Source organism: Epinephelus fuscoguttatus, linkage group LG22, assembly GCF_011397635.1.
Source record: "Epinephelus fuscoguttatus linkage group LG22, E.fuscoguttatus.final_Chr_v1".
NCBI classification, from domain to species: Eukaryota; Metazoa; Chordata; class Actinopteri; order Perciformes; family Serranidae; genus Epinephelus; species Epinephelus fuscoguttatus.
In genome coordinates this window covers 10,246,742-10,318,830 of record NC_064773.1, presented here as the reverse complement: position 1 = coordinate 10,318,830, position 72,089 = coordinate 10,246,742, and the positions used below count along the sequence as shown (strand labels likewise).

General features: G+C 42.0%; 1 protein-coding gene across 1 annotated transcript; it reads right to left on the bottom strand.

Moving 5' to 3' along the window:
* Positions 1-16,682: 16,682 nt before the first annotated feature.
* mtpn (myotrophin) lies at positions 16,683-37,569 on the bottom strand. The gene is made up of 4 exons (XM_049566925.1): positions 37,202-37,569; positions 32,137-32,250; positions 28,629-28,712; positions 16,683-17,685 (listed from the first exon to the last, which is right to left on the bottom strand). The coding sequence occupies exons 1-4, from the start codon at positions 37,277-37,279 to the stop codon at positions 17,599-17,601; spliced, it is 363 nt and encodes a 120-aa protein (XP_049422882.1). The 5' UTR covers positions 37,280-37,569; the 3' UTR covers positions 16,683-17,598.
* Positions 37,570-72,089: the final 34,520 nt, after the last annotated feature.

Genomic DNA, 72,089 nt, shown 5'->3' with positions numbered 1-72,089 from the left:
AGAGCACCTTTGGGATGTGGTGGAACGGGAGATTCTCATCATGGATGTGCAGCTGACAAATCTGCAGCAACTGTGTGATGCTATCATGTCAATATGGACCAACATCTCTGAGGAATGTTTCCAGCACCTTGTTGAGTCTATGACATAAAGAATCAAAGCACCTTTGAAGGCAAAAGGGGTCCCACCTGGTACTAGCAAGGTGTACCTAATAAAGTGGCCAGTGAGGTTAGATGAAACAGTGTCTTGAGGAGCAGTTGTAAAAAGTCTTAATGGCGTACAGTGGAAAAACACACAGATTTTTTAATGAGGACTAAAACTCAATTACGTGAACAAAACATGTAATTGCACATTGCATCAACCTATTGATTGTAATATTAACCTGCTACATGGAACAGATTGTCCTGTCCTTTTGAATTGATTACAGGATCTGTGAGTGTAGCACAGAGGTTTCAGAGGTTCATTGAAATAATGATTGCCTGCAACACGTTCTTTACTGTGGAAGGCGTTAGCTGAATGTAGAATCAGAGCAGAAGACTATGGATGAGTCAGGTTTAGTAAAAAGACTCCTGGATGATTTATTATATATCAGATATTTTAAATGATGTATTATTTACCAGCCATTTATATTTCTGTGTAAACACGTCTTTATCTTTAGTGGTCTGCTCTCAAATCACCCTGTTTAACACCGCATCGATGTGTATGACTTCCTAAAGGACCCACTGGGCGCTAAAATGGGCACCCGTTTGTTAAATCCCCATCTGGCTCCTCAGCAAAAGTTTAGAAATAAAGTTCTAAGGACAACACAAAAATTTTCAGAATCGCTGAAACAGAGAGTCAAAATGCAGCGCAGGACCGTCGTCTTCAGACAAATTACCAAGGCTTTCTCTGAGTGCTCAGCGACACGCACAACCATGGCTGGCAGCCACGCTGCATTCGACGTACTCAGCCGTCATAACAGTAATAATGAATCCGCTTTTATATCCAATTAAAATGGTCCTAATAGCATTGTGGTTGCATCGATTTCTCTGCAAATGGTCATTCAGCTGAGAACATTTGCACTGAGGCATCTTGAGGGATTTGGATCTGGTTCATTGCACATTGGCTCAGAGTACAAACAAAGAGGGACTGATAAGTAAATAGCCCGTGAGAGATTTTTGCTTATGCATGTGTGTATGAGCGTGTCAGGGCACCACTGGCTGCTTTTAAATGTCTCCCGCTGCCTCCTGTAGCTGCTCAGTGGACTTCAGAGACACTGATAATACTGTAAATCTTCAACCCTATCGGTCTACTCTCCATCTCTCTCTAACTTACTTCTACCCATAATGCTCAACCTGTCTCTCAACCACGTCTCATAAAATGACTTAATTGCCTTTAAAGTGACGATCTAAATGTGTGATTGTGTTACAGAAAGACATGCAGCATAAAAATGGATGGATTACTAAAGGTGAATTTGTGTTTCCTAGGATAATGCAGGAATGACTCACCCTACTCTGACTTACTCTGCTTCTGACTGGCTCACCCTGACCTCCTTACACTAACTCCAGCCAATCTCACTCCTGCCTAAACCTTACCAATCCAACTAACAGAGGCAATGAGTACCTGTCCTAGAAAACACAAATTTGCTTACTGAACCAGCGACCCCCTGGCCTTCTCCTGCAAATTAACATGCACCGACCAGGAAGACAAACAAAATGACCAAAAATACACAAAGTTACCTCAAAGGGAAACAAAATGACAACTAAAAGCTACATCGTGACCAGAAAATACACAAAAAGACCACAAAGAGATAGGAAATGACAAAAAAATACCCCAAATTATCGAAACTAAACCCAATAAAATCTTTGAGAAACATGAACTGACCCAAAAATACATCAAATTATCTCCAGGGCACATAAACTTAACTCAATGAGACACAAAGTCGCTACACAGACACACAAAATGGCTAAAAAATACACAAAAAGACCAAAGAGACATGAAACTACAAAGACTCAAATTACCAAAAGACAACAGAGACACAAAACAACTAAAAAAAGAACCACAAAATGACCAAGTAACACATGAGAAGACCAAAGAGTCATGACACAAGTACTAAGAGACACAAAGAGACAATAGAAACACATAATGACAAAAACCCCAAAACACATAAAGACCAGAAAGGTTACTACAAAGGGAAACAAAAGATTTCAAAAATACACATTATGTCCAAAAACGACACCAGGATATTTGAAAAGGGCAAAAAAAAAAAAGACCCAAAAGAGACACAAAACGTCTACAGAGAAACACAAAATGACCAAAAATACACAACCCCTCCCCCACAAAATTACAATACACAAAGTTATCTCTAAGACTTATGAAAGACCACAAAAATACACAAAATGACTAAAAAATACATAAAAAGGCAACAAAGAGACACAATACAACTTTTCTCATTTTATTTATTGAGAGGACAGTGCACATTAATGAACACTGCTGTAAATGTGCCGGTGTTAGCCAAAGGCTAATTTTCAACTGTGGTCCTCCGGCATGATGTTAAAAAGACCTCAGGCCATTAAAAAACACAAAAACAGGAACACAGAAGTCATGATATGTAAAACAAATAACAAACAGATAAAAATGAAAAACCAATACGCACAGTGCAATGTGATACAGTGCAAAATAGTTGATCGAGAGGCTAGGGATAGTGAATAGACGAAACAATGCAAGTCCATGAATCACTGGCATAGTGTATATGATATATGAAGTTATAAAGTGCTGCAGTGCCCATAAAAGTCGTCACAGTAAAAGTCTAAATTTAATTAAATTACAGTAAGTTAAACTGGGAGAGATGAAAGTGTCAGGGGTGGATAAATGGGATGGAGGTGCAGCAATGCAAGAACCAGAAACAGGATTTCTTGTTGGAGTTGTGCTAAGATGGATTGAGAAAAACAACAAAACCAATACATACAGAGCAATATAATACAGATGATCACTGACATAATGTATCATATGAATATAGTAGTAAGGTAATAAAGTGCTGCAGTGCTCACAACAGTTTTCACTGTAAAGCGTAAGTTGAATTAGAGTGGGATGGGAATGGGAGAAATGAGCTGTCAAAGGCAGATAGATGGACCAGAACAGGATTTCTTGTTGGAGTGTGCTAAAATGGATTGAGAAGAGGTGGTACATTTGTAAAGTGCTGTGGTGTGTGTTACCCATGTCACTGCACATGTCTGGGGGGGTCATGTGCAGTGACATGTGGGGCTACATACAGTCAGTTAACAGTGATTACAGGTGTGATTTGCCTTGAGCCAGTCTTTCAAATGCTTTTTAAAAATTAGAAATGTAGAGCAGTCTCTCATGGAGGTTGGCAGGCTGTTCCAGATTTTGCTGCTTCTGACTGATCGAGCAGTCTAAGAGAAGGAAGTGCGCCTAAATGGGATTTCACAGTCTCCTCTTGTAGTTGTTCCAGTGTTGGTACAGTTGGCGGATTTACGTTTAAAAAACTGACTCAAGGGTGGTGGTGCAAGTCCGTTCAAGATCTTATACACACAACATGCAAGTCTGAAAGTCATGAGATTGTCAAAAGATTAGATTATGGCGTGTTAGAATATCACACTGATGATAGGAGAAAGGTTTTTTGTCAGAAGTTTTTTTAATACATAGACTCGATAGGTTTGAGTATTGTTTTACCCGTCAGTGACCAGATTATGGAGCAGTACTCAATATGTGAAAATATCATAGAGTGCACGAATACTTTTGCTGCTTCTTCAGTTGAACAAGATCTTATTTGTCTGAAGTTGCTCAGATTGAGTTTAGCTGTTCTGATTACTTTTTTCACGTGCTTTTTGTAGGTTAGAGTTGGGTCTAAAGTAACTCCAAGATACTCTGTCACCAAACTGAGTTCCTGCCCTCTCAGAAACACGTTGGAATTCTGCAGATCAACAGGTCTTCTAGAAAAAGCCATACAAACCTTTTTTTGAGTATTTAAATGTAGACATGAAGCAGTGAGCCATTCTTGAATGTTGGACATGACAGATGTTAGAGTCTTGGACACCTCACTATAGCTTTTACCGTGAGTGAGGATAACGGCATCATCTGCATACATCTGCAAAGAGACACAAAGTTTCTGCAAAGAGACATAAAATTATCTCAAAGAAACACAAAATGACCTCATGGAGACACAAAACCACTACAAAGAAACACAAAATGACCTCATGGAGACACAAAACCACTACAAAGAGACACAAACTGACCTCATGGAGACACAAAACGACTACAAAGAGACACAAAACGACCTCATGAAGACACAAAACGACTACAAAGAGACACAAAACGACTACAAAGAATCACAAAACCACTACGACACAAAACGACTACAAAGAGACACAAAATGACCTCATAGAGACACAAAACCACTACAAAGAAACACAAAATGACCTCATGGAGACACAAAACCACTACAAAGAGACACAAAATGACCTCATGGAGACACAAAACCACTACAAAGAAACACAAAATGACCTCATGGAGACACAAAACGACTACAAAGAGACACAAAATGACCTCATGGAGACACAAAACGACTACAAAGAGACACAAAACGACTACAAAGAAACACAAAATGACCTCATGGAGACACAAAACGACTATAAAGAAACACAAAATGACCTCATGGAGACACAAAACAACTACAAAGAAACACAAAATGACCTCATGGAGACACAAAACCACTACAAAGAAACACAAAATGACCTCATAGAGACACAAAACGACTACAAAGAGACACAAAATGACCTCATGAAGCCCCAAACGACTACAAAGAAACACAAAATGACCTCATGGAGACACAAAACGACTACAAAGAAACAAAATGACGTCATGGAGACACAAAACGACTACAAAGAGACACAAAACAACTATAAAGAAACACAAAATGACCTCATGGAGACACAAAACAACTACAAAGAAACACAAAATGACCTCATGGAGACACAAAACCACTACAAAGAAACACAAAATGACCTCATAGAGACACAAAACCACTACAAAGAGACACAAAATGACCTCATGAAGACACAAAACGACTACAAAGAAACACAAAATGACCTCATGGAGACACAAAACGACTACAAAGAGACACAAAATGACCTCATGGAGACACAAAACGACTACAAAGAGACACAAAACGACTACAGAGAAACACAAAATGACCTCATGGAGACACAAAACGACTATAAAGAAACACAAAATGACCTCATAGAGACACAAAACAACTACAAAGAGACACAAAATGACCTCATGGAGACACAAAACGACTACAAAGAGACACAAAACCACTACAAAGAAACACAAAATGACCTCATAGAGACACAAAACAACTACAAAGAGACACAAAATGACCTCATGAAGACACAAAACGACTACAAAGAAACACAAAATGACCTCATGGAGACACAAAACGACTACAAAGAAACAAAATGACGTCATGGAGACACAAAACGACTACAAAGAGACACAAAACAACTATAAAGAAACACAAAATGACCTCATGGAGACACAAAACAACTACAAAGAAACACAAAATGACCTCATGGAGACACAAAACCACTACAAAGAAACACAAAATGACCTCATAGAGACACAAAACCACTACAAAGAGACACAAAATGACCTCATGAAGACACAAAACGACTACAAAGAAACACAAAATGACCTCATGGAGACACAAAACGACTACAAAGAGACACAAAATGACCTCATGGAGACACAAAACGACTATAAAGAAACACAAAATGACCTCATGGAGACACAAAACAACTACAAAGAAACAAAATGACGTCATGGAGACACAAAACGACTACAAAGAGACACAAAACAACTATAAAGAAACACAAAATGACCTCATGGAGACACAAAACAACTTCAAAGAGACACAAAGTTTCTGCAAAGAGACATAAAATTATCTCATAGAAACACAAAATGACCTCATAGAGACACAAAACGACTACAAAGAAACACAAAATGACCTCATAGAGACACAAAACAACAACAAAGAGACAAAAAAATGTCCTCATAGAGACACAAAACCACTACAAAGACACACAAAATGACCTCAAAGAGACAGGAAATACATAAAAATACATAAAAGTATCTAAAAGAGACACAAAACATCTCCAAAAAGACACAAAATGACTAAAGTAAACACAAAATTGTCTCAAAGAGAAACAAAATGACCAAAACCCACACATAAAGCCCACAGAGCAGAGGTGGTGGGGCCTTTTTCAGGCCTGTGCCCAGGGGCCCACTGACTCATTGTCCGCCAATGGACATGGACATTTCAGCTGAGCTCAATCAGGCAGTGACGCAAATGCTCCGGTACAGTACACAAACATACGTACGCGTTCAGAATAAAGTACATAACTTGGCTCCTTCTCTACCAATCCATCATTTACAGAGCCCTCACCGCTGCCCTTTATATTTAAGCTCCACTATTAAATATAAAACCAAAGACTTGGCTCCTGTACACACGCAGGTTTACAACCAATTTAAAACTCACTCAGAGGAGGTGCCGTGCACTGCAGAGCGATTCGGGAGTCTCTGGAGATGGTTGTTGGTGCTTTATTGTAAACACAGCATATGGTAGGTTGATTGTGCAATGAAAAACTTTGAGGAGAGGTTTGCTGAGGAGGTCCAGAGGAACTGTAGAGGTATTATCACCTCATGTAGGAGGTACGCAGAGCAACAAATGAAAACACATTCACAGCCTAACTAAAAGCCCCAAAAAGTGATCAAATGTCAGTGTGTGTGTCTCTGTGGTGAGGCGGTGCACCACAGCTGGTCTGCTCTTTTAACAGTGATGTATGTCATAGTCACACTTCAGTGTGTTTACTCAGGTGAACTGTGGTAGTTTGTCATCTACTGATGCTTTCAGTGTGAAAAGTGGCACAAGATGTTGCATATATGTCACATTAAGGTGTGTGGAGCCGTCTCTCTCAATGTCTCTTTATATATAAAAAAATCACCCCGACTGTGAGAGTGATGCAGAGGTTTATAAATAACTGTATCGCTTCCACTAAGCTTTCCATTATATTCCATAGAACTTTGTCTTTTGTCAGCATACTGTTAAAAACATATTAATATATAGTATAAAATAGTATACAGTTCAAATGCTGTATTTATGTGTTTATATATTTACAGTCTGTTAGGTTATGCTGATGAACAGTCACCAGCACATTAACAAGTTGTGCTAGCTCCTATTTGTGTCCAAATGTGTGCACACAGTCTGTGTATGAGCATGTTTTTGTTAAAATGATGAGGTATTACTCTGCATTTTAAGTATTTACTCTTTACCTAGCAGCTCAGGCCCTGTCTACATGCACACCAATTTTGACAATGGATGTTTTCCTCTACGTTTTAGCCTCTCGTCCAAACTTTTAGGCCTGTAAAACAGATTTTTAAATTCTTCCATGTTGCGGATTTTTCAAAACTGTGGTTACTTTTTATCTGTGTGGACATGTAAAACGGTATTTATACTTCTGCGTGGAATTGATGCCGTACCAACGGTGAAGTCTTTGTGTTGACGCAAAAAGTACACTGTAGCCTGACGTGCACCTCCACAGAAATCTAACTACATGTCACAGCGAGGCAGACCTCCTGTCTATTTCTGTAAGCTGAAACTATTTCCCTCAGTGGAAACAAAGCTTTTATTACTTTAATTTCACAGATAAGTGTGTGATTTATCCTGGCTTCATATGAGCAGAGGAAAAGTCTGCTAGCCACTAGGCTAATTTATACAATGTAAAATGCCATAGGCTTATGCTAATATCGTTAGCATGTTGTATTTGTTTGGAAAACGTGTTTAGTATAAGAGTTGTTTTGTTGGTGAACTTTGTGAGCTGTAACGGAGCCGAATTTTGTGATGTTACCTTTGTTAAATATTGCTGTTGTCCCTGGCTTCATATGAGTAGAGGAAAAAGTCTGCTAGCTGCTAGGCTAATTTATACAATGTAAAATGCCATAGGCTTGTGCTAAAACATTAGCATGTTGTATTTGTGGGGAAAATGTGTCCAGATAAAGACAAGTGTTTGTCTGTGAATGCTGCGAGTTATAGTGAAGCTGATTTGTGTGCTTGTGTTTGAAATTGTCTCTATTAAGCCATGTTTAATGTGTGTTTAATGTGTGTTTTGAATCAACTCAACTTAACAGCACTTCACAGAAACCCCACCGCCGGCTAGTGTTTGGAGGTGTAACTGCAGAGTGACACAGACACACCACCGCACAAGTATAAATGCTCACAACAGCGTAGGCCGTGTGTATAGGCTACGGTGTAGTTTCTGCATAGAGCTGACGCACAAGTATAAATCGCCTTCAAACAGAGCATTTGGGAAACAATGACGTCATCTCCTAAATTTGTGCATGTCCATTGTTGTTCTGTGTAATGACCATACACCAGAAACAACAATGGTGGATGACTGGTTTTGTCAGCACCACTTGGTCTACTGACTACTTCACATATTATTTGGTCTAAAGCAGCATCTGCAATTGAAAGTCCACCTGGAACAACAGTTTTGGATCAGGCCTGGGAAAACGCAGATGGAGGGACAATTTCAAGAGTGACATTGTTGTCAGTGAGGAGTGGAAGCGCAACTTAAAAACTCATCCTTTATATTGAAGGGGTATCAACGATAATGAGATCTCCAGAAGGTGTTCGTTAAAGGTAACGTAGCCTCGACACTTTACTACCTTTGTGACAAGGAGAGACTGCGGTGAACGGCTTATGCTGGCTTTGGAGTTGTTTTTACATTCTAGTGTGGACAGGGATAATTTGTTAAACCAAGGTCATGTAGACAGAATTTTGTTTTTTTAAACAGAGGGAGGAAATATTTGTTTTTAAAAATATCTGTACACATGGAGACAGGTCCTTCATGTTTGAGAACGCTCCTGTTCCTCGCGGCAATAACACGCCTGCCCCTACAGCTATACAAGTCTCACTAAAACAAAACGCCAAAGTGAACCACGTTTAAATTTCCAATCACTATGCACATTTATGCAGCGATTTTCAATTTATGGGACTCCTTGGCGTTAATGCTTGATTTCACGCTTGGCTTAACATCAGGTCACGTGACTGCTGAACTACAACTGGGGAAATAAGTTATAGATTTGTTGAAAATCACTCATAAGCTCAACTAATGCACGAGACAAGGAGTCAATAATAGATTAAAGAGAGTGAGGGGGAGGGGGAGATACCCAAAAGGCAATCAGGAGTCCATATTAATTATGCTAATGATTTGGATTTGCTACTTCATTAACCACCATTTTGAGCTGCTTGATCGCGAGGGTAGCTCCGCAGAAAGTCTCTGTAGCAACTGTGTAGAAGAAAAAAACAGATGGGACACAAAGAGTGTGTGTGTGTGTGTGTGTGTGTGTGTGTGTATGTGCATACATGTCTGTGCATGTATATATGTGGGCACACATGCTAATTACTGCATCTGGTAATCACCGCAGAGGCACTCAGCAATCAATTAGGGGTTATTCCTGAGTCTATGTTTGGAGATAATGCTGTATGTATTTCACAAATCAACGATGGTGCTATTTATATTCAATTAAAAACAGTGGTGGCATAATTTATTTATTTTTTTGTGGGAATATTCCCTCAGATTCGGCAGATAATTTCTCGCAGTTGTCTCTGGAAAACAGCAGGTGGGAGCAGAGTTCAATCAAAGTTGTTTATGTCTTCTCATTACTCTCATCTTTTCTTGCCACAAAACATGTTTTTGTGGCATTCTTACACATTTTTGGTTTTGTTTTTTAAGTAAAGAAAAGCAAAGAGGTTTGGGAATGACTGATGTGCACAGTGCAGGACCAGTGTGCCGCAAACAGAATGCAAACATGATACTACACTAATGATCCTGAGCAGGATTAGTGTCTTCGTGAAAGTCTGAGAATTGCCAACGGAGCCTGTGCAGCCTGGGGAAAAGCAATTCAAGGACTAAATGAAAATGTATTGCCAATGATTCATTTCACATTTATCATCGGCCTGAATCACAGGCTTTCTTCTGCCAACATCAAGATTTATTTGATGGCTCGACAAAGACAATGGGAAAAATGGGGTCTTTTATATTCCAAGAATGTCACTGTCAACCAAGAGCGGACCTCAGTTTTTCCTCGGTCGTTCGCTTTGAAAGTAATTTAAATGAGCAGAAATAAGATGGTAGAGTTGGGGGAGGGGGAGTGGGGAGACGAGGCTGTCAAGACGTGGCCGAGTCATTTTATCTTGATGTTTGCCCACATTGCAATAATTGATTTGTCTTTGTTCTCAAGCGTAGGTACACAAACATGGCAAGTGGCCTAGAGAGGCATGTGTCTGATTAACAAAGCACTGCAGCGTTCAGCAAGCATTCCACAGACCTTTTATTTTCTGCGTCTTAAGCCGTTTTCTCATATGAACAAGGGAAAATGTCAGAGAATCAGGTCTGGATATTGTCCAGAGTCACCCTTTTACACATTTGGCACACAACAGGAGACTGTCCATGTCACACGCATTCCAACGTATCCTCGCATAACTAACAAATTAGTGCCCTGTAAAATGACCTTATGAATCTAGCCTAAAGTTACACAGGTTAGGTTTTGGAAGTGGCGACGACGCACCTTCAAATAACTCAAAGTTCACGTGGGTTCATGCGGTCCCGAAAAGCTGTCTTCTGATGGAAAGTCCTGTGCTGTTTGACCCATCCACCACCCCAATCTACCTTTACTTTAGGTAGGCGTACGAATGAACAATGCATAAGAACAGCCTGTGCGTTTTCACCTCCTAGAAGTACTCTGTTTGGTTTAGGCAAGGGGTGTTATCTAGGCATAGTGTGCAGGGGACAGGACATGATGCAAAAGGTATGCTAGGGAAATCACAGTGTTTTGTTTACGTAGCTGGTTTGTAATTTGGTCAGTTTTTTACCATTCCTTGTATTCGTCTGATGATTACCGACAGGAGTTACCAAATCTAGTCCCTTCAGTTAGACATTTTTGTGCTGTCTTTTCTGTAACACTCTTGTGCTTGTTTTCATCTGGTTTCGCCCACTCACACGCTGGGATTTCTCTGGACAATGACCTGCTCTATTCACACAACTGGACATTACAAAGATGTTGCACTATGGAGCTGGCAGTCTAAAGTCTGTTTAATGTCTGGTCCAATTGATTCAGAGTAGGGATGCCAATGGTTAAACGTTCACCAGTCAACTGAGCAGAATATTTTTGACCAGTTGCACATGTCAGTCTACAGGTTAATTTAGCTACTCTTCAGTTTACTGCAAGGGAGCTAGCTAGCGGCACCGCTCATTTGGTGGTTACTGCCAGTCTAGTCTGAGTGGGCGGAAGTTCGCTGCATAGATCAGCCTCTCACTGGGCGGAACGAGCCACCCGCTGAAGTCCCGCCCTACCACCTCCGGTTGTGTAGCAGTTTTCAACCGTTTTCAACACGTCCTTTACTAACTTTTGCAGTATTTGATCTTGTGGGGATGTGGCCATTTTTCTGCCATGGTTCGTGTCCTGTAAGCGATATTTTTGTGGGCGTGTTACACCAAAACCTGTTTCCCCCGGCAATATTTTTGCAAGCGCACCGTTGCTGTGGCACCGCCCAGAACGATTGTGATTGGTTGAAAGAAACACAAGCAGCTGGGGCGTTTTTTTCCTTCAATCTTAAAGTGAGAGTCGGCCCAGCCAGACCTTTCTTTTCTTGAGAAAGGTCTGGTGAGCAAGACTACTGCCAGTCATGCCAACTGTAGTGCACTATGTTGTCAGTGTTAGTTCTGGTAGCACAGTTAGCAGTGTCAGCACAGCTAGCAGTGCTAACATAGTTAATGCTAGAGGGCTTTGCAGCTCAAAATGAAGCCACTTGCGCATCAGGTCTGCCTCAAGGGAGACAGAGGCTAGCCACCATGTTTACGCAGCCATGCCCTCACCACTGGGCTGGCTTTACCAGCAGTAATTTCTAAATGAGCAGCACCATTAGCTAGCTCCCTTCTGATAGGAGACGCACAGTGCAGAGTGGCTAAGGCTAATATTAGCTAACCAGTGGAGACCACAGGGTGGGCAGTGGGCACTATGTTTCCACATCTTAATGCGGCTAGCTGGCTGTCTGTCAGCTAAGCCAACAGAAAATACAAGGCAAGATATTTACATCACAAATCATTGCATAATTTACTGCCACTGAATGGATAATGCCTTAAATTGTGGCGCTAAAGCTCACTGAGTCAGTGGAGCACTAGACTAAAATTAGAGGTCTCACTGTACATTTTTTTCTTAAAAATCAACCACTCAGTTACCAGCTTCTGAAAGCAAAATTAACCAAAACTGACATCTCTGACAGTTGCATCCTTACATGCAGCTCCTCCATGTAACATCTAGATAAGTTCAGGATTGCAGCACGAATAAAAGTGGCTTGGGTCTGACGCTTCCCTCTGGACATGCCCGTTTTTAGAAGACCTGATGCAGCTCTTCACCGCATGCTACAGCTTAGTTAGATGTGTTTATTGATTTTCTCTACCCCATTGGCTCTTTGGCAGGTCCATTATCATTAACTCACATCAAGTGTGGACAAGCATCGTCCAAACTTACATGACTTTACTTTCAATTCTAGCCGAGATCCCAAGGTATCTTTTTCAACTGGATTAAATGTTTTGACTCAAAAGCAAGTACGATATGGCATCAATGAAGTGCTGGGAAAATTAGATGCAGAATACATATGTGGGTGATAATGAGAAGAGAATGTCGGTGGCAAAGGAAGATCTTGGAGTTATCGACATGGGGCATCATCTGCCTCGGGTGCAACGAGGACATACACACTAAAATATCCGAGTTCCTGCAGGTATTTATCCATGGAAAACAGGAGTAGATTTGGGCAAGAAATCCCTGGAAATCCCTGAATCTCAATACCCTACATCCCATTTATCGAAGGGATACGATAAAAGGGTACTTGATCTCATCTGATAGGGCTTTGGAGGCACTGACCAAAAAAAAAGAAAGTTGGAAACCACTAGTGTACAGCATGAAAAATTTATCAATGCATCGAAATACATATTTCCATTAAAATTTATAGGTTTCTGAGCAGAACAAGAAACAGAACAAGTCAATTTCTGTTTGTCTGCTGTTGCATTACATTTTGAGATTTGTTTTCTGCTGTTAGACTCCACCTGTTTCAAATGAGAGCGGTGTGAAGTATAAAATATTTATGACTGTACACCTGAGAACCACAAAAGGAGCGTACACTATGACTGTCTGCAGCGTTAACTTTTCCCTCGAGTCCCCACCAGGGTGGTTAGAGCCTCGGGCAATTCCCAAAGAGGGGGGTAGGAAATAATTGTGAAGAAGCTAGTGATAGATAAAGGGTTATTTCACTGAATTTTGTTTATGACAGTACAATTTTTGACAATGCAATACCTCACAATGATACCACACTTGTGCCATCATGAGACATGAGTTTACCCTGTGATGCAGTGGTCACAGAAAATAAGCTGATGAAAGTAACTGACCATAATTTGGATGATTGCTATAATGTCTTGTTGATAGTGGTGCCTTTTCTGTATTAGTAGCGACTGTCCAATTATAACATGGAGCTTATTTAGATCCAGACATACAAATCTACTGGGAGTCAAAGTCAGTCTGTGATTTATAATGAAACAGCTTGAGGCGGTGGATTGGTTTGACAACAAAGATTAGAGTCTGCAGCTTTTTAAAATGTTTGGGACGGAGTCGCTTAAGTTCACTAATACTGATTAGGTTGCCCAAGGCTATGAGAGCACCAGGGGTAAAATTCGTCCAACAACATGCTGTCCCTTGTACTGGAAAATTACCCATTATACATCTGATTCTATAGTCCTGGAAAACATTTATACAATGTGGCCAATTCTGGTTATAAAATAAAGGTTTCAGCCCTTAGGCCCGTTTCCACTGAAGAAGTTCCAGTAACTACCACAGGAACGTTCTCTCGCTCTGCCCTCTCAACCGCCGTGTCTCCACTGAGAGAGCGGAGTAGGAGGAAGGTTCCTGTAAAGTTAGCAGACTCTGTATTTGACGTAATCATTGCGCGACCATTTTGACCGGGGTGACGTAGGGGCATAGGGACGCCGTTAGCCGTTAGCGGTGTTTGTAATAACTCCCGTCACGGTCCGTGATTTTTTTTTTTTTTTCCAGTGGATGTCTTAGTTACAACATGATTGAGTTAACTGGAGTAGTTTCATGTCATATCCGACAACAGGAGGCTTTTAACAGATGACGTCCTGATGTTAGCTTTGCTGCTGCTGTTGGCTGTCCCTGTCAGCTGCAGCCACTGATGCTTTCTAGACATTGTGATTTCCACACATAGCAACACAAAACTGCTTTGCTAGCTCAATCATGTTGTAACTAAGATATCCGCTGGAAAAAATATTTTTTTCATGGACCGTTTATTGCGTTATTACAGTCACCGCTAACAGCTAACGGTTAGCCCAGCTAATCTACGATAACCATGTTATTAATCACAAAACATCATATCCTGCCTTGAGAATATCCAATCAGCACCAAGTAATCCCCAAGCCCCAGCCAGGAGTTTCTCGGGGCCCTTCTGAATACCTACTCCGAGGCAGGGACTTGTTTAGCCCCTGTAAAAGTTCCAGAGGTGGTTCCTGCACACACCAACGGCCCCGGCCCCATAAAATTACCCCGAAGTTCCTGCGGTGGAAATGGGCCTCTTGATTATGATTGGCTGAGCCATGTTTTTAGCCATTGTAAAACGCCTCCAGGGCTGAAAGTTGAGGCCAACACATAAGTACCAAAAAACTGCAGTTCCTCTATTGGCCACTTGAGGCTGGTTCCAAGAGCGAGTATCCAATTAGGCTAACTATTCACTAGCTACGTCGTCAACTGCTAGCAATATCATATCTGTTACAGTGTAGCTTGGTTACTCAGGGCTACACTATAAAAGTAACGATATCATTGGTGAGTGTCAACAGTTCGGGGAAAGTGAGCATAATAGTTGCCAGTGGTAGTTATAATGTAGTTGCAACATGACAAAAACTTTTTCTTTCTCCTAACGTTAGGTACAATAGAGCGTATGGGGGTGAAATTCTTTGGCTCCATGCTGCCATGGATTCTGTAAAGCTGTCGTTAATAAATTATTGCATTTTTTTTTTTGCTTTTGATATTGATGAAACATTGTCAGATATATGTAGTCACCATGTTATAAAAGCAATGAGCCACTTGAAGCAGTGGTTAAAACTGATTTTAGAACAGCTACGGGTGTTGTTGGGCACGACTCAGAGCTAAAGGTTGTTGTTTTTCAGCACCTCAACATTTGAGATGTGAGCAGCAGTTGCGCTTGTCACCATCTTGGATGTTCTTCCGTGCTGGTTGGCGTTCTTCCGTTGACATTTAACAGGTGACTAGAACACTTGTGGAATGCTTGCCCAGTGAGGTCTGAAAGTATTGCATAGTCTGAAAAACAAGTACTGCCACGTTTTCAGAATGTTGGTATCGACTTGGTACCAAAGTATCGGCAAACGGAGTTGACAAAATGCTGTTCACTGTGGGGACAAGACAATACCTTTATGAACCAGTGCATACAGCAGAGGGAGACTGCACAGGCCAAAAAACGTTGTGTAAGAATATAAAGAGTTAACATTTGAGAAAATGTAGTTGCAACAGAAAGGGCTGTCTCGTGGCATGGTAAAGCACTGTAAATATTGTCAAAATAGCATCCACTTGAGCTGGTTTTTCTTTTTTTGAATAGGCCTTTTTAAGTGGCTAAAATACGTTTTGCTGCTGCCTCTGTCCACAGCAGTACACAGCTTAGCTTTGGTGGTGGTACTCCTGCCTGGTTTGTCAAAATGGGAGCGTGCTGAACCATCCATTCATCATCCATCCATTCTTTCATTTTCATGTGCTTATCCAGGCCAGGTCGTGGGGCAGCAGGCCAAGCAAAGCACTCCAGACGTCCCTCTCCCCAGCAACACTCTCCAGCTCCTCCTGGGGGACCCCAAGGTGTCCCCAGGCCAGATGAGATATATAATCCCTCCAGCGTATTCTGGGTCTGCCCCGGGGCCTCTTTTGTCCTCAGTGGGACGTACCTAGAACACCTCTAACGGGAGGCACCCAGGAGGATCCTGATCAGATGCCCGAACCACCTCAACGGACCCCTTTCGAAATTAGTACTTTCCCTTTTTAAATTCAGGCTATCTTTTTCTGTTGAATAACTGCAGAGTATTTTACAACAGGATGCATTATTATTTTGAAAACTATTGTAGTTCTTGTTTGACCTCCAGGCAGCATTCTGGGGGCTTTCACACCTTTTTCAGTCCGTTTTCAAAGAAAGTTCAGATGACAGAATTTTTTTATAGATATTTTTATTTCTGTTTTTACAGACTTTTTGTCACAACAAAGTCAGCAAGAGCGTATTTTTTTTGTCCATTACATCGTAGTAATTCATTTGAAAGCAACCAAGAGAGGATCAGCGACCATTTCATAGCGTAAAAGCAGAGGCAATTTTGACATGCTGCAAAACAGGCAGGGCTTCTAACCAAATCCGAGGCGAGGGGAATGCTAACAGCCCCCCACCATCCAGTCTCAACTCTAACCCCCATTTACCCATCACTCAGAGCCCCCCAGAGCCCATCAATTACAAAAACACACAGAGGAGCTGCAACAAAAAAGGAATTCTCGCTCTGAAATCTCACTCCAGGGATGACAAAATGAACACATTTCTAAAATTCCTTATTCTATTAGGAGCCGTTAACATTGCTTCAAAAAGTGATTCAGTAACAGATTTTTTTTTTTTTTTTAAATTGCAACATTCAAGTCTTTCTAGTTAACCAGCATGGTGATTGGTCAAAGAACACAGAGTATCTTTAAAGCATTAGCTACGTAAAATTTGCCAAAAAACTCAGTTTGATATGTAAGTGATATGCCGAGTAGAAAAGGAAAATTTGACCCCTGGACCTCTCTCAACCAGCATTTTCAAAATTTAAAGATTGGATTGGAGGGACAGTTTGGTCTATTTAAAAAAGAAATCAAAGTAGAGGAAGAGTCCACACATAATGAGACTTTACAACCACTCTTATCCGTCTATCTAGTATGGTACAGTGCAATTACTGTTCATTACATGAGATTAGGCCCTGGCCGTACAATACTTACACTGAAGTTGTAAAAAAATGTTAACACACTATTGATCTATTACTGTTTGATTTCCAAGAGAGAACTGCAAATGAGAAATAAGTATAAGTGCTAAGCTTTGCGTTTACGTTATAGAGTGTGATTTCTAGTCTGAGCTGTGTTCTAGGGTCCAGGTGCGAGAGCGCTCCCCCAGCGTTTGGTCCCTAAGGGAGTCATAATTGACAAGTCCTTCTGTTAAATGGCTACAAACAGAGGCCAAGAGAAAATCCTATCCCAAAAAACTTGGGGGAAAGAGAGAAAAAAATAAAGTAAAGGAAAATCACCAGACAGACAAAACGACCCTCCAACAAACAGACAAACGCAGTGTTAAGACAGAGGTTGATTGGGGTAAAAGGGGCAAGTCCATCTTCTGTCAGGGGACCACTGCATCCATCTGTCTGCCCGTTCACCCACCTGTCCAGCCACCTCCCACACTGTGGTGTCTCACTTGAGCAGAGACTTTATGGCTTCGGATTCGGTAGCTTCAAAGGCACTGCGGCCGTCCGGTCCTTTTACGTCTTTGTCAGCTCCCTGTGGAGGAGAAGGGACATGAATATTAAATATGCTTAATAGGTGGCATCAAGTCTCTCTCACAGTATGATGCCAGCTCCACTTCACTGAGTCAGGGGTGAAGGTGAGGAGCAGAGACCCCAATCTATAGCCTGTCAGATAAAGTGCCCTGTGCCTATTTGCAACCAAATAGAGCCTGGTATTACACATGCAGAAGAAAGTGTTACATGGTTCACACTCCTTCTCCTTTATAATCTTACTCTGGAAAGACTTGCCGTGAATTTGGGACTACATTCAACTGCTTTAAACGTCAATAACCGTATGAAATGTCAACAGCTAATCCTGACTGGCAACACTTTTTCCAACCACCATACTTGCTGTGTGAATAAATACTCATAGTCAACACTGCAAACTCCAATTGTTTGCAGGACAGCAGAAAGTACTACCACCAGAGCAGTGACAATGTTATCGTGATGTGTTCAAATGTAATATTGAAAAGTTTACTTTTTGTCGAGAAACTTCAATAAATACAGATATTTGATGGGGACACTTTTTTATGTAATTGAAGAAAAAAAAACCCATTGCTGTCGGTCAAATTATTAATTCTAACATCTATCGGTCGGTACCAGCCCAGAACTTAAGTGGACACTCTCTTGCGCATGTGGCTTTGTCACCCCATGCCTTTAATACTTCCTAGAAATGCCTTGCCTGTAGCCACAGGTCACATCAATGGTGAAACTTATTTATTTTCCTGCAACTCAGTCACTTAGCACCTGCCTGTCAGTTTGTCTTTATCCAGACAGCACATGCAAATAAAGCCACAGGGGCACAAATACATTACAGCTCAGAGGAATAACAGAGTGAATGTAAAAGAGATGTGAATGGACACAATCATTCAGACGACTATGAACGAAAAACAAATGTAAAACAGAGAGAGAATGAGACAAGAGACGTGCTAAACGCACATGTACTGACAAAAGATTTAATGGGCAGCAGAGGAGTAGAGGGGCATGTAGTGGAGAGACGTCCCAATGTTTGGCCTGCCAACTTTAGCCTCTTAGCAAAGAGCTTACAGAGCCGAGACAGAGAGAGTCTATTGTTGCGTGGAGAAGCAGGGCATCAAAAACAATGCGACCCAGTTCAAGTGCCCGGCAGTGTGGGGATGGTTGTCTGGGTGCAAATTCCATGCCACAGGAGCAACAGAGCGCATCCCAAGCAGGAGAGATTTACCAGGGCTGAGCGGGTAACCTGTCAGATCTGCATCTCTAATTGGTACGGAGACGAAAGACAAAGTGGGAGACGGTTTCATCAATTCACAACATGCTTAACATTTCTGCAAAGTGTGCACCTGTCAACACTCCAGGCCATGTTAGAGCCCTGTTATGTAACATCAAAACTTCGGCAACTGGTGACCCAAAGTCCCTCCATAGTTTTAAAGAAAACTTAGGGTTTATACAAAAAAGACCAAAGTTTACAGGGTAATATATACACACTGGATACTTAACAGGAGAAGTTTGACATTTTGGGACAAACTTTTATTGGCTTTCTTTCCGATAGTTAGATGTGAGGATTTATGCCACTCTTGTCTCAACGCTAAATATAAAACTTCTGCCAGCCAACGACGCAAAGTCTTAGCTTAGCACTAGACCTGTCAAGATAACTACGTTTGTTGGTCGACATATTGCCCCTGAAATAACTGCAATAAACAATATTATTGTCATTTTGAGACCATTTTTTGCCACTGATATAATGGCATAATAATGCAAGTACAACCTTTCAAAGAGCGACGCACTTCTAATTCTTGAGAATATTCAGACATTGGACTTAGATAAGAAAAAGTGAGAAAAAAATTAAACATATTTTTAAAAAAGTAATAAGCACCTGTTAATATATACAAGAATATCTATATAAAATTAAAGTTCCTTAATAGGAAAAGCCCAGAATCACTCAGTTCGTCGACTTAGTACAAGATTTGGCCAACGAAAACAAAACCAGGTGATGCCTCTTGAGACTAGTAGACAAGCTTAATGAAGCTCTGGAAACGCTGCAGTTACCTCCATACTGCAGCCAGTTTGCTGCAGTCAGCTCCCAGGGGCGGACGGCCTGGGAGCCGAGCGGTTTGCTGGTAGATTTACGGAGTGGGGGGTGAAGTCGTTGGAGGAATAAAACTATAAACGATATACTTTGTGACGCATTGGCAGGGGTTGGCAAGGTAACGATTATAAGGACTGAGCATATTACACTCCAAAAGTGCGGCTGCAATCTACCAGTAAGCTACACTGTGTCGTCTTTGTTGTGTTGTTTATTTTTCTTCAGATTTGTGGAAGTAGGCAGGGTGCTTTCAGACCTAGAGTTGTCTTGCTTTGGTCTTAATCAGGGACTCATTTTGTTCAAAGCTGCATAATTGCCTAGAGTTGGTTCGTGTTCTCATGGCAGCATTTACAAGCGGACCAGATCAAATGCCTTGTGTGAGAAAGCTGCTCTTGATTGGTCAGATTTTCCATGTGGGAAAAATCCAGGAAGTAAACTAAACGTTGAAGAAGAGTGCACTCGCAAGATAAATGTGCCACTTTCTAATGTCACAATGGAGGGACAACTAAGCAGGTTGATTTTAGCGCTGCTCATCGTGGACTATATTGCTGTCATTGTTCATTTTAGTCAAACCATAGAGTTTGAAAACGAGGCGCGGCTCCAACTAGAAAACAATGTTTTGATGCATTGGATGTGCTGAATGTGCATATTAAGGCAGTACAGGAGGAGGTGCACATTAATAATCCTCCAGGACTGTGACATGCTCATGTTTAACCCAAACAATGTGTCATGTGACTGCAGTTGGTTCACATCCAGGCCAGAACACGTTCTCACCACAAACGAACTGCACCAGAATTCGTTTGTAACCGGACCGAGACCACCTCTTCCAGAGGGTCTCGTTCTGGTTGTTTTAGTGCGCACCTGAGTGTGATTGCTACCCGACTGAAGTGAACCAAACAGGGCAGGTGTGAAAGCACCCCGAGTCTTACAATGGCTGGGAAAACCCTGTTGTTTTTCTGGCATCATGCAGAAAACAAACTAGCACGTTAACAAAATTGGGCAATGTCAAGGTCTGCAAAATAATTGAGATCATATCCATATGTCATACAGTATGTCAATAACGTAATTATCATGACAGGCCTTCTCTGCAAAAAGACTGAAATTGGGGAAACATTTAGCCTGGCTTTATTCAAAGGTAATAAAATCTCACTTAAGCTCACTAATTAACACAATTCATAAGTCTTAAATAAGAGTTTTATGCTAACAGGATTCAAAACAGATCTCAAAACATGTTGTAATGTAGCACAGTGGTGTAAATGACTATCCTCTTATTTTACCTGCAAATACTCAGAGGGTTCCTTCCGTGTAATTTATCTTGTCAGAGACAGGACAGCTGATATTCCTGATGGAAACTAGAATCCTTATGCTGCTCTATATCTGAGTTCAGAGGCTGAAAGGGGAGGACGGCAAGATATGAGGGAGCTTTCTTTCCTCCTCCCTTATTTCTCCCGCTCCGGGGAGGTCATTAGTAGCTGGTGAAGAGCATACCTAGTAACTGACTCTACAGGCCTCATTTAGATGGAAGGAAACTGCGTTACTACTTTGCCCTAGTCCTTCAACTGTCAATACTACAAAGAACACGAAAAACAAAGTGTACACCTTGTGCACACCATCGTATTTGGAGTAAAATAAGCATTCCCGTCTGATCACCACACACTCATGTTGCTCTAAACAGTAATCTAGAGGCTGTGCCACAGTCTGATATTCACTGTGAGTATTTACGGTAGAGTACGATAATATCTGTGGCCCATTACTCCTCCCTGATGCCGGATATACAGTGCCATCCCCAATGGACACCCAGGCTCAGTGGCATACTTCTGACACCACTTACATTAATGAGCTTTCCCCAACTTGAATAATGACCCCTCATGAACACCTCACTGTCCAAACATTATCCAGTCAGAGAAGCTGGTGGCCAAGTGAGACACAGTCTAATGAATAAGAATAGACTCCCAGGGTGTCTCCAGTCAAACTGAGATGCATCATCATCATCCTGGATTATAGAGCCATACAAAGCAGCTCCGGGTCAGTAATGTAATGCCACTGACCTGCCAAAGCGTCCATTAAGTTTTCATTATGCCACAAGTGAATGGAAGTGAAAGGTCTCCCATGCACAAGTCTTCAAATATTGGGCCAAAGCATCGTGCAGAACTTACTTGAAATGCAGTGCTTACATCAGACTATTGACCTGCTGGCAGCAGTCAAACACTACCGGTCTGTAAGAGGGCAAATTTTATAACACCCGCAGAAAAAAATATGAAGGATCAATATCTCTCTTAGAGCAAACAGTGCCAGCTAGGCTCTGGTTGAAATAAATATTTTGGTATTGGTTACGGAGCTGCACCACAGGTATTGGAATGTGTGTGATTTAAAGGCTACTTAAACCATATGATGACACTTTAAATTTCTCTGACCATGTATGAACGAGAATATACACAACTGATTTTGAATTGATGTTGCCCTAGAGAGGCATACAAAGCGACATGCGGTTGTGCCATTGGTGGTGCAGATCACAAATGCACTTTGTCTTTTTGTTTTGTGAAGGGTGACCTCCAGCCTACAGGTACAGGATTCTAAACACAGATAGAGGCGTGTCAGGATGAGTGCTGGTTGAAGAATCAAATTTGCAGTTATAGTTAGGATTTCTTAAGATAAGATAGGAGGTCTCACATTGGATAGGTCACGGCCATGATTTCAGGAATTGCTTTTGTAATAGGAAGAAGCTTTGGTGATCCAAGGGGGGTCGGGACCCCAAGGTTGGGAACCAGTGTCCTCGGTAGCACTACACACTTGACAAAACCAATTCTCACATCTAGTATTCTTATGTCTAGTATTGGTCCAGGGGTCTCATTTATAAAGATTGCATACGCACAAAATGAGGCCTGAAAGAGGCATACGCCACTTCCTACGGAAACGTTGTTTTCTATAAAAATAGACTTGATGGGAGAAACTTGCTTACAAACATTTGGGAGATGGGAAATTGGCGATGCAGATGGTGAGGTGGAAGCCTGATTGTAGAAACTGTTGAATATTTTTTGGCACGAGCCGCTTCTGGCTTTTAAACTTTGATACTTTTTTCTATAATAAGGCCCTACGGCTGCAACTAACCATTTTTTCATGACTGGTTTAATTTAAAGGGCCAGTGTGTAAAATGGGTTGAAAACAGTGACATCAGTGGTCAAATTCTAGATTGCAGGGCTCACTCACTCACCCCTCCCGTCGGGTAAATGATGGTGGCCTCGTAGGGACAAAAAGCCTTGTGCACGGGTTTTTCAGGAGTAAGTTTATCTAGCGACGAGGTGAATGTTTATTTAGAAATCTAAACCATGTTACGATATTGTAATGAATCCCTCACGAGCAGGAGACCAGAGGAGCGTTCGGGAAAAAGGCCCGTTTATTTGAGCACTCCAGGGGGTCAAAGGAGGGGTTCAAATGTGAACAGTAACCAACCTTAGTGAGTGCAAATTCATTCATATTCTCAGGGATACACATGTAAAGTTGACTGATGTATTTGCCAGAAGTATATTTAATGTTGTATTCTTTTAACTTTTGTGTCTTACAGGCCTGGTAGTGTGTACCACCTCCTAAGAAAACATAAAGTCAAGTCAATCACGTTGGCATGTTGATCCGAGGATAACGTCTACTAGCCCGTTTTTCTTCAAAACCATTACTTGTGGGCTACTGTGAGAAAAATAAATGGCCAATATCGCCTTTGTATTGAGGACACCTGCAATAATAATGGAGCACCTTATGGGGTCAACTGTAAAAAGGCAAGGCAACAATAGGAACTGACTTTACAAAATAATGCTGCATTTCTTCTGAGTCAATAGTCATGCACACAGTTCCTCATAGAATAAAAGGATGTGTGTGTATTCATATGCCTGTGTGTGCCCTTTCATTGTTGACTTTAAATTAACCAGCAGGCCTCTGCAGGCTGTCGTCAGCATTCTCAGCCAGGATCTTAAGGCTGGGTCACCTATTGGGGTTAAAATGGTCTTTCATAATTCACTGCCAACAACAGCACAGCAGAGGGCAGGGGTCAACTCCCATGATGCACCAGGGAACTGAGCCATTTTGTCAGCAAACACAAGACTGTCTGACAGTCCAACAGTCACAATTCAGTACTCTCAGCGGGTTCCCTTTATCCACTGCAATGTGCTGGCTGCGATACTACAGGTGCTGCCAGACAGAGTGGACACGCGGCAGCATGGTCAATAGGGTGGCTGTGCGCCAATCTATTCATCTTATGTTAAGACACATGGCGAGTTTTCAGTGCTGCCATGGTGTAGATGCATTGAGATCTGGCCCCTGTGGTGGCTGATGACCTTTTGGCTGCATCTGGGTGTTAATCCTTGTTGGTGCTTAGTGGAGATGAGTACGCAGCCAGGAGAGGGGCAAACCCATGGGTTCGCTTGTATCTTCACCTTCCAAAATAATCCCTGTTCAGATGAGCTATGGCTGCCTGCCGTGTCTCAAATGATACCGTAGACAAAGTCTTTTTTTAAGTTCCACCCAAGGGGCTTTAATTTATAATGCAGAGGTGGTAATTGCATGACTGCCTATTTCAGAAGGAGAAGGGCTTCTGGCGTTCAGGAGGATGTACTGTGGCTGTGGATGTGTGACTGCTAGCAGGGGAAATAAAGGGAAATGACTGCAGCCAACGATGACGACTTATACTTCATTTCATTTTAAAAAAGAGACCGTATGCTGGTTTTAATACAAAAACTGTAATTATGATGTGATGGTGACAATGTGATATTAAACACTCCTGCAGACACAAAATACACCCTCTGGCAGCCACATCTGAGCTACAGCCTGCACTTCCTCATTCTTAGTAGGCCTCCAGGAAAAGGTTTAGACATCACCAAAACAAAACAACCAAGAAATCATTTGGACATCTTGTTGTTGCAGTAATACTGATAGTTTAAGATGGGGTAGGCAGTTTAATTTTGGCTTCAATCGGCAAAAATCCCATTATAAACTTGAAGCATATTGCAATTCAAGTGCTCCGAAAGAACACTAAACTCCTGCACCTCCTCCTGGTTCTGGTTCCAGGTTTTTTCTAGACCTGTGACAGGAGACATTGACCAATCAAGAACAGCATCATACTGACTCAGTTAAAGCTGTCATAGGCTGTTTTATTTTGGTGTCATCGGGCAAGCTTCCCATACTAAACTTTGAGCATATTGTAATTCAAGTGGTCTAAGAGAACACTCCACTTCTGCACCTTCTCTTGGCTCTGGTTTCAAGGCCGTGGCAGGAGACTTTGGCCAAACACAAGTCATGTAAGAGAGAGGGCATTCCTTTTGGCTGTTTACAAATGCAGATGAGTGTGCATGTTCTTCAATAAAACCCTGATTCAATGGCGGAGAATTCTGCAGAGAAAGTTGCTATTCCAGCACCAGCGCCAACTGTCTACACTGCAAAGTAAATCAAAAAAGGAAGTCTTAAAACAAACAAACAAACAAACAAAAAAAGTCTGACAAATGCAATAAAACACGAATCAATATCAGCGAAAATTTCAGAGACGGACAGAAAATGTCGCCTTCTGCTAAAACTGGAGCAAAAGACTTGTGGCTGCAGCTTCAAGTTCACGTTCATGTAGCTTATGTTAGATAAAGCTTCAAATTGCAGTGTGTCCTCTGCTTCATTCCCTGCAGCAACAGAGCAGAACTTCAAGTCAGAACAATGTACCCACCCATGTTTACCAGCGTTACGCTAGCAACTGCTACAGAAGAACTCACTGAACTGTTATATGCTTCCTGTTGGCACTGGCTGCTTCTTGCAGTTTATCTTTCAGCCAACAGCACTGACGGCCAGCTGACAGCAGTAGCCAGCTGCTGGCCAGCTGCTGGCCGATTGCTTGCAAGCCTCTGCTGGCCGGGGCATGCGGCTGTGTTGACGAAAATGGGGGATTAATACAGCTGATGCTGACAGGAAATAAGTAAGCAGTGGAGTACCACATCAAGAGTCTCTCTAAGAGATCACCAATGTTTGCCATACATGCATTACTGTTTCCTCTTTTTAAACGTCTGCTTCAAAGTGCAGTTGAAAGTGAGAACTGACTGCCTGAATGGTGCATGTGTGACTGTATAGAGTGCGAAAAATGACTTCCCTAATCGGTAGAGTGACTTCACTTATGAATGCCCCTCCCCTCGTCTCATTACTTTTGTTGAGCCAAGATGATGCCACCGTGAAACAACTTTGTAGAGGAGCTTTCATTTACTCTGCCTCATTTAGCCTGGCTGGGAACAGACAGCTGCTCACTCACCCTCAGCCCCGGAACATCCATCCCATATACACGTATCTGTTTACAGCACACTTTGACTGTAAATGCATGTGTGCCATCCACATGACATCATACAGTCTTTTGAGTTGGCGGCTCCAATCTCACAGTGGGGCCATTAATTTAGGTGTTAAGCATCGCACTTTATTTTTATTATTTGACAAGCTCTTCCATGCCCATTGCTAAGCTCAAGTTCTTTGCATCATTGCATTCTTTTGACCAGTAAGCTTGTCTTCCTCTCTAAGTTAAAAGAACACTGATATCAAATCAGGAAGTTGTCAGTTACACACAACCTGTTTTATGCAAATGTCACTTCAGTCAGTGATGTAGGTTACAGTGGTGACACCCTCCCTCCTTCAACCCTCACACACCGTTCGCTGACAGTGTAAGCATGGAAAGTGAGTGAACAACTGCAACTGCGTTATTCCGCCCCAGTGTGTGGTTTTGTCTGCATTACGTACGCAAAATAGGCCTGACATGCGTAACGCAATAGTGTCAGTCTCTAGTGACATATAACAGATACGTAGACAGCATTTTATAAACAACAACAACAGCATTAACATGGCAACAACGATCATTTACCATCCCTGTTATATGGTGATTGATCTCATCCTCTGCCCGTCCATTTGCAGACATTTTCAGCCACTGTTCTTCTTCTTTGAGTGAGCCACTAACTGTTATGAGCCACTTTTTAAATGTTCTGTGATGGGTCGCAAGCATGACGCGTTGACAAAGTGTCACACTCATGCCGCCCATTCTCGTGTCCAGCAAGCTGACCCTTTTAGACGGACTTTGTTTTGGTACTGTTACCACCTCAGCTGCTAGATTAAAAGGTGACAAAACTCTGTCCTCTCATTCCATGATAATACCTTTTATTCAGAACAGTGAGCTGGTGTAACAGCATGAAATTCCTGCCTCGAATAGGCAGTGTAAAAGGGACTATCGAGATTCGATGAAATACTGTATTTGTACAACTCATTTATAGCTCCATAGTTGGTTCTGAAAATCACACTACAAGTTTAAGTTTATTTACTTTATTAATCCCCCTGAGGTGAAATTCAATGTATTCACTCTTGCTTGGCAATTACACACAGGTCTGAAAGACACACACATGCACAAACAGGACCTATACATGCACAAAGTGGAGAGATGTCAGAGTGAGGGGGCTGCCCTTGGTGAGGCGCCCCGAGCGGTTGGGGGGTTCAGTGCCTTGCTCAAGGGCATCTCGGCAGTGCCCAGGAGGTGAACTGGCACCTCTCCAGCCACCAGTCCACGCTCCATATGTTTTTTTGTCCAGACAGGGACAGGCGACCCTCCCGTTCCCAACCCAAGTCCCTATGGACTGAGCTACTGCTGATACTACTACAATTCAAACTAACTAAATTAGTGTTTCTATTAAAAGAAGTCTGGTGTCTGTGGACGGGGCAGCAGCTAAATGTATTTTAGCCATCTGAGAAAAGGACCACCTAATAAAGAATCAAGATCAGTTTAAGTGTAAACTATATTAAGAGTATTTTACAGCATCCTCACGATCAGACAGCCCTTTCTGACGGGGAACTGAAGCTGTTTTATCAACTGCTTCAAAGCCACCAGACTCCATTGACAGAAATAGCAATTTAACCTCACAGCACACGGAAGTTGCTGGTCTACCGCTCAATTTCAGAACCAACGTGACTTCCACAGCAGTCTGGGGTTTATAGTAAGCAACAAGGTGGTGCAGAAACCTACATCAGGTCATGTGGGAGAGAGTGTTTAGAAGGGGACAAAAAGCATTTTGACTGTGAAACACACACACTGCCCTTTAAATGGCAGAGGAGTCACAGAGACAAAGAACTGAAGGAGGTTTTGAAAGACAAGTCACTATTGTGGCCCCCATTGTTCACAGGAGCATCAATTCCTTGGCTTGTTTGGGCAGTGGTGAAACACAACTCCACCGAACTAGATGAGTAGAATATCTGTCATTTATGACTGAGTGCATGCATTTCTGAGTCACACATTCAGGTAAGATGAACAAGAAGAGGCATTGATTTTCCAAAAGGAACACCTGCAAATGAGGTTTTTTTTTTGTTTACTTCTGACGTTGGTAGAGCCGTACAAATCAGTTTTCTTCTGTGAGATGACGGCTGGATTGGACATTCATTATGGTACACTTGTTATTCCGTTGCATTTTTACAGCCTGCGCCAGCTGTGCCTGACTCAGTATTGTCTCTCTCCACACAGCTGTGACTGTGTGCGCACATGACTGAGGTAGTATTTGAGAGAGTTCCAGAGCAAGACAAACGAGAGAGGCTGAAGGATAGGACAGAAATTTAGATGCAGCAAAGAGCCTGTGCACCTATGAATGAGACCACTTTAAAACGCGCACACAAAACAAGTGAACAGCAGCGGTACAGTGCCATGCTCCATGAACATTCCAGCACAGCCTCCACAGGACTCTGTTAAAGGGCCTTTTGTCCGGTGAGTTACCTCATCAGCACTCATGGAGCCTCTGACACATGGACATGCACTGAGGGGTGAAGGACTTCTGTGTGCACACGCATGATTTGAATAATTCGCATAAATGAATGCTCAAATCAAAAGTACCAACCTTTTCTAGCAGGAGCTTGACACAGGAGATGTGACCCTCCAAACAGGCTGTCATCAGTGGAGTGAGCCCATGTTTGTCCGGAGCCTGTGGACAGAGCAGGTGGGAAGGGCATGAGTGGGAGACTTCTTTTTGCAAAGATTCATGTATGAGCAGATTATAGGCACGACCCCAACCCTCCTACACCAGGGCCCTCTTTTTCCAAAACATAAATAAGAAAAATAACTCCTGTGAGAGTGCTTTTACTTCTCTTTTATCATACCCAGAAATTAAAGGAAATCACCCTGCACTTCAACACTATATTTATCTCCAATGTTGCAGAAGCTGAGCTGGTTATCTAGAGAAATAGAGAAATGAGCAAACATTTTTGGGCTTGTGAAGCACGCCAAAGACTTAATGTTGGAACTACTTTAAATCCTTGTGTCTTTGAAGATCAGAGCAGTCGACACTGTGATGTTGAGCTGTTGTGTCCAATCTCAGGCAAAGGCTAAGATGCACACAAATAGTGACAGGTGAAAATGAATGAGCTACTCTTTCTGAAGGACTCCTTTTAATGTCAGTGCTCACGAATCCATCACATGACATAACATACAGTACCACAACAACATGGGATGACAATGGCAAACTGTTAAGCAGTTAACCGCGGAGAGTGCTTCGGTCAATAGGTTAATTTTGGTTCTTTTCACTTTACTGCACTGTGCACCACCCTGGATTAGTAGGAGCTAGCTAGGTAGGGGCGCCACTCATTCGGCGATTACAGCTAGCAACACCATCCTGACAAGGAAAGTATAACAGAAGGAAAAGACATGACATCAGTAACAGTGTTTGAATTTTGCACTGGAGCCAGAGTCTGGTGCCACCTGTATTGAACACACAGACGTTAAACTGTTGATATTTAAGGAGAGCCAACGTAAGATAATGTTTACTACTATTGTTGTGGCGCTATTCCCGAAATCATAATAACTCTGGACCTTCATCACTAACTGGTACATCACTTTGTTCACCAATGAACTAAGTTGACATCTGCAAATTGTTTAGTTCACGTTAGACAGCCATATCTGTCGAGTCACCTTACATTAATTTGAACTGTAAATGTTAGAAAGCAATAATCCTTGTGAAGGTGTAAAACAAACGGGGAGCTGCAGTGTTTGTAAGAGATAGCAAATGTTACAGCCTCTTAAGCATATTCGTTGTCGTGACTAATATGTGTGCTAGCTAATTTTATAGGCTTGTGTTAGATGACTAATAACTGAGGCACATTGCAAGTCATCATAGCATACCGTCTAGTATAGCCAGCGTCATTAAGAACTGGTCTGGTTATAACTGCAGTCTCGTCAGTGATAACAGGTCCGACCGGCCCAGTTTTTTTTATGTAACATGATATAACACGAGCTATCTTGAACCAAACAGAGGCTTGAGACAGATCTGTGATCTGTTTAAAGACCCATAACAAGTAAAATGAGCACACACATTTAAAATAATAAAACACATCAATCAACATCATGTAGTGTGTGGTTCTTAATCTGGAGGGATTTTGTCAGTCAAAGTTGTTGTGCCCAACCCACTGACTCCAATAAATCTGACACCATACTCTCTGGCTCCAATGCAAAATTCCAATGTTGTCACTGACGCCATGTCCTTTCCTACTTTTAGGAAGTACGTTTTGAGCAGTAAAAGTCCTTTGCATTGTTCACCATGTTATCACTGTTAGCTCTGTTGGCACTGTTAGCAGTTTCAGCAGGGCTAGTGGTGATTACACTGTAAGCAACACAAAAAAAATCTGAATGCATGTAGACAGGGCCTTAATGTATTAATTCGAAGGAACACATACTGTGAAAAGAACCAGTCCGCCTATCACTGTGGCTTATGTGGGTACCTTTAGTATCAAGAAGCACCCTACAAACTCTGCAGACCACTACTGATCTATAAATAAGAGACAACCATCTCAGTATTTTCAGTTGGTTTTACACTCATCACCAAGCTTTGCTCTCGGCCATGGCTTGAAGTTTATTAGAGTTTAAAGACTCATGCTGCTTGGCACATACAATTCCACTGGTTACTGAACTGACATGTGAGACCTTTAGAAAAAGCTGGAAATTCCAAATAGCTCTTTCCAAATTCCAGATGTCAATGATGTTGGATGGGTAAGTGCCCTTTCAGTGGATACGGATCAATCTACGACAACACCAGAAGAGACTGTTGAGGCCCAGGGGGGCTATCAGGCTAAATGTGAGGTCTGGCAAGCCGACACAACTGTTGAATGAGGGAATGGACAATGGCTGAAATAGCATAGATAAACTGGTCTTAAGAGCCAGGCTACTTTAGGCCTATTGTTAAACTGCTTGATTTGGCTTGAGCATTATCAGTTTGAATGAGACGGCCCTGTTATTTTCTTGTGGTCACTGAAACCCTGGACAGTAGGCAAATTAATGCAAAAACTACAAGTACTGCCTGGCAGCTATATGGCTTCGTGAACCAGTGTCATACGACAGTTGACAATGCTTCAGACGCTGCTGCAAAGAAGCTGCACACTCATCTTCAACCTAGTGCACAGACGATCTATACCAGGGGTGTCAAACATACAGCCCGTGGGCCAGAATCGGCCCGCATGAGGGTCCAATGCGGCCCACTGGACGTTTGACGTTAAACCGCTAGAAACCTACTTTATGTAAAATGCTGCTTTGGGGCATTTCCACCCCGACCACAATACAAATAAAAAACAAGTAATACTTGTATTCAAGTTTAAAGACGCTAAACATTATGCAAAATACTGTCAATCAGCTGCTTGAGTACAAAAGATCCTTAAAACAATGCTGGCTGAACACTATCGCTAAGGCACTGCCCAAACTTTATATTAGTAAATGATTTGCGAGGCAGCAGATAATCTACTTCCTCAATACGTTCCTCTTTGGTTTGGTGATGACAGCATGACTGTGACAAATTATTAAAACTGCATTCATAATCAGAATGTACCTTTCCATCTTTACACTAAAGGAAAGGTGAAATAGTTTGAGGTGTTATTATCCACAGGTTGTTAAGCAATGGTTTTACTGGTCCAGCCCACTTGAGATTAAACTGGGTTGTATGTGGCCCACGAAAGAAAAAGAGTTTGACACTGGTGATCTATACATTCAGCTCAGTTTAGAGGTGGGCACCCAAGATTAGTGTCATCGATTCAGTATCTGACCAAATGTCTCCCCTTCTGTTCCTGAGTTATGACACCGAATAATGGCCAGAGAAGTGTTTCTGTCATGTGTCATAATTAATGGATGAAATCTTGAGTTGTAGCCAAAAATGTTTTGTGAGGTCAGGGTAACTTTTGACCACCGAATTCTAATCAGTTCATTCTTGAGTCCAAGTGGACGTTGTGCCAAATTTGAGGAAATTCACTCAAGGCCTTCTTGAGATATCACGTTCACAAGTTAGGATGGATGGACAGGCAACCCAAATATATAATGTGTCCGGCCACAGCTTTCATAAGCACAGGCATAATAACATGATGAGAGCTTACATTAATATCTGCTCCCTTAGAAATAAGGTACTTGGCCACAGCTGTCTGACCAAAGTCTGCAGCATGGTGCAGAGGCCTCCTCCCTCCGACCAAGACCCGGTTTACATCTTCAGCCTGGAAAAAGAAAGAGACAACACATTAACAGGGCTGAAACAAATAAACTCAGTGCGCTTACAGGCAACACTATGCATGAAAGGGGGATCTGTGGACCCCTTCTACTTGAAACAGACACTCTCACTGTTGGTACAAGCTCACGCTGAAATTCAAACACAAACAATTACATGCGCCATCCGCTGCCATTCACTTCCCTGCTGTGGTGCAGTTAGACCTCAGACTGTCAGTCTTGCAGCCTAAAGACACACTCATTACCCTTCCTCATTCAGTTACCACATTAACCACACACACAGCTTAGTGTGTAGCAGGTGGCCCTCCAGTCACAGTACCTAATGGAGGAGCTATCAGTCACAGCTGTGGCTGTCAGGTCTGTCTTTTCTCAAAACTGAATATAACTACTAACTTACTGTCTAAATAAAGATGAAGGCAAGTGGGGCAAAAAGCATGAATTAGCTCAGAAAATGAGCCTCAGATACTGAGTATAACAGAAGAACATGCTGACAGGCCCTGAAACATGGAGGTATATCACGTTACACACTACCCTCATATGAACACAAGTGATCTGGGGATGACAGAGCAATCGTGGTTATCTGGTTTCCCTGGGGGCAACTAAGAGCACATCTAATAAAAATGCCAATCAGATGGGGCAATAGGAAAATATCACAACTGGCAGATACTGTGTTAACATTATACTGACATGAGATTAGATATCATCTGTAATTCTGGATATCATGATATGACTTATAACTTAAATGAAGTTATTTCCTGGTCCCAACTGCTATATTACAGTTAAATCAGGGTGTCTACAGGTATAATACACTGCCATTGAAAGCTATTAAGACCTTTTCATTAGCCCCTTTTACACTGCCAGATTTTCTACGAATTTTGGGCTGTTTTGCCGGCAAGATGCGAGTGTTTAGACACACAAAGCCGGATTGGCGAGTTGATCCAAGGTGCCCGATTTTCCGCCTTGTAGGGTAGTCATACTGGCGGAACCTTTTTGGTTTAAACAGAATAAGGCGACCTTCCGCCACCGGAGGGGCTGTTGAAGACTTGTGGGAGGAGCTGTTGATGACGCTGCACGTGCGAGCCACTGGCGGTGGATAAACAGGAAACAGCTGATAGCAGGAATTAACGAGCAGCTAGTAGCAAGAGGGAAACACAAGCAGACACTGTAAAGATGAGCAACTGGGGAGACAAGGAATTGTGCGCCCTCCTTGTCCTCGCAAACAAAGAGGCCACGAACCGTCAAATGACGGGGACAGTGAGTTCGTTTGTAACCGGACCAGGATCACCTCTTCAAGAAGGTCTTGGTCCAATTGTTTTGGAGCACACCTTAGTGTGATTGCTGTGTTCATCCCTGCCCAAACGAACCACACTGAGGGGGCAAACGAAATTGAGTTTGATTGAATCGAACCAAATAGGGCAGGTGTGAAAGCACCCTAAGACTAATTAATGACTTTTAAGGCCTAGTATTTACAAAATTAAATTTAAAACATTTTAAGACTTTTTGAGGACCTGCAGACACCCTGTAAATGCTTCAAATGTCTGATCTGTTGTTGACATAATTGACAACTTAATTCATTCACCTGCAGCAGAACTATCAATAAGCCTTGGACTTGTAATGGCAGGAAAAATACAGGTGTAGCTATAATCATTAATTTGGTCGCATTCCAGTTGCATGTATGCTAAAGTGCTGGTATTGTAAATGCTGGCTCAAATACATTGCTACTGGACACCTTAATGGAACTTGGCCATCACCAATGTTACTCATTACACCTACGCTTTTACTACTGTGACAAGGCAAAGTGTCTGGTATGAGATAGGCCCACTATAATAAACAAAACATACCAAACTCTATTACTAAAAATAAGCAGAACCCCTGCTTGTACAATTAGGTTTAAATATGTTACAAATTCCAAGTTCAATCACAAAGATTATTTACTGGATCTAGTTTCCATGGTCCAATGAATTTGATGACCAGCTGCTCACAAGCCTGTTCAGATCTGTAACCACTGACTAATTCAGCAATAATATCATAATCCACTGCAGCACTACCTGCCTGCGATAACCGCTCACTCACTCACCTTTATCACAAACTCCACTGAAGGTCAAGTACAACACACTCAAGACAATTCTTCATTTTACACACCCAATCCCACTGGATCCATTAGCCATGATGGATGTCGAACTTCGACCTCTTCTGATAGTGTTTAATAGTGTTACCATCAATGGCTGCAGCTCCAGTGGCTGATAAAATTGAAATAGTTTCATTTCCACTATTGAAAAGGGATAAAGCACTTTAGTTGTTTATACCCAGCCTTGTGTAGATAATGAAATGGCTATGAGTTACAATGGGGCAATCAGAAATGAGAAAACCCTACTTGTGGATGGAAAATGTATCCTTGTTAATGGAAGAGTCTCAAATACAACAGCCTGATTCTACTCGAAATTCAGCAGCACCTTTAATCATGACTTTAGATGATTAGTTTGGTGGTTTGTACGCCAGGTAGGACAAAAACTTTCCAGGAGTCCATGTGCATCAAGCTACAGTTGGTTTAATATGCAAGTCTTTCCTGTTTACATCAGGGCTGCACTTAGGATCAGTTTCATTGTTGATTAATATATTGATCATTTCTTGATTAATCAATAGTTTTTTGGTCTATAAAAAGTCAGAAAATGATGAAAAATGTGTTTCCCAAAGCCCAAGATGACGTCTAATGTCTAATCTAACCTTTTTCTTAAAAAGTTGCTCAACGATCAATTTAGCGGCTGACAAGCTGCAGCTCTTGTATACATCAATACACATTGCCATCTTTAAAATTTGCCCGTACTATGAAATTCCCATGGCACGTGTGTGTCACCATTTCCATCCAAGCACACCTCTTTTCCAAATATTTACAGTGTTAGCAGCCTGGCGCCAGGCAAATAATGGTAAACAGCTAAGGAAAGACAATAAGGATGATAATTGTCTCATATCAATTACAGGCACCAGAACTGAATGGCAATAATAGTGTATTATGGCAGACTTTGTGATATCAGCAAATATCATATTGTTGTCGAATCTATTAAATATTGTATTGTGACGAAAATTTTGATTTTGTTTGGGTCTCATTGGTAAAGTATATAAAACATTCTTTGTGATGCCAGTGTGCCATTACTGTGCTGTGGCAATAAAGTGTAAAAATAAAGAATTAAAAAATTAAAATAAAGACAAATTAAACGTTAGGTAGCTTACTAAGAAAATAAAATCAACTGCTTTTTCACACTGACAAATGCATCTTATTAGATAAAGCAGATGGTGACTTAGTTTTCCTTTGTGGACGTAATTTACAGTTGAAAAAATTTAATAAATTGCATTATGTCACAATATATTTTACTGTAATACTCAGCATATCGCAATATATTTCAAATCAAAATCTCTCCTTGACTTTATAGTGGTGAAAATACAGGAGGTAGAAGAGTGGAAACTGGTTATGCTGCAAGAGTAGTTTTAAAATTTTAGACTATTTATATAAACTGGCCAATATCAGGATAAGATAAGATAAGAAATTTGTCTTAGATACATGCGGTACCTGCCGTTACAAGACATAAAAACTTATTCATACAGTTCCGACAAAGAGCTGTCGCCTTTCACAATCCCAAACACTCAGTACGTGCACAGACTGCCATCAGCCAACAAACTGCAAGCCCCCCATTGCACCACACATCTGTTCAGCGGTCCATGGTAAAAAACATAAAGTCAACCTGACTGCAGCCTTCAGTGAATGAAATGTTTCAAACTGCAGAGACAGATTTGGGGCAACAAACAAGTTCTCGATTGATTTACAACCTGAGGCAGATTTTGTTTGGACAGAGTCTTCCTGTCTTTGTTAACCTATACGAGAACGTACAGTTTCCAAATGGGTCCAAACAACATTCAAGTGTAGTTAATGTGGACAGATCATGTGCTGCCTTGGTGGCTCAATTCATTAAATCTCCAGACATAGTGGAGTATGTACAGCTGTTTCATTTAACTACCAAGCAACAATGGAGTCAACGTTCACAATAACTTCATGTATGACTGTAAAAGCAAAAATGGCCTCCTCCAGCAAAGGCAACAACACAAGCTTGCAATTCAAACACATAAAGCTTGCTGGTGTGGAGGGTGCCATCGGTTTGCTGAAGCCGACCCTCCTGCAGTCCTCCTCGGCTATATTACATCTGGTATACCCCCAGCTACAGCTGAGACCCCAGCCCACCAACGCTGGCTACACACTGCTGGAGCACGGGCCTGTGTGCTGATAGCTTGTTAGCACCCAACCAGCTAGCTATGCATATCTCGTAACACGTTAACAGAAATCTACTCCACCAGAAACACTGTCCAACAATGCATGTGTTGCCAACTGCAGTTGTTGCTGCTGGTGACAATACAATGGGCATGACGGTAGTTCTCCATCCACAATGTCTGCTACCACGTACCAGCGGGCGATGTTGTTGGTTAGCTCACCAACAGGTTGCTCAATGCGGAGAGTGGCAGCAATAGCGTTTGCGAGCCGACGAAACATGCTTCACAGTCAAACGCCAACCCCATAAAGTACAATTTTAATGCCCGAGATAGTTAGCAAACACGGACCCTTTGATTATCCAGGTAGGAGTAACGTTAGCAACGTATGCTAATTATGCTAACTTGGCGTTCAGGCTGTCTTGCGTTACACTAAAGCGCGTTACACCAGCCTCGGAGTGTTTCGAAACTGATTCAAGCTATTTAAAGCTCCATAAATCACGTTGCGAATCCAACAAGTTCCGATAGCTTACCAATGTTACATTACCTAACTTAACATTTCCCAACTTCAGTTACCGTTAGCTAGCTAGCTAGCCGGCCTGCTAACTGGCGTCAGTTACCTTAGCTGAGAAGCCACTTGTCAGAATACAACTCAATGGAAAACCAGTCAAATCCCAGTTGTCTTACCGTTACTAGTTTGGTTTCCACCTCCTCCATATCCCCGGTCTTCAATGCCCACAGCAATTGCTTATCGATATCTTCCATCTTCCTGTGTTTGCTCCGGTGGCTCTCCTTCCCTAATGTGCTGCAGGGCAGTTGTCAAGTTAAATGCTAGTGCGTTAAAAGTTAGCTAGCTAACGCCACGCTCTTCCTGTCGTCGCGGTGAGCGCGGTCTTAACACACGGCTGGATAAAACAGCGGTTTGACGCTTAGTAAAGCAAATTTTGTTGGATTTGGGGTGAACCACTGAGGAGTGGCAGGTAAAAACAGGCTCTAAAGAAGTTCTGAAAGGCAAAGTAACCGAGAGGGATCCGCCTTTCTGCTAGAAGTGCTTCCGGTGCTGTAACCCGGAAGTTAATATTCAGAGAAAAGTTTTAATTCTTTTTTCCATATTTAATAAATACATTACCATTATACACGCACAGAACTATTCAAACCAGGGATGAATATATACCGAGGAAAAATAAAAAGTAAAAAAAAAAAAAAGTAATATGGGTTCCCACACATTTTCATGGACAAAACTTTTCCATGACTTTTCAAAAACCCATTATGAACTTTCTTCTTGCCCCACTTGCTGCTCACATATTAGATTCAGTCCAGTTTAGGACTGGGTGTTACAATCCCTGATGCACATACTTGAGACTGTGTGGGAGTAATTGTGCCGTCTGGGAGTCCGAGTGGGAGACAAAGGGTTAGATGGATAAAAGCAGGAAAGAGCGAAGGTGTAGGGAAGATAGAGAATTCTCCCGGGCCGTCGCTTAACCTCCCCCTAATCCCTCATTTTGGTGAGAGAAGAGAGGGGAGAAGAAAGTAACAGGAGAAAAACATACCTAACTTTAATCGAGGTTGCACATATTTGCGATTGTGGGTTAGAGTTGTAGCCATGCATCCTTCACTGGTGTGGCCCATGACACCTCCAGAGGGCTCGAATGCAACACCTGGCGTCTCAGGTCCCTCCCTGTTGGTATTGCTTCCCTAGTTCCATCACATATTAGATTCAAACTCTATTCAAACAAAAGTTTAGCCAGATGCATGGACAAACAATGAGTTTAACACGATGCTGTGTTACGCAGCTGCACTGCCTTTTAATATGATGGGTTTAAGTTGAATTCAGTTCAAAGAGGTTTTCTGAAATAGGAAACATAGGGTTACATTGTCAGAGAAATTGAAACAAAAATGTTACGTTCAATAAGTAAAGATCAACCACTGCTGATTGGGTACACCTTTGACACACCCACCAAACAAGGGAAAACGCACTGCAAAGACTGTTGCACTCTGCTTCACATCTATAGAAACCATGGCAAAATGGTGCTAATGTTGGAGTGAAGGACTCTCATGTTCTCACAAGTTCTTATTGCAAAGCACATGCTACATGATCGAATATATTCCTTGCGTACACTTAATGATGTATTTCCTTATTTCATTAAAACAGTCAATGACTGATGACTAATTGTCTGCTAGCAGCTTTGCTATTTCCACTAAGAGAAAGCAGAAATTCTTGTACGGGTCATGACTGCATTTTTGCATATCATGGCCAAAGCAATGATAAAGCCTTTTATGATTATCATAACATCAGTCCTCCACTTCTGCTCTCAGGCGAACACACAGAGAGACAGAACTAACTTTTTATTTCTCTTTCTGTTATGTGCTGTTCAATTTCAGATGCATAACAACACACAGTAAACATAACCATGAAGTTAAACACTAACAGGGGTTAACACATTATACGAAAAAAAAAAGATGTGACATTGTCTAAATATGCAATATTGCTGGCATATTTAAGATTTTTATTTATTTATTTATTTTTTGTTGTTTTGTTTTATGATGAGGAGTCTTGGTCCTTGTTACAAAAGGTAAATGCAAAACATATTAACCCAAAAGTTACTTTCTATGCCAAACCATGTCACCACAGCAACACTCAAAATCATTTATTATTATATATTATTATTATTTTCATTATTCTTTAGTATTTCCATTAAACAAGAAAAAAAACTCTCCCGGTCAAAAGAAACAAAAAAGGAAGAAAAAATAATTGACATGAATTGAAATAAAAAATTAAAATTACAGTCAGGAGTTTTCATCAAACAAGCATACAAAATATTGACAGAAACCTCATAATTCACACTTTCCAATGTGTCCACTGCCAAATAATGAGATTTTGAAAATACCTTGATTTAGATAAAACATAAAAGTTTTAAATCAATCATTTACAGCAGTGACAGAGCGCTAAGTGCCACAAAAGTTTAATCTAGCCTACCTGTTTTTTTTTTTTAAAGTATAATCCAGAAATATATTCTCCGCAAAAGTCACATGACTCTGAAAATACAGTACAGGCCAAAAGTTTGGACACACCTTCTCATTCAATGCGTTTTCTTTATTTTCATGACTATTTACATTGTAGATTCTCACTGAAGGCATCAAAACTATGAATGAACACATGTGGAGTTATGTACTTAACAAAAAAGGTGAAATAACTGAAAACATGTTTTATATTCTAGTTTCTTCAAAATAGCCACCCTTTGCTCTGATTACTGCTTTGCACACTCTTGGCATTCTCTCCATGAGCTTCAAGAGGTAGTCACCTGAAATGGTTTTCCAACAGTCTTGAAGGAGTTCCCAGAGGTGTTTAGCACTTGTTGGCCCCTTTGCCTTCACTCTGCGGTCCAGCTCACCCCAAACCATCTCGATTGGGTTCAGGTCCGGTGACTGTGGAGGCCAGGTCATCTGCCGCAGCAGGAGATCACTCTCCTTCTTGGTCAAATAGCCCTTACACAGCCTGGAGGTGTGTTTGAGGTCATTGTCCTGTTGAAAAGTAAATGATCGTCCAACTAAACGCAAACCGGATGGGATGGCATGTCGCTGCAGGATGCTGTGGTAGCCATGCTGGTTCAGTGTGCCTTCAATTTTGAATAAATCCCCAACAGTGTCACCAGCAAAACACCCCCACACCATCACACCTCCTCCTCCATGCTTCACAGTGGGAACTAGGCATGTGGAATCCATCCGTTCACCTTTTCTGCGTCTCACAAAGACACGGCGGTTGGAACCAAAGATCTCAAATTTGGACTCATCAGACCAAAGCACAGATTTCCACTGGTCTAATGTCCATTCCTTGTGTTTCTTGGCCCATTTGACCATGAAGGTCTGATTTGCATGATCTCCTCTTAACAGTTGTTCTAGAGATGGGTCTGCTGCTAGAACTCTGTGTGGCATTCATCTGGTCTCTGATCTGAGCTGCTGTTAACTTGCGATTTCTGAGGCTGGTGACTCGGATGAACTTATCCTCAGAAGCAGAGGTGACTCTTGGTCTTCCTTTCCTGGGTCGGTCCTCATGTGTGCCAGTTTCGTTGTAGCGCTTGATGGTTTTTGCGACTCCACTTGGGGACACATTTAAAGTTTTTGCAATTTTCTGGACTGACTGACCTTCATTTCTTAAAGTAATGATGGCCACTCGTTTTTCTTTAGTTAGCTGATTGGTTCTTGCCATAATATGAATTTTAACAGTTGTCCAATAGGGCTGTCGGCTGTGTATTAACCTGACTTCTGCACAACACAACTGATGGTCCCAACCCCATTGATAAAGCAAGAAATTCCACTAATTAACCCTGATAAGGCACACCTGTGAAGTGGAAACCATTTCAGGTGACTACCTCTTGAAGCTCATGGAGAGAATGCCAAGAGTGTGCAAAGCAGTAATCAGAGCAAAGGGTGGCTATTTTGAAGAAACTAGAATATAAAACATGTTTTCAGTTATTTCACCTTTTTTTGTTAAGTACATAACTCCACATGTGTTCATTCATAGTTTTGATGCCTTCAGTGAGAATCTACAATGTAAATAGTCATGAAAATAAAGAAAACGCATTGAATGAGAAGGTGTGTCCAAACTTTTGGCCTGTACTGTACTTCTGACATTTGTTCAAAATGTACATCAGCATTAGAGATTGCCAAAATTATCACAGTACCCTGAAACCCCCTCAGTCTGTAACAATGGGATTGTTCCGTACTGTTGTTTACACACGGACTGCATTAGTTGAAGCACCGCACATGCGCAGTTGTTGTTGTATCTGCAATGAGAATGGATTGCATTGTAAGAGTGAGTTACAGAAAGTGTTAAATAAAGTTCCCTGTGAGTACGGGTAATACTCAACCGTCCAGTTTGTATAGTCTAGAAGAGACAGAGCAAACTGAAACACAGTCCGCTGAGGGTTAATGACGCACACCTGGGGACACTCGCTAGCCTGTTCCAATGTGTGTTCACCAAATGCTAGGAGGGACTGTTGCCTTACCTCTGTAGGATCTTTCCTTGGAGGGACTCATCCTACCAAGGAAAGATCATAAGCCCCTTTTAGATAGGAATTGTGCAAATTTGCAGGAAAGCCCAATCAATCTTCTTTCAGCATTGGCAGTATAAAAACAAAATCGGGGAGTGCAGCAAAATGCCTCCTACCTACTTTTGTTTATACAGAATGCGCCTTTTTCGGGGCAATGGGGGGCGTGAGCAAGTAACAAAACGTGTAGCTCGGCGTGTGACGTAAACAGTGACATGGGAGGGAAGCCACGGCTGGTCAGTCCTTCGGGCGATTCTCTCGTAAGTCGGCCCATCATTCGTAGAAAATCTGGCAGTGTAAAAGGGGCTATTGACACCACGTGTCTGACATGCCCTGAGAAACCACGCCCACCACCAGTACAAGAAAACCAACCGACACGACAATTATTTGAACCCTGCTACAACCAAACGTTGTGAATGAATATTAGGCCAAACATTGCAAGATGAAGATGTGATTCACCTCATAACGAGATGTACACTTTATAGCCAGCTAAAGGCTAACTTAGCATATTCGTTAGGGCATCCGGACCAAAGGGCAAAGGGGGCTGATCATGGGGGTATGATGGGTGAGTCACGCAGCTGCTCCAGCTGCAGCTTCCTACTCAAAACTCTTCAAAACAGTAGTCCACAAACCAATAGGCAACATCACAGTGGCTACATCTATTATTTCACACAGTCTATGTCTGCCCTCTGACCTCCAGATCAATGAATGAAGTGCCTACGTACATGTGTATGTATGAGAGAATGAGAGCTGGCCTCAAAGAGCCACTGGTCCTCTTGACTGATGATGTTTTTAGCCGAGTGCCTTGCGCATCATTATTTTCAAGGCACTTTGGGAACCTGAGCATTAAATGCAGCACCTGTTGGACGCAATCTGCACTTTCACGGCTATTTCAATTGTCGACCACCATTTGAAGAATTGCTCTCTCCAGCAACTCCTTGTGAAATGAAGGTGATGACAGAAATGTTGTCACACTATCATTACATGAAATCAGTAGCCCCTTGGAAAAACCAATCTGTCCAGAGGATGACGAGGACAATAAGAGACATCATTTTGAAAAAAATTCAATATGGCAGTATGATGAGAATAAGAATGCAGCTAATGGGATTCAACCACTCTCCCATCCTCCTCCTCCTAGAGCTCCCCTTTACAACATCTCTCCCACAGTCACCTCTCACCTCTCTGTCTTGCACACACACACACACACGCCAACATATAACACACCATGCAGCTGAAACACACACACTAAGACTGTTTTATGTGCTGGTAATAAACTGTCTTACAAGTGTATGTTACTGATTTTACATCCAAATGGTAATGAGGACATGGGAAGTCACTGCCCAGTTTTCCCCTAGCTGTTATGCTAATGTGACATATATGACTCAAATGACTCCCAGAATGCGTAATCCCAAGTTCATGTGTGGCCTAAATCAATTCCAGTCCAACTAGTCATGCCTGCCATAATTATATCTGCATTCTAATGGTCTTCAGGCATCGTAGGGGTTAGCATTACATATTCTAATACCTGTTTCGATCATAAAGGAATATCGTACTTGACAAGATTGCTAATGGCAGCATGTATATTTTTCCCTTTGTAGGTGAGGTTAAAGGAACTGTGTTTAGGATTTAAGCAGGATTTATACTTCTGCATCGAAACAACGCTGAAAGCATCTCCCTCAGTGGAAACAAAGCTTTTATTTACCTTAATTTCACAGATAAGAAACAATAAATTGTGAAGACAATAAAGCCTACACAAAAATAGGCTAATTTATACAGTGTAAAATGCCATAGGCTCGTGCTAATAACGTTAGCATGTTAAATTTGTTTGGAAAACGTGTTTCGTATAAGACAGTTGTTTTGTAAGTGAACCTTGTGAGCTGTAATGGAGCTGAATTTTGTAACGTTACCTTTGTTAAATGTTGCTGTTGTCCCTGGCCTCATATGAGTAGAGGAAAAGTCAGCTAGCTGCTAGGCTAATTTATACAATGTAAAATGCCATAGGCTTGTGCTAAAAAAATTAGCATATTGTATTTGTGGGGAAAATTTTTCCAACAAAGGATGAGGGTTTTGTCTGTGAATGCTGCGAGTTATAGTGAAGCTGATTTGTGCACTTGAGTTTGAAATGATCCCATGTTTAATGTGTGTTTAATGTGTGTTTTGAATCAACTAAACTTTACAGCACTTCACAGAAACCCTGCAGCCAACTCGTGCTTTGGAGGTGTAACTGCAGAGTGACACAGACACACCACTGCACAAGTATAAATGCTCACAATGGCGTAGGCCATATGAGTAGTTTACTTGCGTTAGGTGCATCTAGCGGGGAGGATTACAGATGGCAACCAGCTGAAACTTCTCCTGTGTGCCAAGCATGAACTGAATCATCCGCAGAGGTCTCTTCCTCTCCAAAACAAATGGACCAGGTTATTTCATGTTAAAAAGCAGTGTTTCTCTGTTGCTGTTTGGCATGCTGGAGATGGGCCACTAGTCCCGCACCTGCTAACGTCTCCTCACCTTTCTCCTCTGATAACTTGAGATCCAGACTTTCATGAGGTTATTACTGGTAGCCGAATTGTCAGCAGAGGTCTCTCCCTCTTCAAAACAAACGGACCAGGTGATTTAAACCAGTTAAGACATGGAATTAAACAGTTTCCTATCAGAAATCAATGTTTTTCCAATGCTGTTTGGTTCATCGTGGAGGGGCTGCTTACTACGGTGGTCGACATGAAAGTGCGAAAAAACAAAAATGTGAATGGCCCTATCTAGAGCCAGTGTTTGCTTTGCCCATTCTGGGCTACTGTAGAAACATGGCAGTAAACATGGCGGATTCTGTGGATAAGGACCCGCTCCTTATGTAGATATAAACGGCTCATTCTAAGGCAACAAAAATGTGATGTGTCAATGATTAAATCAGGGCCAGCGCTGTGCCCATTGGATCAGATTCGGCCTCGTCGGAACCACATTACAATGATGTATTCATTCATTCATCTTCTAACCGCTTCATCCTCTTGAGGGTCGCGGGGGGGCTGGAGCCTATCCCAGCTGACATCGGGCGAGAGGCAGGGTTCACCCTGGACAGGTCGCCAGACTATCGCAGGGCTGACACATAGAGACAAACAACCATTCACACTCACATTCACACCTACGGGCAATTTAGAGTTATCAATTAACCTAGTCCCCAATCTGCATGTCTTTGGACTGTGGGAGGAAGCCGGAGTGCCCGGAGAGAACCCACGCTGACACAGGGAGAACATGCAAACTCCGCACAGAAGGGCTCCCACGCCCGGGATCGAACCAGCAACCCTCTTGCTGTGAGGCGAGAGTGCGAACCACCACACCACCGTGCCGCCCTATCATGATGTATACTTTCTTTAATTTCTATTGCAATCATTGTAACTTTTGATATTATAATGTTGTTTTCCTGAACTTTATGCTGTTTGTGTACGTGTTTTTGCCCACTCACCTACCTCTGTACATACTCATTTGTGTGTGTGTGTGTGTGTGTGTGTGTATATGCTTGTTAGTTTCTGTGTGTGTCAGCATGTGTTTGCCTGTTTTACATATTATATCATTTGTGGAGATGTGTGTGGGTGTGTATATATCAGTTAACATGCTAATGGAAGGCCTGAATTGGTGGCCAGAGGGGGCCTAGCTATGATTACATGACCCCCAGATATGTATTTGTGTATCGTGATGTGTGTTGCTATATGTTGTGCATGTTATTTGACTCAATAATAAAAACATGATGAGTCTTATTTTTATTTTCAGGCGATTTTACACAAAGGAAATCATACTTATAATATTATATTCCATTTCTGCCAATATATCCCTCTAAATCCGACACACTGAACATTTACAATACTGTTTCACAGTCTAAATGGCAGATAATAGGGCTGTTACTGTGAGCAAAAGTTAGCCCCTGGTATGTGAGCGAATAGCACAATGGATTTTTTTTTAATGTATGGACGCAAGGGAAAAAGGTTTCCGCCTGACAGAAATGTTAAAGTAATTCTATCCACAGGCATGACAGCATGGCACCTCTATTTTTCAGTCTATTAGCAGCGCTCAGGCAGCAGAACTACACTATGCAACTTGTGGACTTTTTTAATGGATACATTAAAAAAAGTCCAGAAGGGGCTCGACTAAAACACACTCTCTCCTCCCCAGTGATTCAAAACATTACAATACTGAACTGGCAGTGCAGATAAACTTCTCCATAACAGCTAAAACATTCAGCACAATAACAATAAAATGACTGATATGATTATCAAACATAATCCCAGCAGGAAGTCAGTTAGATATTCTTTAATAGATGAAATATAACCTTTTTATGAGGACTGAGAGAGTCGTTTCTCCTCAGTGAGAGATAATAACGCAGCTGAAATGGTACATTTTAGGTCATTAATTGTGCATGAATGCGAAACACACATTATTGAATGGTATCCAAAAGAGAATACACGAGGCCCTTTACCAGCACAATTCTGATGTAATGATACTTAACGTGAGCATTCTGAGGCTTGAGACTTACCTCCGCATATTTCCGAGGGCAATTCTTTTTGTTGCTCTGCTACATTAAACTAATGTGACAGCTGTAATTACTAATTACTTTACGTCTCTCATGCAACACACATAATGAGCTCATAAAACGTTGTGCATTACTTGAGTTGAATATAGCCAGCAGAGTAAAGAGTCAGATTAGCAACAACATTAAAATACTGCCTAAAGGAAAAGACTCTAATCATGTAGGGTAACATTTCTGTTGCTATAGCTGCAGGTTGAATATCGTTGTTAATGAACAAATAATAATGTATCAATGTGAAAGAAACCGCTTTTGCTTACACTGTCATCAATACATTTCTTTGGCCACCTGGGGGCAGCACAACATGCTGTAAACCATAGCCTGTGTAAAATAATGGATGTTGCCACTGTGACGTCGACCCAACTCACGTTTTGGCATTTTGGCCATCAATATTTTGGAATTTGGAGCCAGAAGTGACCATATTTGGATAATAGGGTGGAGCGAAGCCTAATGATTGCTGCTAGCTTGGTTAGCACAGTGCATTTACAGCTATGATTAACTGTGATAATGCTAATTTTTGCTAACCAAAAACAGATTAAAAACAATTAAAACAAAATGTACTTATTGGAAAAACTGACTCCTTAAGCTCACAACACACTGGCACCCTAGCACACACTGGACATGGCGTGCTGCAGCTTGTCAGCAGACGACCACACAAAGTTATTACTACTTTTACTGAAAGATCTGTACTTCATCCACCTCTGCATTTGCTTAAAATCATGTGGACAGCATCTAATTAAATTTCTCTTCTCAGCTAAAGAAATGATCTCCAGAGCTATGACTCCGAGGTAATACCTTTTTGGCCATTGTCTTTATAATGATGAGATTGAGGTTTGTTTAGCTCGGGATATTTCTCAACCCCAACAAGTCTCTCCTTATTCAGTCTTTGTCATACATGAGAAAGGAACTGCTATAGAGTTCTCTTTATACATAGATGGTGAGGAGGAAAAAGCTGCTGCAGGAGCCTGCAAGCAGAGATTGAGTGGGGGGGAAAATGCATTTAATGCATTTAATGGTGGCAAGGCTCAAAATAGGACGGTGGCATGAAGTGGCCAACACTTGTCTAGCTGCTGCCAATGTGGGGTTGTACGTAGAAAATAATAGGGCCGTGTTTTATTGACGCGCCGCTGAAATGTTCTGGCCTTTAGAGGGTCTTTTAGTGCACGCAAATGCTAAACAAGACTTTTTTAAGGCTAACAAAACTATACAATTTTCTTTCAACTGAAAACACATTGAAATAGTGAGAGCTATGGCTACACCTTTACTCTACAACGGTTACATTATCAAACCAACATCATTGTCATGGTAGCTACTTGTCAACCGATGGCGTTGGACTTATATAAAAATTCACCCCACGTACAGTTGTCATGAACGGGGAAATTAACTATAGAGACCTGAACTTTTGTACTAGGCAAGTTTAATTCTGCTGTAATGCTGGGCTTCTTAACATGGAGCTCTATGGGAATTGACTCGCTCTTGGAACCAGCCTCAAGTGGCCGTGAGAGGAACTGCAGTTTTTTTCACTTCCACATTAGGCCCGTTTCCACTGCAGGAACTTCGGGGTAATTTTACGGGGCCGAAGGACAGAGTTCTGGAACTTTTACAGGGGCTAAACAAGTCCCTGCCTCGGAGTAGGTACTCAGAACGGCCCTGAGAAACTCCTGGCTGGGACTTGGGGTTTACGTGACAACAACAGAAAGCAAAAAAACAGCCGGCATTTAAAAAAAAAAAAAAAAAAAAAATTATATATATATATATATATATATATATATATATATATATATGTATATATATATATATATATATATATATATATATATATATATATATATATATATATATACATATATATATATATATATATATATATATATATATATATATATATATATATATATATATATGTAGGCCTATATATCACATTTTTCACGTCACTATATCACTGTGTAGACCAATCTGATGTTTGTAAGGTCTATAAACACAATGATTGAACAAACATTACTATTTGTGTGCATGTTTTGTAATTAATAACATGGTTATCGTAGATTAGCTGGGCTAACTGTTAGCCGTTAGCGGTGTCTGTAATGACTCATTAACTCAATAAATGGTCCGTGAATAAAATATTTTTTCCAGCGGATATCTTAGTTACAACATGATTGAGCTAGCAAAGCAGTTTTGTGTTGCTATGTGTGGTATTTATTCAGTTTTGGGAAATCACAATGTCTAGAAAGCATCAGTGGCTGCAGCTGACAGGGACAGTTAGCAAAACTAACATCAGGACGTCATCTGTTAAAAGCCTCCCGTTGTCGGATATGACATGAAACTACTCCAGTTAGCTCAATCATGCTGTAACTAAGACATCCGCTGGAAAAATATTTTGTTTCATGGACCGTTTATTGAGTTACTGAGTTAATATAGACACAGCTAACGGCTAACGTCATCCCTACGTCGTCCTGGTCAAAATGGTCGTGCAATGATTACGTCACATCCAGAGCCCGGTAATTTTACAGGAACCTTCCTCCTACTCCGCTCTCTCAGTGGAGACATGGCAGTTGAGAGGGCCGAGCGAGAGGACGTTCCTGTAGTAGTTCCTGTCCCCCAAATACTACCAGGAACTTCTTCAGTGGAAATGGGCCCATAGGCTCCATCTCTCAGCCCTGGATGTTGTCGCTTGCTGTAAACACAGCACTGACATACTATGACCTTAGAAAGTTGTTATGGCAAACGTGTGAGAAAATAATTGCTCAGTAACACATTCAACAGACATGGATATTAATTCACGGCATTTGTTTGCATTAGTATTCTTGGTCTGTGTTGGTTTTCATAGCTGCAGGACACTGCACTGTGTTCATGTGCTGTTTACCGCTGGGTAGCAGAGGTGGAGCCAGGACTTCTGGGACATCTTTTAGGGTTTTGAAATACCTTCAACTTTTTGTCATTCAAGTAATAATACACACCCATGTTCCTTAAAGACATCTAATATAACTGAATAAATGTTCTTCTGTTGGCCTGTTCAGTTCAGAGTATTGAAGACTGCTTTAAACAGCATAGTTGGGGATCATTGATCTGCAGTCAAACCAGCCCAGATTATTATGACATGGATTCAAATGTGGCAGATTTGTCAGCTGAACACTCATTCTGTGATCTTTACTCCAGCATAGTAAAAGAAAAACAGGTTTCAAGGTTAGTAATGTTGTTTATGCCAAATATCTACCCTACATATGAAAATAGCAACATCAGACAGTTTTTGCCTCTTTCTAGGTGGCAGGAGTGAAGATTAGTCATCCTCAACATCTGCTGTGTTGTGGTTTCTGAATGATGGAGACAGATGGAGAACAATAAGATACAAAACAGGATATATGCACCACAGGATGTTTTTTTGTCTTTAGCAATTATGACATTTTTCCAAAATGATGTACAGAGTTTTAGGCATTCTATAACACCCCTACTGCAGTACTTGCAGTGGGTATGCAGACTCACGATTTGACACCTAGTAATGTACAGGCCATCACAATGCTAAAAAGGGTTAACACAATTTGACTTTAATATACGTGTAAATAATAAAAACAGAGTTAATTAATGCTGGGGAGGCGGCATGGTCAGTTCTTTGGTTCCAAAGGGGCTGGGGAATGTTAGTTTTTTGAGCACGGTCTCACTCCGAAGTACAAATCCAGTGCTTGGGCAGTGACTTGCGGCGTCAGAAACCAACGGCATGATGTGCAGCCGGTTGCCGTTATAGTTTAATGTTGCCCTGCAGCATCGGGGGAAATGTGGCAGGACAAGGACGAACATTAAGGCAGCGAAAGTCCATGGATGGGATGGATACGTGGGTCAAACAAACACAGACTTTCACCTGAGAGAGCAGTGTTTGTGTCCCTTAAGATTTAAACCAAACTCTGTTCTTTGTTCCTTAAACTAATCATGTGTTTGTTGTTGAAGGAAAAAAAAAAAAAGTTCACGGTGTTGTACCGTCTTTTGAAAGAGACTGTATGTAAACGTTAAATTTCCTGTGAAAACAGAAGTGTATCTTGAAAGAAGACAATGCACGTAACAGGCAGAACTTGGGACACGGTGTCCCAGAATGTCAACAACCAACACACCCAGGGTACCTTGCATGTCGACTGTGGACGTGGAAAATCCATGACCGAAACGTCAATATGTGACAAGGTCGGAGTGAGACTGTGTTGCTTCTGTAGTTGTCCTTTGTTGTTACATGTAACTGTTACTTGATGGCTGACCTCGGTGTCACTCTCTGGCCTTTCTGGAGGTGCAACTCGGCCTTATGGCTGCGACGTGTCGGGAAGACCTTGGCCTGCAGATTAAAAGCACACAGAGAATGAGAGAAGGAGCAGTGCTTGCAGCCTGTCGCTTAAACACCCCAGCGAGTGAAGCACCTGAATCACACCTGTCTTCAATTAGTAACTGCCCCCACAGCCATTGGCTCATAGCACGTGAAGTCCCTCCATGCATACACACACAGACAACACCATTGTGCACACAAACCATACCCAATCAAATGGCTTGTAAAAGAGTGCATATAGTTTATGTAAATGGTGAAAAAATGTTATCACGGAAGCAAGCCCCTGGACCCCTCTAGGTTTGGGCTGAGCTCCAAATGGCTCCGCCCCTGCTTAAGCCCCTTTTACACTGCCAGATTTTTGGCGAATGTTAGGCCATTTTGCCGGCAAGCTGCGAGCGTTTAGACACTCAGAGCCCGATCCGAGGTGCCCAATTTCCCGCCTCTTAGGGTAGTCATACTGGCGGAACCCTTTTAGTTTAAACACACTGAGGCGGCCTTCCACAACAGGAGGGGCTGTTGAAGACTTGTGGGAGGAGCTGTTGATGACGCCGCACGTGCGAGCCACTGGCGGTGGATAAACAGGAAACAGCTGATAGCAGGAATTAGCGAGCAGGTAGTAGCAAGAGGGAAACACAAACCTGACAGACACTGTAAAGATGAGCAACTGGGGAGACAAGGAATTGCGCGCCCTCCTTGTCCTCGCAAACGAAGAGGCCATTAACCATCAGATGGCGGGGACGGTGAAGAATGGGCCAACTTACGAGAGAATCACTGAAGGACTGACCAGCCGCGGCTTCCCTCCCACGTCACTGTTTACGTCACACGCTGAGCTACATGTTTTGTTACTTGCTCACGCCCCCCATTGCCTCGAAAAAGGCGCATTCTGTGTAAACAAAAGTAGGTAGGCAGCATTTTGCTGCACTCCCCGATTTTGTTTTTATACGGCCAATGCTGAAGAAGACTGATTGGGCTTTCCTGCAAATTTGCACAATTCCTATCTAAAAAGGGTTTGTGATAAGGTATGGTGGGTTTATCTGAACTTTTGTGCTGCCTGCTGCTGCTGGGAACAAGGTTGTTGAGAGCAGTGAGACTTAACCCAGACAGTAAAGTTACGTAAACCAAACTGGGTTTGTCACGACAAACCAAGTCATTTGATTTATTGCTAATGTCAAATTTTTACAGTAAAAGAAATGTGAGTATGATTTTGATCACTAGTGTCTATGGACTAATGCCACATCCACTAAATTAGTATCAGTTTCCTCTGTTGCTACTTGCCAATACTGGAACATTAACTAACCCATACACTGTCCATACCTTCACTCACATCAATAGCAAATCTACAGAACATACAAAAATATGGGACTGACTTTAAACTGTTCCTTCTGTTTTCCAGGACACACAATCCACCATAATTAATGATAAACTAAAGACGAATGGAAGTTCATGTTTGCAAAATAAAATCATCATATCTCCGCCTCCTGCGAGCTCCCCATCTCCCCCTCCACAGCGTTTCTCGAGACCATCCTCATCAAGTTGATTAGTGTACTGAAGGGTAATCCATACTTACTAAAATGGTTTAATCCATCTATCTCAGTTGTACATGGCCTTGTCTTTGTCACGGCTAAATGTAATGTGATTAGCGAGGCCTGCTGTGACTGCCGCAGACACCCAAGGTATTCTGATTCAACAGCCTCGGCGCAATCCTGGGGACGCGCTGAGAGTCGCCTAAATGTCAGATATGTTTGCAGAGACAGCAGTAAGCCACCTGCTTCACCAAGATTTTATGGACTTGAATTAAAACTGTAATATTTGTCCCAAAAGTCTGACATTTTACCTTAACATGGAAAAACATGCATACTGAGTGTACAGTACATTCTATTAGGTGTTCGGGCAGACATGTTTTAGTTTCAGAAAGCCTTAGGTAAAAAAGAGACAAAGTCACATGGAGGATGGTCTTATTAACTGTATTTCAAATTAAACAACACATCACTATGTTGAGAGTAAAGTGCTGCAAATGTTGCTCCAGATTCAGACAGTGGAATTTTTCCACAGATTCTTCCTTCAGTGTGCTCTTCGCCCTCTGGTTCTCTGGTTGTGTGTGTTGAGCAGCACTTAAAATAGCTGAGCGGTGAAGTACGCCACCTGTGGAGTCACATGAGAATGTTGGACTGAATACCAGCAGAGTCAAGAGTTGTCTATCACACACAAGGTGAAAGCAAACAGACAAAAGCATTGATTGAGAAAGCAGTTAAATGGAGAAAAAAAAGTAAATGCTAAGAAGCAGTGTCTGATTCATGCCTGTAGTCAGAGTCTGTGAAACCAAATCACAATTAATCGATACAGAAAAAGTATATATGAACAATAAAACAAAACTTTAGAAACACAAAAAAAATACACAAAAACTCAATAACAAATATGCAATATAATGTCGATATACAGTACTTTGTGTATTATTAGAATTTGCTGAATATCAAGTCCAAAAACAGAGATCAAAACTCTTGATGAAGTCATAGGGATCTGCTTTTAACAACAGCAAAACAACAATCTCTAGACACTTCATTAGGGACACCTTGCTAGTACCAGGTGGGACCCCTTTTGCCTTCATTCATTCATCTTCTAACCGCTTCATCCTCTTGAGGGTCGCGGGGGGGCTGGAGCCTATCCCAGCTGACATCGGGCGAGAGGCAGGGTACACCCTGGACAGGTCACCAGACTATCGCAGGGCTGACACATAGAGACAGACAACCATTCACACTCACATTCACACCTACGGACAATTTAGAGACCAATTAACCTGCATGTCTTTGGACTGTGGGAGGAAGCCGGAGTGCCTGGAGAGAACCCACACTGACACGGGGAGAACATGCAAACTCCACACAGAAGTGCTCCCACGCCAGGGATCGAACCGGCAACCCTCTTGCTGTGAGGCGACAGTGCGAACCACCATACCACCGTGCCGCCCCCCTTTTGCCTTCATTACTGCCTTAATTCTGGTGCTGGAAACATTCCTCAGAGATGTTGGTCCATATTGACATGATAGCATCACACAGTTGCTGCAGATTTGTCGGCTGCACATCCATGATGAGAATCTCCCGTTCCACCACATCCCAAAGGTGCTCTATTGGACTGAGATCTGGTGACTGTGGAGGCCATTGGAGTACAGTGAACTCATTGTCATGTTTGAGATGATGTGAGCTTTGTGACATGGTGCGTTATCCTGCTGGAAGTAGCCATCAGAAGATGGGTACACTGTGGTCATAAAGGGATGGACACGGTCAGCAACAATACTCAGGTAGGCTGTGGTGTTTAAACCATGCTCAGTTGGTACTAAGGGACCCAACGCTCCACTGTGTTCTTTAGCTGCAAACAGCTGCCTGCTGTGGCTGCAGACAAGATTAATGAAGGCGATGACAGACTAAAATAGCGTCGATGGTGATAATTTTTTGAGGCTTCATCACTACGTGTGACCCCTCTCACATTACACATGGTCATCTGATCCATTGTTCATATAGAAAATGATTATGCGCAGCTTTAAAGTGAACTCAAAAATAATATATGACATTAAAAAGCTTGATTTTAACTTGCTGTACCATTAAGCAGAATTCCTAATACATTAAGTACAGCTCGAATGGTCTGGTTTGTATTTCACTCATTTTATTTTTCACTCGTAGGAAACTTGTTGCTCAGATCTGTTTTGCATGCAAAAGCGCCGTCACTGAGTTAGAGATGAGAGCAATTTCCGTAACTCCCAGTAACACGGCACCCGTGATTGATTTAAAGCTCCAACCTCTCGATCACAGCTGGCCTGTTGTACTCAGATATTGCGCATGGAGCACATTTGGTTTCTAAACTGGGAATGCATAATGACAGCATCATCTGGTTTTTCGGCTTCACTATTTGAAAACTTCTGATAAAAGGGGGTGCAACCGCAACTCTTTTTAATGAATCTATAGAAAAAAAAAGAGCAGTTTGGGGAAAAGTAATAAAAAAACTGCAGGGGAGCATGATGTGTTTTGAGGGGAGAGGAAACATTAAATAATTTCCCATCCAATAGACCCATAAGCTATGGAGCGTAATCTGAAGATAAATTAAAGCCCTGACGATGCCTGCAACGCTGAGATAAAGGAATATTACTTCCCAAGGCAATGGACAGTCATGCTTGATAACATAACTACTGTTGGTTATGTTGCTGAACACCTGTGAAAACCTTTGCGCATTTTAAGTTAATTTAAAGAAGCACACTGATTCTCTGAAAAGGAAAGCCTTGCACGAGCTGTGATTCAGTGATCTTTAAGAGGACCTGAGGTTTTCAGGGACTCTGGATGTTCAAAAAAATGGACACCACTAAAAGCTAATTCTCTAAATATCCTGTTTGGCAGGCATGTGTTCTGATCTATCTGTGGCTGGCTCGTCTTTGTTGCAGAGAGCTGTGTATGTGGCCTCTGTGGGCAGACGTGCTGCTTCCTCTGACTCCACGCGCTGCCTCCCTCTAGAGGTCAGGCCATAGACACTGCCTTCCATAATGGGAGCGTGGGCAAGAGGAAATAAGCAAGGCACAGGACAGGACCTGTCTTCAAGCAGAGGCACGCTGACGTGAACTGCATTCATTTCTCCCTAACAGTCACCCCAAGCGTGGGCTTATGAGGCGCTGAGGTGCAAAGACAGTGCAGTCCAGGAAGTGTTCTCTGTCGCTCCGAGAAAAGTGGACGGATCTCTAAAAATTCACTTGTGTTTTCATGGACTGTTTGATGAAGTCGCTACCAAGAGACCGGGATTATGGCTGTAATTCTCAGATGCTTACAACCCCTAATAAATCGAGCAGAACCCCCCGCGGCGGTCCATTGTTCACCCGTTATCACCCTGCATCATCTGGCCCTCTCTTCCATCAGGCAGCGTGCTATCCCATCATCCATCACTGTGAAGTGTTGTCCAGTACCGGCTGCCCCTGATCGCCCCTGACGAGCCCTGACTGGAGGCTTGTGCTTCCTGTAGTCGATGTGAGTTCTGATAAGATGTGACAACTTTATTAGGCACAAATCAGGCGCCCACGGTTTCATTCTCCGCTGGACGTGTGAGCGATGTGCGCCGCGAGCTGTGGTTTTTTGTCACGGGTGGGATTCTCTCTTTTTATCCATCTCTTTTTATTCAAAGCCCCCGAGCTTTTCTCAGACATAATCACCCCCCACCCCATCTCTGGACCATCTACTACAGGAGCCTTAAGGGGACATATCCTGGCTAAGATTGTTGGTCCTGTCATTGGTGAATAGCGACAAGCCCATCACAAAAATGACCGCACATGTCACTCCTGACCATCGTTAGCTCCGAGCAGTGGCAGATCTTCCTATAGGTGACACAGGCAGATGCCTAGGGTGCCATGAGGAGGGATACAAAGATTGCCTGGCATGTAAGGGGAATGGAGTGTATGTGGAGAGCGTTAGAGTAAGGGAATATGAAAAGGCAAAACCTTCTGGGGTGCAGTATGAAAATAAGAAAAAGGAAGACGACTAAATCTGCAAACTGTATTCTTTTATTGTATTTTCTTTTTAATTATTTTTGTTTGTTATCTATTTAGAATATTTTAAGATTATTATATGCATGTTGGTCTGTAAGTCACTTTTGCTACTCCTTAGTTAACTTCACTGTGCACACCCAGGTCTGCTGAGAGCTAGCTAGTGATGCCGCTCATTTGACAGTTAGCGATAACAAAAACATCTTGACCCAGCAGTGTTGCCGTGGAAACACTGGCTCTCATTCATGAATGAATTGGTGTGTAAACTGTTTGCGGAAAAAAATGTACGTGTATTTCTGCATCCATCAATATGTTAGCAGCTCCGATCTTTTCGTACTAACAAAATCTACACCTGCTTCTGACAGCTTATAGTGCTTGTTTAAGTAAGATATTGCACATAAAGGTTGCTTGTCATTATTAGAAATTACAATTTTAATTCATGTTGTGCTCTGTTATGTTCAGAATACACAGATGTCTTTGAAACAAGTACGATAAACGTGACAAGAGATTAGAAATGCAACACATTTAGTTAAATTAGTTAGCATTTAGCAGATTTAAGTGTCAGACTAGGGTCCTTAAAAATGTGAATAATATGAGTTTTTTAAATCGACTCAATACAAAACTGGAAAACGCTGATAAATAAATAAATAAAATAACAAACCTCTGCTGTCTTTACGCAGCGCAGCCCCAAACTGCATGTCATTTTTGTTTGATTTAATTATCAGAGACGCAACATGGGAGACGAAATTATTATTTTAAATTTAAGTTTGGTTAAATAAGACTTGTGGATGTGGGAAAGCAATGCAGTGTCTGCAACACACAGTGTGGTGTTACGCCAGACTACATTACTTTTTATCAAACTAAAGGATGGGTTATTGCCTACATTAGACTGCCTGTATTAAGATGTTTTAATGGTGGTTTAATATCACGACACTGAGAAACTGAGGCAAACTGACAGAGAGGTCTCGCCAATGATGCGTCTGCAGCAGAGAGCTGTGACTGGGAGGAGCCTCCTGTAGCTGTTGTGTTTTTTGTGTGTGTACTTGTGCGATTTTTGCATCAAGTTTCATGTCCAACCATTTTCGTTTGAAACTTTTTGGATGGTTCTTACAACAGATGACACACAGTTAACGGCCACTATGTTTCCGCGCCAATATGTCCCGCCACTGGGACACTGTTAGCAGAGGTAATCACCGAATGAGTGGCGCTGCTAGCTAGCTAGCCAAGGAGCTAGTGGGGACCACAGGGTAGGCATTGGATACTATGTGTCCACATGTTAACATGACTAGCAAAGCAAAGCTAACAGAAAAGCTAACAGAAAAAAAATAAAAGGCAAGACATCTACGTCACAAAACATTTAAATTCCTCCACCTCTGAATGAATAGCGCTTTTAAATGTGGCGCTAAAAGTCGTCGAGACAACGGAGCGCTGGACTAAACAGAAAGGCCTCTTGTACTTCAGTCAGTGTTTATTTCTGAGTAGCTCTTGTTCATGTTCAGGGTTGGGGGGCTTGCCTATGGTACAGAATGTTCTAGGTCTGGCACTGACTCTGAGTCACATCCAGTTACATGAAATCCCTCATCAACCTGTCCACACCATACTGCACACATAAAGCCAGCTGTGGGGGTTCATCGTAAAACACTTTTTACTTCTACTAAATCCTTCCGACTGACTTGGATCAGGAGGGATAAATCTGAAGGCACTGTAAAACATGATTGGCTTTGGAGGTAATAAATGAGTACGAGGATAATGATTTTCCATATCTCCAAGTGTATTCCACTTATGTCAGGTGAGATTATTTATTTCAAAGGAGAAATCCCCTAGTCAGTGTGTTCCAGCGCCGGGTTAAACAGAGGGAATCCTGTGGAGATTAACACAGGCATGTTCCCAAAGCTCCTCACTCGAGAGCAAAATGGAAATCATCCAATTTCTCTGAGAAAAAGTTTAGGCAAATCGAGCAGCATTACGGACAGAGGGGGGAAGACAAAAAAGGATTTGGTGCATAAACATTTTCTCTGCACTTCAGCAACGTTCACTCTGGCTTTGTGAGCAGTTCATCCCTCAGGGGAGATCAGGAAAGAAAGACGTGAGGACAGAAGGCATGGACAATTTCCATAAGTCCCTTCTTCTTTTCGCATATGTATTCAAGTGAAAGTGTATTGTCTGAGAACAGGCAATGTGATAAGTCCTTTTTACAGTTACAGTGCTGGGATGTTCTATTTTTATTTATTTATAGTTGGCTTGGCTTGTTGATCTCAGCTGTTTTTTTTTAAAGATAACAAAAAATCATTGCCAAAAAAATTCACTCTCTTCAGCAAGTGAGTCTTGTAAGAGAGATTTACCATGTACCTCCAGGATTTGTGGAGCTGCACTGGAGAACTGAACACGTTTCCTCCCCGATGTTCGATTAAAGCGACGGATCCTGCTTCCGTCACGGCGGATGAACATTGTTTACCATAGAACAGCAAATTTAAGATGTGGTTTTATTTAAGTTAAGAGCTCAATGCCCTGTGATACCAAATATGACATATGAAACTGGGGTTTTAATGTCACCCAATCACCAACATACATGTTGGCGTATGTCACGTATGTTTCTGCAAACCATGGATACGTTACATTTGTATATTTCATATGTAGCAAATATGTTCAGACAATTCTCAATGTCACGCTGTGACAATGCTTTGGTTGACGTTTGGTTAGGTTTAGGCACAGAAACACTTGGTTGTGGTTAGGAAGAACGTCATATTTTGACTTAAAATACCCAGTATTGTCACCACAATACCGGAAATATATATGTAGGTGCAGACATTTTTGGTTGCCTCAGTCAGCTCCGGAAAATTTATGGTAAATTTATGTTCTTATGTCTATTTTGTAAGAGTTGATGGTGCTTTTTGTGGTTGGCGTTGAATGATGGATGCGTATGGCTGCAAGTCACGGGATAAGGACATCAACTCACCAGTCTAAAAACTTTCCTCCTGCCGACTTCTGCCAGCTAACCAGGCAATGTATCCTCATACAGTTTTCATATGATATCCTACAAAAATGCAGACACAACACATGGTATGATATCTTACAAATTTGGTGCCCCATGGATGGCATTACATACTTAATGTGAAGCTACAGCAGTTAGGTTTAGGCTAGCGAAGTTACTGTGGTTAGTCTTAAGAAAGCCAATGGTGAGAACGCACCTTAAAATGACTCAAAGTTCACACCAGTCTCCCAGGGAAAGTCCTGAGTTTTGTGACCCTGCCTCCTTACTGGAACCACTTCCCTCTGTACTCCCATCAGTGCGGGAACTGCCCATTGGTCCGACATCCCATTGTTCCGACCATATTAAACCCATTGTTCCGAAGTCTGTTGTTCCAAAATCATCATGATGCCCTGTGGTTAAGGTCTGGTTAGGTTTAGGCACAAAAACCACTTGGTTAGGGTCAGGAAAAGATCATGGTGTGGGTTAAAATGAAAAAGAAAGTGACAAACACATAAGCCGTGAGCCTGCTTCGCCTCAAGCCTTTCCCAGCTGACCCAGAGCCGGTCGCGGCGCACCATCAAGGCAGAAATTCGCCCGCCGGGAGCCGTTCAGCACCGCGGAGAGCTCCCCACACAACCCGGACCCCAGAGTTAATAACAGGAGGTTATGATGTTTCACCCTCTTCTCTCTATGGCACTTGTATCTCGACCAGTAGTCTACTTTTGTTGCGTCTGCTGATCCTCTATGGTACACAAATACAGTATGATGAAGATGGGCATAGCCAAACTTGCATCCAGCTAGCATCCTGCTAGTACAGATGATGCAGAATAATTTGGACGGTGTCTATGCTGCATCAGTTTCCAATGAGGTATCAGGAACTGTAATATCCTTTGATTCAATGAAACTCCTGGACAGCGGCATTCAACCACGAGGCTCTTTTTCTATATGCTGATTCAACAGAGCAGACTGGCGAAAGAAGAAGAGGCGTGCAAGGACTGGTGTGAAAGCGGGAATGTAGCCCGCTGTCCTTTTCCTGCTCACCTTGCACCACAAGTTGCACCACCACGGCTATGTGCTGATCAGAAGCAGCTGCAGAGAGTATCTGCCCGTGTTTGGGAGGAGCAAACATGCGGCCATCTTGGTGAGGTCAACTTTGACGCATGCCCCAAGTGACACAAGAAATGACTTTGATCAGAGTGTGGAACATGTTCCAGGACACCGCCGACGACATCACTGATGACGTCAACAAATTCACTGATGCTTTGGTGGATTAAATTTATACATCAAAAGAAGCAACTGTACCCAAAACTAAAGTTAAATCATTCCACAAGTAGAAACCATCGAGAGACATGGCCACTTATAAAGCAGCAGCCAATGATGTAAGAAGACACAAAACAAGGACTAAATTGCAACGCACAAGTTGGAGGAGCGGACAGGATCATATTTCAGTGGAGTTGTGCCTTCAAATCATCTTCTAACCGCTTCATCCTCTTGAGGGGCTGGAGCCTATCCCAGCTGACATCGGGCGAGAGGCAGGGTACACCCTGGACAGGTCGCCAGACTATCGCAGGGCTGACACATAGAGACAGACAACCATTCACGCTCACATTCACACCTATGGACAATTTAGAGTTATCAATTAACCTGCATGTCTTTGGACTGTGGGAGGAAGCCGGAGTACCCGGAGAGAACCCACGCTGACACGGGGAGAACATGCAAACTCTGCACAGAAGGGCCTTCACATCATGTAAAAAATAAATGATTGATTGATCGATTGAATGACAACCACTGCTGGAAATGTCACGTGTCAAAGAGCCATATTGCCCAAAGGTGTCACGCCATCCACCTCCTCCTCCTGATGAGAGACTCCGCTTATCTCAACCACATTATACCTATGAAACATACAAATGTAATGTATCCATGTTTTACAGAGACATACAATACAATTTTCTTCTGGTGACGGGGCTGTTAGGTAAGTAGTGGCATATTTCCAGAGGTAAAATATGTCATTCATCAGTTGCCAATCAGCAGCAAAGGAAAATATGAGCAATTTCAAGATTTCCTGTGTTTTCCTGTTGCATAAAACACCCCCATTTGTATGAGTAAACAGTCACTACAGCCTCCTGCAGCCAGAAATGAGAGAAAATACTGTTTCCCATCTCCATATCTGTGATGTGTAGCTGTTCTGTTGGGAATAACTTGAAAATGATGAAAATTCGAAGCACCTGGTTGGATGTTTTTAAAGGATGCAGGTACATTTTCTGTTTCATCTCCTACTTGTTTTCAAACAGGCAGCTCTATCTGGACAATATCACAGATTACAGTATTGGTAGTGTGGTTTCTTGCTCGGGGAGAGACTCGTTTACGACTGAAATTATCAACCAAACCGCACGTTTATCATTTTCTATAATCTGAGTGGGATATTGTAAATGCTGAAGATGAGATATGGCACGTTTATCACACTCGATCTTTTCACTTTGGCATTCAGCTCGGTTGACATTTTTCAAGGTGACCCGTGTTGAGTTCTCCCCTGCTGATTCGGCGACGATTCACAAATCCACAGACACATGATAAGGGAAATGGCGAGAAAATAAGGACCATTATTTTTTTTAAAAAACAAAAATAGCTGAATAAATCCAATTAAAAATGCAACACCGGTGGTTCATTAATATATTTTCGCCCTTGAACTGCAGATATTAACATCTGTGTGTTGTGTTTTTGGGGGAGGAGCTTGACGATGAGTGTATAAATCAATGCTCTTGTGTTTACGAGAGAGGGTGCGTCTGTGTAGATGATATGAATGCATGTGCGACACCATTACAGCATGCTGTGGAGTCGCACACAGGTTAAACACCTTGCAGCTGGGAGCAGCAGCAAAGCCATGCAGATGGAGCCGCGGCTCCATGGAGGAGCCCACACTCTAAATTAAATTAACGGGAGATGGGCTCATTAGCACTCGGCTGGTTACTCAAGGAGCCTTCCAGCATGTGTAATATGCTATAGGCAATACAGGCAAGGCTGTCAGAAAGCTGTATTGTCAATTGCAGAGCAGATCATGTAGACGGACTGTACGCTCAAGGTTTTATCATTAAAACCTGGCCAATCAAAACCTCTTGGGAACACAGGAATGTGTATTTCTATCTATTATGAATAGAAAAAGTAAATATTGGGCCATATTTTTCGAAATATACATAATGATTTATCTGGAATTGCTGAATTTATTCAATAATTTATGTGTACATGTTAATCCAAGGCTTGCTTCTTACACCCATGATACATATCCAAGGTTAGCAAAATAAAGCTATGAGCTGTCAATGCTGAGCAGGTTTTTGCCAAAACAAACAAGTCATACTAGAGAGAGTGCAGGTTTTACTAATAACATTAACGATGACACTGTTTTATAATTGAGTGTCCCAATAAACCACAACAGGTTGACAGTGGGTCAATGGAATTATTCAGTGGGGGGGTGGGAAACAGCAGAGGATCCACAATACGATATTATCACAATACTTAGGTCAGCGTTGTGATAGAATATATTGTGATTGATTACCCTTCTTCAACTGTAAATTATGTCCCCAAAGGAAAACTTTGTCAACATCTGTTTTATCTAATAAGATACGTTTTCATCTTGTTTATCTCACCTAAGCCATTTTTTTCCCCCAGCAAAATCTATCTAGCGGACTGAAAAAGCACTTGATTATATCATTCTAGTAGGCGACCTAAAGTTTAATTTGTATATGTAATGTTAATAACTTCATTTGATAAAATAAAAAAAAACCCCAATACTTGGCACTATGTGACGATACGCTATTGCCACACAAAAACATTGTGATACTATGCTGTATCGATTTCTACCTCCATTCCTATTCTTCAGCTTGCCAGTCGTGTAGCAGAAAAAAAATTAACAGAACAAATTAAACGCTACAATGTGATTTAGGTTCAACGCTCTGTCACACCTAAAAAACAGAACAGGCAGATTTCCACTGACTCCCAAAAGAGCCCAGTCTCACTCCGAAGTCGAAATCAATGCTTGGGCAGTGAGGTGGGGCGTCAGAAAACAACGAAAAAAGGCATCCTTTAACATCGGCATGATACGCGGCCGATGGCCGTTATAGTTTAAAGGATAATGCACCCAAAAATGAAAATTCAGCCATTATTTACTCACCCTCATGCAGAGGGAGGCTCAGGTGAAGTTTCAGAGTCCTCACAACACTCACGGAGATCCCAGGGGAGAGTGGGTAGCAACACAACTCCACCTAACGCAGGCTGACGGCGCCCCAGATTCAAACGTCCAAAAACACATAATTGAAACAACAGAATATCTCCATACTGCTCGTCCGTAGTGATCCAAGTGTCCTGAAGCCCCGACATAAAAAGTTGTCTGGAAAAACGTCATTTGTTGTCTCTGTCCGCAGTGTACAGAGAGGCAGTTAGAGCTACAGGCTACAATGAGGCTAAAAACAGAGTTTAAATGACGTTTATCCAAAGAGCTTTTTATATCAGGGCTTCAGGACACTTAGATCACTACGGATGAGCAGTATGGAGATATTTTGTGGTTTCAATTATGTGTTCTGAGACTGAGTTGTGCTGCTACCCACTTCCCACTGGGATCTCCACAAGTGTTGTGAGGACTCTAAAACTTCACCAGAGCCTCCCTTGGCATATGGGTGAGTAGATAATGGCTGAATTTTCATTTTTGGGTGCACTATCCCTTTAAGGCGGCAAAAGTCTGACTGGTGTGGGCGGGTGGGAGGTGTGATGGATGGATCCAACAAACACTGACTTTCACCTGAGAGAACAATGTTTGCGTCCGGTCAGATTATAAAGCCATACTTTGTTCTTCCTTTCTAAACCTAACCATGTGTTTTTGTTGCCTAAACCCAATCATGTGCATTTGTTGTTGAAGGAAAAAAAAAGTCAATTAGCATTGTTGTACTGACATTGTACTTTTATTTTGAAAGAGACTGTATGTAAACTGTAAATATCCTGTGAAAAAAGAAGTGTATTTTGAAAGAAGACAATGCATGTAACAGGCAGAACTAGACACAGTGTCCCAGAACATCTACAACCAACACACCCGGGGTACCTTGCATGTTGTATGTGGACGTGGAAAGTCCATGACCGAAACCATGAAAGGTTTCCAGCAGCGACAGATTACATTGTCTGAAGGGAAGATAAAGATGTACATTTAAACACAGTTTAATATGCCTGTCTGTATAATAAATAACAATTACATCTAAAATTACATGTGCTTGATTTAATCCAATCTCAAATCTAAGGAACGGCAGCAGAGACTTCTAGCCATACAAACACTTTTATCTGAACTTGAAGTTAAACTTATCTATGCTCTCTTCAAACCCAGACTCCATTGGCAAAAACAATAATTTTAACTCACTGAACACAGGAGCTGCTGGTCTACTGCTTCCTCGACTGATAGTTTTTTATGTGTTATTGTGTGACTTTGGTGTGTTGGAACTGACTGATTAAAACACCAGAGTCTCACAATAACACAAACTAACTAAGTGATTGAGGCAGAGGTAGACCAGCAGCTCCTGTGTTCAGCGAGGTAAAATTACTGTTTTTGTCAATTGAGTCTGGCTGTGAAGAGAGCATAGACACCTGTAAGTTTTACTTTCAGTTCAGTTAGAAACAGTAAAGTCTGAGTGAAAAATGTATGTGTTCGGTAAGAACTGAGCACATGACTGGACAAATGAGACTTGGATTATACTGCATGAGTTGTGTGAGAGTTTGGAAACAGACATTTTGATATAGTTTGGCTGTTTTTCAACATGGACCCCTATGACTTCAGTTCATCCTGAATTTGCTCTGTTTTTGGATTCTTCGTTCACGTAGGGTGCATACAAGAAAAACAACTTCTTCCTCACGTATTCGGCATAACACGGGGTGAGTAACTGATTAAGAAATGGTCATTTTGGGGGCAAAGTGTTCCTTTAATCTGGTGAATTAAAAATAACAGTATTTTTGAATGTAACTGTGTTTGATGACAGTTTTTGTGTGTTATTATTGAGGTAATCGGAACACAAGACATCATCATTATATGAAGGTGAGAGCTCAGCTGCTAACCTGTGATTGGCTTTAACCCCATGTTACACATACAATAACTGTACATCACAATAAAGACTTCAAATGTAGCGCTGAATGGCGACAGTGTGACTGAACGTTCTGTGTTCAGCATGTTCGCTCTCCAAACTCCACGCTCCATTGTGCTCGGCGGTGCCACCGCAGCACTCCTCATTACGACTTGCTTTGCCCGCTAATGAATTAGAGAGAACACCATCCTTTCATCACCTGAGCCTCACAAGGTTTCCCGTCCGGAACTCATCACCTCCTCCTAGCATTCTCTTTTCCTCTCCTAATCTCCGCTCCCACCCCTCAATCTCCAGCTAAAGCAATCTAGTGGTCTGACACTGGAACAAGAGCGAGGATATTGCAGGCCATTCAGAGATGATTCCTAGGAAAAGACTCATTATTTCCCCCTATACATGCGTTTGTTCCGTCTGTTCATATTGTTTATTGCAATGAAATGATGATTGACCTCTCACTGGGTTCATTAGCATGATAATGCATGTGTACCTGGTGTAGATGTATTTAAATGCACAGGTGAAGCAGATGGAGGCTTTCAGTTTGCACACGTGGCTTTGCTTTTGATCCGGGGCCTGACTGTGCTTCATTTGCATAATTGTAATTACCTGTGTGGGCAGAAGCCCGGCTGCTGCCCCAGGTAACTATCAGATGAGGCCTGTTTTCCTCCCGTCTTCCTTGCTCCGCTGTGAATCACTTAAATTGCCCAGTCTAAACACCTTGCACAATCTGGGCGAGTTACAACTTTAGATGCTCTGCTTTTCCTTAATGACACATTTTGCTGAATGCTGCCTGAACTGGGTTTTGAAGACGAGGAGAAAATGAGGGGGGGGGGGAGAATCAGCGACGTTTTTATTCCTGCTGACCAAACACTCTTTCTCTGACTTGATGCATCGCTCCCGGTTTTCCTCCAGTCTGCTCTGCTGTCGGCTCTCCATTGAACATCCCCATTACTGGTGTGTGTGGAGCTGATCTCATGCCAGGGCTCATCCATTTCTAGCCATGGTGGCTAATGAGCAAAATATTTTCCCAAAAGATAAATCACAGTCGCACACAATGGATTCAAGTTCCAATACCTATTGGGAAATATTGTTTTTGTGTCACCAGAAGACAAAAACAATAGTGTATTGTGTGTTGAGGCCAGAGCTGAACTTTTTCAAACCTTATATTGTTTATTCAGGCTGTGTAATGTGAATGAGACGACCAGGCTTAACAAGCTCGTCTCATTTGTGCCTCTTCTTCTCATGATTAAGCGCATATGAAAGAGAATGATTTCCATCATTTTCATGTGAAATGTGTTGATTAGAAAAATCACTCGCTGTGTGCAGAAAGAACCACGCAGCATAGTTTGACTGCCAAAAAGAGAAAGAAAAAGAAAATACCAGCGCTTCAAAAATCACCGCTCTTTCATTTAATCCAACCTTAGCAGGCGGGGGAAAAAAAGAAAGAATATATATTCAGCAGCAGATTCATCACAGCTCAAAGTGAAAATCGGATGAGACCAGAGTTAACCTCTGGAATGCAAATCGGGAACTTCTGACGTGAATTAATCTGTTAGAGCACCACAGAGCGAGGGTGCTCATCATTCAGTGGAGCTCTGAAAATGGAGATAAACTGTCATTTTTTTTTTTTCCCCCACCCACTCTGAAAATGAGACTGGATTCATTGGCAGAGAGTTCTCAAATATTTACTATGCTCCGCAGTGTTACTAATACCTGGAGATGGGAGAGGACGAGATGATGAGAGGGAGAGACAGAGACTAATGGACGGATAAATATGCAGGTACACTTTTCTCTTGAGGCTCAGGGGAAGTCTTATCTGGGAAAGTGCGTCGCTATCAAACGCCTGAACTCGACCAGAAGCTTTTACATAACAGCCTCAGAAGCCTGGCACATTTCCTGCGAGGTGCGTCTCCCTGCTTTAATTCATTCACCTCGCCGACCCTGTCACCAAACACTCTCAAGTATCTGGAGAGGGCGCTGCCTTTGCAGCAAATGAAACCAATTAGACTTTAAAGGTTTTATTGATAACATTTTTATGTGGACAGATCATTTTTAGAAAAGAATATGCCCATAGAGCTTTCAGGAAGGTGTAGAATAAAAGTATTGCTTTTCCTGAAACAAATATTACCTGTGTCTGACCTGGCAGACTCAGCGCCCTTGGCGAGACTTCTGTTGCACCTCACACCTTTATATTTATAGGTTTTTCTACAAACAAGAACAAGAGCTACTGAGGAAGCAACACACATAAACAACTTAGCTAATTAACAGTGATTATAAGCAACAAACAATAATAGAATCTGCAAATCTCATTGTCTCCTTTTGTACTGTGCCCCAGTGTTTAGCCTTTTTATTCACTCCACCATACCCATCAGTGCTCTGGCACAGTGGTTGACACCCTTCACTTTCAGGCACGGTATGAGATCGTTGCTTGTTCTCGCAATATTTTGGCCGCGCTTTGGAAAGTAGAGCTAAATGGTAAAGAAACATGGCAGCACACCAGTAAGGTAAGACAACACGTTTTCATCAACATGTCGTTTTCTATATGTTCTCTGACATTTATCCTAACGATATGAGGCGGTCTTTGTGGAAAAAAAGCTTGTTTAGTGGACTAACTTTGCACTTGAAGTATGCCCGTTCACTTACGTTTTAACAAGTCTGACACTACTATGCGCCCCGGCTGTATCTAGGCTAACGGCTAACATGCTAACTATTATTTTTATGTCACAAGTCACTTGAAACAAATTTAGGACAATAGGAGACAGGTTGAAATAAACCGAAATTTCCCTTTAAGCCTTATTAAGATTTAAATAGATGAGTTATATAAAAAATAACTCCCCTGACAGTTGTCATAAATGTTAAAATAGTGACAAGACCAAAACCATTTTATGTACCTGTTATGAAGGCTGTAAACATGTTTATTTCTGTTATAAAGTTGGGCATTTTAACATGGGGGTCAATGGGGACTGACTATTTATAGAGCCAGCCTCTAGAGGCCATTTGAGGAACTGCATTTTTTGTCACTTTCAGGTTGGCTTCATATTTCAGCCCTGGAGGTCGCTGCTTGGTCTCAATCCACTCCGCCATGAAAAATGCAGGTAATGCAAAGAACTGGCAACCACTTGATCTTCAAGCAACAGCGGGGTTGTGATTTGAATGCAATGGATGCGGGGGAGGGGCAGTACGATTTATTGGCTACTGTTACCGACAGCACCTTTAAATATACGATGACAGCACGCCAAGCCTTTGTTTTTGGCTCTGCGGTGCCTGTGTGTATGTTTATGTGTCTCCATAGCTCCACAGGCTACGAAGTGTTCTTGTGCTCCATGGCACCTTCGCTAGGAGGTTGTCATCATGGGTGTTGCTTCGCCTGCTAAATTTAGCCAGCCGAGAACACCCAGTATCTCCGCTCTCCACATACAGTACATATGCTGCCTTTCTGTGGGGATAGAGCTCTCTACTCCCGAGCAATCAATATTGGATGCACCTACAGGGACTAAGCAAGCAAATGGCTCCAGGCGAGACCCAGTCTCTTCCCACCCATTTTCTATATATAAAACTGGCCTGGCATATAATGAAAAACATTACCTGCCACCAGGGCACATAACTCTACCAGCAGCAGATGGAGGAGCTGTGGAGTACGGGCCAAAGAATGATCCAATTACACAAATAGTATTTTTACACCTGAGGATCATTTATCATGGCACTCTATAGAGATAAATCATTGCAGCGCTTTGGTTTGAGATAAAATTCTTGGAAATCACTTGATAATGGGAAGTAAAGAGCCCATTGGAAAATAACTGAAACCGTCCTCCACGTCTCCGACTCGGAGCGTGTGTGTATTTCCCCGTGTGTAAGTCACTTATTGGCTCTACAGCTCAGCCTATATGTGTAGGTATGAGCTCTGTATAATACCTGCTCCCCTCCTTTGAGATAGAGAGGAGGGCTTCAGCTCAGTCACTCTCCGGAGAGTATCCGTCTCTCTCCCGTGGTGCTGCCTTGTTCCCGATAAACAAACACACATGACAGATGTCAACACGATACCAGCCAGTCCTGCCGTGCACCTACTTCTCCCTGACATCCGGCTCATAAGCAGGCGCCGTGGAGCTGAGCTCCTCAGTAGGGCCATCTACATACAGAATAAGCCTTCACAGACAGTGCAGGGCAGATATAGTGCTCAGGAGCGACAGTGCTGGAGAAAAAAACAAAAAACAAGTCTTATTTTGGTAGTTTGGACATCATTCCTGCAAGAACACAGTGTTCTTTGAGATCTGGACACACAGCAATGTTGCTTAAAAAATCGAGTAGGGCAGGGAACAGTAAGGGTCAAAAGATCAGATTGGTTTTAAAAAAACTCCAGGTTAGAAAAATTTATTTGGAAGAGAAAACAAAGACGAACAGGAAAGTTATTACCGAAAACTGTGACCTACCATTCTGCCACGATAGAGTGCACTGAATATTTGTTTCAGATCTGAATAGGTAATGCGCTCTGAACTAGTGACGGGCAGACCAGTTCTTATCACAGTATCGGTTCCTTCAAGCTCAAGATACATTTCAGTTTGGAAAGACTCATTCTGAGTTCTCTGTCCAGTAGGGTGGTAAAGACGTAGTAGATTAGGGACCCCCCTCCTCCTATGGAGTCTGGTGGTGATGAGATGAGATGAAGAGGGAGGATCTGGATGTGAAGCAGAGTGGGCTGTTGATGAGCTCATCCTGGGCTCTGGAGGAGGAGACTGGAGGTGAATGGGGTGGAGGAGGGCGCAATTCTGCCTAAAATGAGAGACGAGCAGAGAGGAGAACTGATTTAAAGTTTGGTAAGAGTGACATGATTGGCTGACGGAGATCGTGGCAAAATTCATGGCAAAGAGATAAGCTTTATAGCATAAAGAAAGTCTTCCTGATTGAATGTACGCTGAGCTTCATTTAAACGTATAAAACCTTACGAGTTTTGATGCTTTTTGCAAAATATGGTGTCAGTTTCTCATACTACTGTGTTGAATCAATGTCGTACCTACGGTGTAGGTTCTATGACGACATGCTTGGCTGACGTGCACCTCTCCAGAAATGTAACTACGCATCACGGTGACGCAGACCTCCTGTCTATTTCTGTAAGCTGAAACCATTTACTTTAATTTCACAGATGAGAAACAATAAATTGTGAAGACAATAAAGCCTCCACAAAAATAGCATTTTAAGTCTTGTGTGTGATTTATCCTGGCTTCATATGAGCAGAGGAAATCTCTGCTAGTGGCTAGGCTAATTTATACAATGTAAAATACCAGTTGTTTTGTCGGTGAATGTTATGAGTTGTAATGGAGCCGAATTTTGTAACATTACCTTTGTTAAATGTTGCTGTTGTCCCTGGCTTCATATGAGTAGAGGAAACGTCTGCTAGCTGCTAAGCTAATTCATTTAATGTAAAATGCCATATACTTGTGCTAATAACGTTAGCATTGGGGTGGGGGAAAAAAAATTGATTTTTATATCGATCGCAATGTTTTCTTGGATGATTCTAAAAATCGATTCTCTCTCCAGAATCGATATTTTTCTATTTATTTTAGGCCGTTTTTTCCACCAATAACTGATCAAATATGTTTACTTTAAAACGCGCTCCTCTGGCTCTGATACAGCCGTCTCTATGCCGGAAGTCCCACTCTTGGCTGTGTAACAATGTCCCACCTACAGTCCCCACTGATTGGTTACGTGGCACAAGTGATAGCCAGTCAACACTGAAGCTTCTACATGCAGCACCACAGACTTGGAGGAGAAGCAGACTGCTCCGTGAGCCACAGCAAAAAAACCCAAAAAGATTTAGGCTAATCGTCATCAAGTGAACATGTTCTGGAGTTCCTTTACTTAATAAAAAGAAGACAGAAGTTATCTCAAAATATAGCTGGCATGAGTGCCACAAATGTGGAAAAACAATTAGCGCATGGTCCGCTAGCATAATGCTAACATATAATGGAAATCTTCATAGTCTGCAAGTCTGCATATTCGTCTTCTAACATTACTCAACACTGAAAAGGTATAACGGCTTAAAATCAACTCATGCGCCACCTAGTGGTGTGGTCGAGCCGCTGCATCAAGAGAGGCGGCACATTAATTTTTAATATCCCAGCAAGCCAAATGATGTCCAGTTAACATCGTGTTGACGTCATTTGGTGACATTCCGGACTAGTCTAAATCACGGCCAAATAGGTGATGTTTTAGACGTCATTTCCAGGACGTCCTCACCAAGATGTCACCTTGACGGCTTTTTAATAACCCATAACCGACCACATAACCGTCCAATTTATGTCGTCGAGAGGACGTCTCAGTGACCACGTCCTGGAAATGACGTCCAAATGTCCCCCTATAGAGGAAATTGCCTTGTTGTTTACAAATACTTCAGATAGAAAACCAGCAGAGTTTAGCTATCACATTTTTCACATCACTATATCACCGTGTAGACTAATCTGATGTTTGTAAAGTCTCTAAACACAATGATTGAACAAAGGTTACTATTTCTGTGTGCACATTTTGTAATTAATAACATGGTTATTGTAGATTAGCTGGGCTAACCGTTAGCTGTTAGCCCCGTTAGCGGTGTCTGTAATGACTCATTAACTCAATGAACGGTCCGTGAAAATTTTTTTTTCCAGCGGATGTCTTAGTTACAACTTGATTGAGCTAACTGGAGTAGTTTCATGTCGTATCTGACAACGGGAGGCTTTTAACAGATGACGTCCAGCTTCAGAGCTGCCAAGCGTCACGCTTTGAGTGTGACAGTCACGCGATTTGACCCATTCTCACACCACATGCCACACTTGACATTTCTCACACTTATATTTCCCCATTCAATACTCTATATTTTTTTCATGATAATAAACTTTGGTTCTCGCGGCTTGCCGTAGTTCGAGTAACTCTGATTGACTGACCGAGATAACCAATCCCAGACCAATCCATCAGTCCTTTGTGCCTAAATCTAACCAACCACAGAAGGCACCACACAATATAAACCAATCAGAAGCAACGTAAAGCGGGTCTTGGCGTCTCTAACTATCTTTAACACACAACAGCGCCGACATTTA

What these genes read in the sequence shown, in the direction of transcription:
- mtpn (XM_049566925.1), bottom strand. Translation starts at nt 37,279, where the DNA reads ATGGAAGATATCGATAAGCAATTGCTGTGGGCATTGAAGACCGGGGAT. An exon ending in CTAAGGGAGCAGATATTAAT is followed by an intron (nt 28,713 to 32,136) that starts GTAAGCTCTCAT and finishes CTCTGTCCACAG; the next exon opens with GCTCCGGACAAACATGGGCT. An exon ending in TCAAGCTCCTGCTAGAAAAG is followed by an intron (nt 17,686 to 28,628) that starts GTTGGTACTTTT and finishes TCTCCTCCACAG; the next exon opens with GGAGCTGACAAAGACGTAAA.